Source organism: Equus quagga, chromosome 6 (genome assembly GCF_021613505.1).
Source record: "Equus quagga isolate Etosha38 chromosome 6, UCLA_HA_Equagga_1.0, whole genome shotgun sequence".
In the NCBI taxonomy this organism is placed as follows: domain Eukaryota; kingdom Metazoa; phylum Chordata; class Mammalia; order Perissodactyla; family Equidae; genus Equus; species Equus quagga.
In genome coordinates, this window is record NC_060272.1 from 58,470,563 (window position 1) to 58,542,651 (window position 72,089).

Genomic DNA, 72,089 nt, shown 5'->3' on the forward strand with positions numbered 1-72,089 from the left:
CACATGTGTATATACTGAGTGTCTTCATTAATGACTCTTGCTTTTTCTCCGTATAAATATATAAACATTAAAGAAAGTGCATGGGAACAGGTCTGTACATGTATACAGATATATGTTTGTCTATATACACTTGAATAGATACTTATGGAGAGAAAAAACATACACATTTGTAATATATTTAGTCAAAAGACATCTGTCAGGCAGTATTTATGTTGATTCTGATCAAGATTGAGTATATAGGGGTAGAATCTGTAATCTTTTCTCTAATATACAATGAGATGAGCAGAGTTATAAACTAAGGCAAAATACATTAGAGTGAGACTTTTTAACATTTGTATTTTGACGAGTTAGTATGGTATAATCATTGAAGTAGTTCAGTTCAAATGTAGCCTCGATACTGGAGGCTTAATATAAATTCTAGCTTTGAAAAAAACACCTTTCAGTGTATGTATAAGGACATAATCAGGATAGCCCCAATGCATTTCCAACCACACAATAGCACCTCTCATATTCTTTAGTCTTCAAATCTATAATTTTTTTCAAACAGCTTAGAGCAAAAAACTATTTCTCATTCAATAGAAATGCTTCAGTATTATAGTCACATACCTAACATCTATTCCAATAATAATGCGCAATTATATAATATCAAGGTGAATTCAATGTTGTTGATCTCTTTAGCAAACTTTTCTACAAAATATTATATTACTGCTTTTTTAATTAGGAGAATCCAATTTCAGTGAGTAATAAATGAGTTGATTTTTAGGGAAGCGGAACAAAAATTTTGCTCAAAACTTTGATAGTCATAGGTTGGGTCCAGGCTGAAATGCCTATTTCTAAACTAATTGCCAATTTTGACTTTAGGTGATATTTGCCCCCCTTTTTTGTTTGGCTGTTATTCACTGGCAACCGATCAGGAAAGTTACTGAGAAACTACCCTCAGAGTTGAAACAAATCTGTTTCTGAACCAGATAAGAAGAAAATAAATTGAACTGATTCTCAAAATAAGTCTGTTAATTAACATTTTTTTGACAAGGACCGTTTCAATTAGGACATTTTCTTTAAAGGCAAAGATCTCGTTTTAAGTATTTTTAGATCCTTGGTGGCTAGGAAATTCCTTCACAGATAGTATGCGCTCCATAGATGATTGTGAAACCAAAGCTGAACAGTTTTAGTAAATTATATAAATTGATTGATCTGAAAGCATCAGCTTACCCGATGGGTACCAATAGGAAAGTCACTGCCTTTTACAGAGATGTCCTAGGACCCTACTGCTGTCAGTAGCCAAAAACCTGAGTTTTTTCCTCAATCCTGACACAGTTACATCAATACGGCTTCCTGCTCAAAGGAGCACATGCACGATGCAGTCACTACAGAGCAAGTAACCAAAGACCTCTGTGGTGCTGCTTAGGAGAAGCAATTTCTAGAAATGCATTTGGTAATGTTAAATTATCCTTTTGATAGCTTACCTGGTAGAACAAACACTAAACAAGACCACCTTGGAAATTCAGAATTAAGCATAAATAGAAGAGAAAGCAGCAGTCGTTATTAAATAACATTTAAAATCTTTTTCACTTCTGAGAGGAATTAGCCTGAAATGCAGCAAATGCCAGCAACGTTGTGAACATTTCAAAATGACATCTATGAAAAAGCAGGAATGAAAAAGTTGTCAAGTATTTCATTTAATAATCTTAGCAATACAGACTTCATAACACTGTCCTTAGTGTCTTGTTGTTGTTCAAAATATGTATCATGGTAAGTTTTAAAGCGAAGTTTTCTTTATTTGAGGCCTTTATAGTCAACCAATTTTTCACTGTTTATAGCTACTTTTATTTACAGCAATAGTTGACCAACTCATGCCAACAATTAGCAACATAGCAGCAAGGTTTCCACTTGAAAATAGAAGCTAATTTAGATCTATTTATGGCCTCATTGTAATTATACAATAAAAGCTAATTATTTTAAAGACATATATCATTTACAATGTTAAAAATAAGTATCATAAAGCTCACAGCTTAAATGCTGTCAGAACATTTTTGAAGTGCACATTTTGTGGCATTTAACCCTGCTTTTCATTGATGGAATAAAATGAGGCGCATAAATATTATTGTTGGTTCCACTAGATGAGCCTAATTTTTTCCAGTCTCCCTATTTCCTTTTTTTTCCCAGATAGGTGAAAACTTGCTCAGTGTGCCCTCCACGGTTGCCATGGCAACTAGTCTATCACACACAGCTAACCTTTTCATTCACTGTGTTGATTTTGTCTGTAGGAGCATCTTCTGAACATTGTTTTCCTAGAGCAACCATAGTGCAGTCATTATCTGTCATCTTGGCATCTTTCTTTGAATTTTTATTTTGTCCCATTTGGAGCTGACTAGACTTGTAGGCCAAGGTTGGTATAGTGTTCACTAAAATTAATTGCAACGGTTTTTTATTTTCCTTGTACTGACACTGGATATACCGTGAAAAGGCTGACCTGTAGGTCTTATTGAACAGTGTGTACACTAGCGGGTTGACTGCGGAGGAGAGGTAACCAATCCAAACAAACACATTGAGCAGGGCTCCGATGACTTCCTCGTTGCAGGACTCTTTGCACATGACAGCCATTATGTTCGTGATGAAGAAGGGACACCACATCACCACAAACAGAAAGAAGACGATGCCCAGCACCTTGCAAGCTTTTTGCTCATTGCTGATGGACTGCATAGTCCTCCTGCCGTAGGACCCAGGCTCCCTGTGGATCGACCGCTGGAAGAGCTTTTCTGAAGACAGGGAACTCTGAGGGAGGAAGCTGAAAGAAGCTAATTTGGCCCGTGTGCCAAGATCATTCACACACAAAGTAGCTTCTTTCTGGAGAGACTTGATAGTTAGAAAGTAGGTGATCACCATGATGGTTAAGGGAATGAAAAATGCCACGAAAGAGCCGATCAGGACAAAGTTGTCATCAGCAAGTAAGCAACTCCCTTCCTTAAAGACCTTGGAATCATCCTGTAGCCCAAAGACTGGTACTGGCATGGATATACCTGCAGATGGACAGAAAATGAAACATGATTATTAAGGAATTGAATACATGAAGGCAAGAGCATTGCCATATAATGGCGACTGTTCAAAGGATTTTATATCAACATTGTTTAAAAGTTTAACATATGCTTTCAATGAGAATTTAAAATTCCCTTGGACTTACTACCTGTTTTATAAGTATATATTATACAACATAGTTCCGTATACTTATATGTTATATTGCTCTGTATAACTAATTCTTTATTTACAAAGAAGTACAATAAACCTATCTTTAATTTTCATGCTACATTTTTCTGATTATAACATACTTATTAATTGAAGAAAATGCACACAGAGACAAAGAAACAAAAATAGAAATGACCAATGATGCCATCACCCAGAGGTAATCACCATTAATAATTCGATGCTGTTTGTTTTATTTTATTTTAATTAATTTATTTTTTGAGGATGATTAGCCCTGAGCTAACTGCTGCCAATGCTCCTCTTTTTGCTGAGGAAGACTGGCCCTGAGCTAACATCCGTGCCCATCTTCCTCTACTTCCTATGTGGGACGCCTACCACAGCATGGCTTGCCAAGCGGTGCCGTGTCTGCACCTGGGATATGAACCGGCGAACCCCGGGCCGCCGAGGCAGAACGTGCAAACTTAACTGCTGCGCCACCGGGCCAGCCCTGATGCTATTTATTTTAGATAAACACACACACATACACCCACACTGTACACACACATTTTAAAGAAGAATTGGAGTTCTAGATCATACACTGTTCTGTAACCTTTTTTTACATAACATCATAAGCATGGTTTATGAAAATAACTTTATAAAATTACAAACATATTTTCTTTCCAGAAAATTTGGAAAATACATAAAAGTAACAATGAATAAAGAAAAGAACATGTATTCTCACCAGCTTGGGCGACCACAATTTCCATTTTGTGTAGTTTCTCCTTCCATTCACACGTATATGTAAATATATGTGGACATACAGTATTTTATGTCCAATTTTAGATCTTCCTATTCGATTTAACATTAAATCATGAAAATTGCACATACTTTATTTTGAAAAAATATGATTTTCTAATGTGAATTTAAAGTAACTTTAGCCAATTTTGATTCTTTCTAAAAAAGCTTTCTTTTATGGAAAAATTCTAATATATACAAAAGAAACAAAACAAAGCAAAATCCAGCATGATGAACCCATTACCCAGCTTCAAAAGTGATCAACTGAAGGCCAATATTGTTCCATCCATATCCCAACCTGCTGCAACCCCTCCCATGTTATTTTGAAACAAATCCTAGACATCATACTATTCACTCTGTAAATATTTTATTGTGCATATCTAAAAGGTAGTAACTCTTAAAAGAACATAATATTATCACAACACCATTTTCACTCCTAAATAAGAATTTAATGTTTCCTTAATGTCATTAAATATAGAGTGGGTGTTCAAATTTCCAATTGTCTCATAAAGGTCATTATATAATTTTACTAGTACAGCATTCAGAAGGGTGGGTTACAAAAAAAGTAAGCAGCCACAGACTTTTCTTTTATTGACAAATACAAGAGTTAGGTATAGCGTGAGAGAGTACATGGGAACATGAGCCCATGGTCATTTGCTCTGTCAGTCAAATCTGGGGAACCTATAAAGCTCCCTCAGGCACAGAGCTTAGGCAGAGGAGGGAGCAGAGTGAGTAAAGGCAACACGTGGTCTCTCATCATGCCGATTTCTCCCCCACGGTGATAAGACCTTATTAAATGGAGAGTCAGCTGGCCACCACCACCATTGTGCATTTTTGGGGGAGTGGGAGTATCTTCCCCTACTGGCCTGTGACTGCCATACAGGAAGAATCAGAGTGACGAGAAAGGAGAGGAATCACAATCAAATACTTTGAATCAAACAACTTAGTTTAAAGTTGCTCCTTTTATGAAAGGGTCGACACCACAGAGACTGGGAGAAAGCCAGTAAAAAGTTTCTTTCTAACTCCTGCCCATGTTTGCAGCTCCCTCAGAATTTTATAACAGGGAGTGTCTTGGTCACTGCTTCTGACCATCCCTTAGAGTCTAATATGTGGTCACAATCCAGCCAGGAACACAGGTTCATTCGAGTTGGAGGCTACTGCTTGCTTGCCTTTTGCTATCCATCTGGAAAAACTTCCCTTGAGGATCTATAATCTAACTTCCGCATACTCAGAACAGAGTTCAGCTCCACCCAACCATGGATCTGACTCTCTTAACCTCATGTCACCTCACACTGGCCATCCTTGCAAGTAGGGGACATTAGCTTGAGTTAATGTAATGCTTCACACAAATCTTTCTCAGTGACATTTGCCATTATCTTCATAGACTTAATTGACAATATTTGTCACTTGTCTATGCAAGGCCATCCCAGTATTCTTGGAAGGTGGAGATAAATGACATCAGAGCTGTTCTTAAGGACACTTAGTGTGGTTAATGTTTCTTCATTTCCTGTATTCCTCTCTGTCCCTGGCCTGCTTTTCGGAACATTCTGTGGGCCAAGAAGAGATGGAAGGACTGTGGCTCCAAGAGGAATATCTCCTGAGACTCTGGATACATGCCAATTTTGCTTATCCTTTAGAAAACTATTGACTGCAAAAGTTGAGATATGGTTTCTAAGAAGAGCGTTTTGTTTTCTAAGTGTTTGAACATATGTCTGTGCAAGGTGTTTCCTGTACTCATCTACAAGGTCTCGGTGAGTGTAGTTGCTCATTGATTAGAACAAATGCTTTGCCTTGGCTCTGTGCTCCTGCTCTGGTTACTCCATCCCTCTAGGCCTCAATTCCCATCTACAAGATGAGGCGGGTACCTATGTGCCTCCGTGGATGTGGTGAGGATAAAATGAATCAAGCAGGCAGAGCAGCTAGGACAGTGCGTAGTCAAGAGTAGATGTTTTACCAATGGCGGATAAACACGAGAGTAGCTTTCTCTGCAGAAGAATCCAGATTAAATACATTAACTTGACTTTGCTTTAATTTTGTTCTATTTTGCTTTGGTTGTATATGCTAAGACTTTAAAATATATAATAGATCTTCTTAGACTAAAAGAAGTTCAAAAGAGTTTTGGCTATTGGCTATGTAGTTAATAGTGATGTAATTATTATCTTCTGCCAGGGGCACAGAGGGTCTCAATCAATTTTAATTTAGTACAGCTAGAACTGTTGATTGCTTTTCTAATGTGATGAATTGCAGCCATTGCTATTAGTCATGATACATATAAACAAAATATTGACCGTCCAAAAAGAAAAGAGTGTATTATTTTGTTATTAAACTCTTGGGTGTGCATTTCCCTGATTCATGCAAAGAAACTCACCACCTTGAGAGCCTTTTGCTCTATTTGTTTGCAACCTGGTAATTTATATAAGTGACAATTCTTAATTAACCAGAATATAGGATTACCTAAAACACCAAATTCTTCAATTATCTGGAATTCAGATGTGTCCTTGTTTGGGGAGAGTGTACACACACCCTTCCCCACTCCAGAATGGCTGGATTTCTGTGGTCAGAAAGGGATGATGGAGTCACCTCACTGAAGCATAGATTCTCCCTCTTAATTGTCTGGGATAAAGAGCCACTTCAGCGTGGATAGGGCAAGAGGACATAGGCAGGCTTCTAGAAGGAGGACCTTGATTTGGAGGAGGAGAATCAAGCTGATTAGGTCTTTAAATGGCCCATTCCTCTTTACCTATAACCAAAATAGACTGAATACTCTCATATACTATTCTCAGTGCCTCACTCCTAGTAAGGGGTCAGCAAAGGTTTGCGGAAAGAATAACTAGACAGTTACAGCGATACTCTATAAAAGAGGGGAAGGAATTTTATGACAAAGAACTAGAACACTTAGGCTTTGTGGGTACAATAAGCAGTTCAAAACAGACTCCTACCAAGGGAGATGAAGACGCTGGCTGATATCCAAGATTGTGGCCACAACCATCTCCAGTGCATTAATTTTCCAGCTGCTTTGTTTGATAATAGCTGCTTCTGGAGACCTGGCATCTCCTCTCACTTGAAATTTCTGCATACAAAGCATTTTCCTTTATGAACAAACAGACAGTAGCTTGAACTGTGAGACTCTGCATTTTGTTTAATATATTTTTCTGAGGAGTGGAAAACAGCAATCAAAACTCAATACCAGTATTGGATCCTCCATGCGCATTTTGATTTCTTTTCATTAAAATTCAGACAATGAAATGAACGGGAAGCATGGATGCTAAGGAAAGCTGCTGTCTTTCTTTTAGGGTCACCCTGCTTACTCTTTGCACATTAAATTTGCATCTCTTGTTAACATCTTACCACAGTCTGGGTAAGTGGCCTTAACTCTGAAGAACTGGCTGTGAAAAAAGTGTTTTTTTTTAGGTGAGGAAGATTGGCCCTGAGCTAACATCTGTTGCCAATCTTCCGCTTTTTGCTTGAGGAAGATTGTTGCTGAGCTAACATCCATGCCAATCTTCCTCTATTTTGTATGCAGGATGCTGCCCCAGCATGGCTTCATGAATGGTGAGTAGGTCTGCACCCGGGATCCTAACCTGCGAACCCTGGGCCGCCCAAGCAGAGTGTGCGAACTTAACCATTATGCTACTGGGCTGGCCTTGACAAGTTTTATTCTTAATTCTAGATTTTTACATTTTAATATCATGGGACTGAAAGTACTTCTGAGACAGTGTTTCCTTGGGAAATAAAACAGTTGCTTTGTTAGGTAGCGATCTTTTGGTGGGGAACACAACAGCGGGAGACCCCAGGGCCTTGGGTCAGGTAGGAGATGGGGGAGGAAAGAAACAAATACTTCAGGACTCCTGTGGAAAAACACTAAATTTTGGTTCATAGATTTCATTTCTCATGGAAATATGACTTTTCCTTTGCATTTTCAGACATGCTGAATTTTTTAAAGTAATAAGAATGGATTTACTAACAGTTTGGCAGAAAGCAGCACAAGTGAATACTGCAGGACAGACATCACACTGCATGGACACAGGGCTTGAGTACACAGGGCAGCTGGGGCGAGCACTCACTGTCTTTCTAAGGCAGAGTTTAAAGCCCATGAGTTGGTAAATTCCTTATAATCTGTGGTCTCTGACGAGGCAGATGTACACAAAAATGAGTGCTAGATAAGCATGTCAGTTACCCAAGAAATTGGATGTTTCCTCTTAGATTAATTCTGAATATGTCTAATAATAAGTCATAACTTTTCAAAGTATTTTCACATCCATTCATTTACTCTCAATTGAATTTTTTTTTACAACATTGTAAAAATCTCACCCACACTGTCCTATAGGCATTTACAAATTTTACTTTTTTAGAAAAACTGCGGCCTAGCAAGCTTAAATGATTTATTTAGAATCACATGGCATTTGAGGGGCAAAATCAAGACTTAGCCTCAGGTTTCTCCATTCTTATGGCTGATTCTTCTAACTTGCTTATTTGTTCCTTTTATGGTAGTTGTAAAAATCTACGACTGTATCAGAAGTCCTTAACATTGGTTTTAGGAAGACTAGGATGAATCGTAAAATCTGCAAAGTTTGCCTACATGCACGTTGTTTTGGAGAAAGATAGAGCTTTCACTAGACAATCAGAAAATCTTCTGTTCTCAAGGTGGTTAACAACCACTGAATTATATCAACATCCTCTGAACAGGACACACACACACGCACACACACACACATGCACACAGACACACACACACACACACACACACACTCCCTGATGGTTCTCTATGCCCCGATACTTTCTTTTTTCATTCTTTAATCTCAAAGTCAAAATTTCCTCTCATGAGACATTATTCTTTGAGGCCAGACAGATATTTTAAAATTAAAATCGTTATAATCACCACCTAGTTTCTTTTTTATACAGCAGTTATTCCCAACTTGGGCTGCATATTAGAATTGCCTGGGGAACTTTTAAAAATTACATTGCCTGGGTTCCATTCCCAGAGATTCTGATATTAGTACTTCAAAAAATACTAACGCTCAGACCCCACATGGATGTTATTATTAAAATAAAAGAACACCTGGGGATCCTAATATACAACTGGTGCTGCGAACCCAGGATGTATAGGATTAAAAGTTTGACAAAAATGTGTTTCTGTTGAAATAAAACTAAATCAAGGAAAGTTTTACAGCTCCAATCTTTTCCTTCATTTAATGTATTTATTAATTTTCCTACAGGCTCAGATTAACTTGTCACAGCAAAGTGGAGAATTGATGGAGAGGGAAAGAAACTTGCCCTCCACCCCTCCCTGATCTTGAGCATGAGTTATTTGGGAAAAAAAAATGTGTTGAGTCAGGTTATTGTGTTGAGCCACAAATCGTTGTTTCAATTCCTTGACTGTTATGACTAAAGCTCTAGAAAGGTTTTAGACCTCGTGTTCTGTCCCAGTCAATATACAGTACTTGGAAGTGATGCTCAAAGTGTCCGTGAAGCATAGGCAGTTGTGCACGGCCTGAGCTGGCGGCGTAACGGTCCCTGTCATTGCTTCCCAGAAAGGCAGTCTCCTGCTCTTCTGAACCTCACTCCTTTTCCTTTCTGGCCCAGAAGTTGTGCTTTCATGATGATGATCTTGCATTGAAAGGTAAAGAGACTGAATTCTTACTTGTGGAACGTGGATTGTCAGCTGTCACTGTGACACACAGAAGCCCATCCCTGTCTTTCACCCCAGGGCAGACTGACTTCATCCACCGCCTTCTTTCCCTGTCGATAGGTTATGAAACCCAAACAGAATCTGAACAATGTGATGGAATAGGGATAAATTATCAGAGCCTCATTTTGCTGCTGGAATTGCAAGTAATAGAGCAATTTTTCAAATTCTTCAGTTGAACTTATCATCCCCTGCTCTTTTCTTTTTTAATAAGCAGAATTACACTATCCACCAACAAAAGAAAAGTGTTCTTTTCCAGACTGCTTATTCAGCAACATGCTCCTTAGCAGAGGTTTATTTACAAAAACAATTCATCTCTGTCCCACATTATTGAGCCTCATCTTTAAATTATTACATCCTTTCTTCCATTTGTTTTCAAGGGGGCAGATTTTGGAGTGTTTTTTTCTGAAAGCTTGCAGAATGAGTCTTACATGTGACACCTTATTTCAGAGACTTTGGTTTAGAAAGTGTATGTAGAAACAGTTATGGTGTCTGGAAAGTTAGCTTGTAGAAGGTGCCCAGATAATCCAGGCCTTCAGGTAGTCAGTTTTTCCTTCCAGCCTCTCTTCTACACGGCTTCCTAAAGCACCACATTTATCACATCACGTTATGAAGAGCAACAGTGTCCCTAACGCTCGAGCCATTATTAACCACTGAGCCCACCCTGTAAGGTCTTTGTGATCAGTGTTAATGGAGTTGTTCAACTTTTTCAATTTTTGACATAGTCATGAGGTATTCTCTCTCTTTATGTTCTGTCTTGAACTATTCAGAAGGGAATTACGTATAGCTTGATTTTTCAACTAATCACATAGTGTGTTCTGAGGAGCTACCAAGATCTGCCTGCTCCCACCTGTGTCTTTTCCCAGTGGCTTGCTTGGTACACTGCAACGTCCCGCTGTTAGAGTGAGAGGTGCCATTTTGTGTGTCTATAATACCTCAGAGGGTTAACCATTAACCCAAGCGCAAGTTGCAGTGGCACAGAGATGCATAGCAGGGGAGACTCCTGAGGGCACGGGCCTTAGGAAGAAGGCTGTCATAGGAGAGAAGACACAGAGAACAGCTCAGGGATGCAGGTCAGAGAGGGATGTGGTGTCTACGGCATATTGGGTTGTTCCTAAAAGCCTTGAGCTCCATGGGGGAAGATGCAGTGTAAATAGTAATTGGGAGGTACAGACCTACTTCTCCATTTTTCCCTTGGACCAGTTCTGAGGCCAGCCTCTTCCCTGATGCTCTACCAACCAGGGAGGGCTCCAGAATGTCTCTGCAGCAGAGGCCTAGGGGTGGCAACTGATTGGGCATGGAGGAGCAAGGCAACCTGTCTTGTGGCTACGTTTGCACAGGACGCACACTCTTTTTACTTTGTGTGATTAGTTGGGGGTGGCTTGGGGGCTGCAGATGGAGATAATGTTCCCAAACTATATCCTACACTTCTTTTAAGACATAGCTCATGCTATCTTTCTTTCAACACATCCCCTGTAGGAAGGCTTCCCCAAATTATTTCTGTCTGTAATAAGAACTCCTTTCCTTACTCTATATTCCTTCCTGGCTTCCATAAATAATTTATGCTGTGCTAATTCACACTTCTAATACCTTAGAATTTTTCTCTGGAAATCTCATTTTACCCATGAGACGATAATCTCATTAATGGCAGGGATATCTCTTCTTTTACTTGTTGCAGCCACTGCAGCATCTAATGCAGCTCTGCTCAGACTAGGGACTTAGGACATGCTTGTGGGACTGATGGGTAAATGAATGAGAGGGAGAAAAAAGATAGGGAATTATAACAAATGTGAATCATCTTACACTTTATAGACACCGCTTGAGTTTACTGAATAATTTCATAATGTTTCCCTTCAGTTTTACTGGGAAAACATGGTAAATGAGGCTGCCAATTAGCCACATAGGGCAGAGGGAAAATGGATATTTAGGTGATATTTAATCTGTGTACTCTTCTGAGAGAACTACACATAGAGTTAACCAGCACATGAACTGACCACTTTAACCACTAAAGTCACAAGGGAAACGATCACTGTAGCAGGCAGCGCCTACGTGGGAATCAGGAGACCTAAGTTTATTCCTGTTTGTTCTGACTCATAACCTGGAGCTAGGGCTGTTATTTTTCCCAAAGCTCTTTTTCAGGTAAATTAAACAAGTGTGTATTAGGAATGAGCAGTGCCATATAGTGAGGAAAGCAGAGAACAGGGCGTCATAAGACCCAGGCTTGCGTCCTGACTCTGTCAATCACTAGCTGGATAAGCTTAGGCTGCTTAATTTTAAAGTCTCCCTCTGTAATGTGGAGATAATAAAAGGAAGCCTTCCCTAATTTACATATAGGGCTTGGGTGAGAAAGCAGGGAGGTAATGTGTCTGAATTATTTTGCAAACTTTTAAGATGAAAGTGATTATAAATTATTTAGCACTAGACTCTGTGGGTACTACAAAAGACCTTTGAGAAGCTTCATGAAGCCTAAGATATTGTAGGGAAAACAAAATATACACACATGATCTAATAAGACAGCAGTGCAGGGTAGAACGAGATCCAGGCAAACAGGTGACATGGATAAGCACTCCTACACGATGTCAGAATGTGATGCTCACTGTGGGTTAGTGTCTGCTGGAAAGAGTTGAATAGGAGACAGGGTTGCTAAGCTGGGCCTTGCAGGTGAAGAGAATCTGGAAGAGAGGCAGGACCAAAGGCAAGGACACAGGTATATGGTCCCTGTACATCCTGGGTCATAGCGCACCTGGCCTTGCTGGGGCTGAGTTCTGCTGTGTTTGGCATGCAACTGTGAGCTCAGGAGCAAGCACACATGTTGCTTGTCAGAGGCATCAAGCAGGTCCTCCCTCCGCGACAGCAATCAGTTTTAGTCATTCATCCACTAATCAAATATTAATTGAACCTACAGTGAACTAGATACTTTAGGAATTCGAGAGGAAGAAAGTGCTCGAGTCTATAATCACTACTTTACAATCCAAGACTTTTTGCTGTCATTCGTAAACTCATTAATCCAAAACAAGACTAGGGAGGAAGAGGATGCAGAGATGTAAGCAGTAAAACTAGGTTGAGCACTGACACCAAACTGTTAAAAATCATACAATCAAGGTAAATCTGTAGTTACCTTGGATTTTTTTTTAAGGCAGCTATAATGCAGGACACCAGTTCTCAAAAGTTTTGGTCTCAAGACTCCTTTAGACATTTAAAAGTTATTGAGACTCCAAAGACTTTTTGTTTCTGTGGATTATATCTACAGATCCTCCTCAACTTACACTGCGGTTACATCCCAATCAACCCAGCCTAAGCTGAAAATCTCACAAGTTGAAAGTGCACTAAATGCACCTCAGTACTGAACATCATAGCTTAGCCTAGCCTACATTAAATGTGCTCAGAAGACTTATGTTAGCCTACAGTTGGGCAAAATCATCTAACACAAAGCCTATTTTATAATAGAGTGTTGAATATCTCATGTAATTTATTGAGTACTGTACTGAAAGTGAAAACAAGAATGGTTGTATGGGGACAGATGGTTGTCAGTGTATCGGCTGTTTACCACCCTGATGGGGTAGCTGACTGGGAGCTGCGGCTCGCTGCCACTGCTCAGCATCATGAGAGAGTACTGTACTGCATATCGCTAGCCCGGGAAAAGATCAAAATTCAAGGTTTCTACTGAATGCATATCGCTTTCACACCATTGTAAAGTAGGAAAATTTTAAGTTGAACTACCATAAGTAGTTTGTACTTAATCGTCTGTATAAGTATTTGTCATGTTAGAAATGAAAACTGAGAAAACTTAATAATTTATCAATTCATTTAAAAATAAACTAATAAGGGGCTGGCCCAGTGGCACAGCGGTTAAGTGCACACGTTCCACTTCGGCGGGCCTGGGTTCACCGGTTGGGATCCTGAGTGTGGACACGGCACTGTTTGGCAAGCCATGCTGTGGTAGGCGTCCCGCATATAAAGTAGAGGAAGATGGCATGGATGTTAGCTCAGGGCCAGTCTTCCTCAGCAAAAAGAGGAGGATTGGCAGACAACATCTCAGGGCTAGTCTTCCTCGGGAAAAAAATAAAACTAATAGACCCATTACATATTAACATAAATAACATTTTTGTGAAAAATAATTATATTTTTCAGAACAAAAAGTGAAAAGAATGGCATTGTTTTCCAGTTTTGAAAATCTCTTTGATGTCTGGCTTACTAGAAGACAGCTGGATTCTCATATATGCTTCTGCTTCAGTCTGTTGTGTCACACACCACGTCGCCTCTGGAAAACTCCACTAGACCCCCAATAAAAGGATGAAAGGGAAAATAACGGTATTTTTTCCCAGCTTTATTGAGAAATAGTTGACATATACGTTGTGTAAGTTTAAGGCGTACAATGCAATGATTTGATACACATATACCTTGAGAAATGTTCACCACAAGGTTACTTAACACATCCTTCACCTCACATAATTACCATTTTGTTGTTATTTTGGTGAGAATATATTAAAGCTCTCTCATAGTAACTTTCAAGTATACTATACGGTATTGTTAACTCAAGTTGCCAAGCTGTACTTCAGATCCCCAGAACTTATTCATCTGACAACTAACTGAAAGTATGTACCCTATGACCAACATCTCTCAATTTTCCCCACCCCTTAGTCCCTGGTAACCACCATTTTACTCTGTTTCTGTGAGTTCAATGTTTTCAGATTCCACATGTAAGTGGAATCATGCAGTATTTGTCTTTCTTTGACTGACATTTCATTTAGCATAATGCCTTCAAGGTCCATCCAGGTTGTCACAAATTCCTTCTTTTTTATGGCTGAATAATATTACATTATGTATATATATATATATCACATTTTCTTTATCCATTCATCAGTGGACACTTGGGTTGATTCTGCGTCTTGGCTTTTGTGAATAATGCTGCAATGAACATGGGGGTGCAGCTATCTCTTCGAGACAGTTATTTCCTTTCTTTGGATATTACTATTATTATGAAAATAGTATTGACATCTTGGACTTCCTGCAAGTGTCTCAGGCATCCAGAGAGATCCCAGGAACACACTTTGAAAACCACTGATGTAGGAGAAAAAGCCATCAGGTTGGAATCAGAAAACCCCAGTTTGGATCCCCTATTACCTTGAGCAAGCCACTTAATCCCTCTGAGCTTCTTCTCCTATAAAATGGGGATTATTTAACAGCATCCCCTTGAAAGGATAATCATGAGGAATATAAACAAGAATTGTTATACCATTGGTAGTAAATATCATATCGTCTAGCAGATGGAAATCATAGAGAAGAATGTTCCACAGCCTTCCCTAATGTGCCGAGTTCTTCATTCTGTCTAAAAACCCCTTCTGTAGCTGAAACCTCTGATGCCCCTTACTTGGCTCTAACAGAAATGAAAAACAGCTTGCTTTCATCCTTATAGCTTAGCTTAAAAATCTGAACCTTGGTTGCCTCCTTGGCACAGAGGTCTGTTAATAAGGAACTAGGTCATCACTTAACATAGGGGCCTTGCAGAGCAAGAGCATTTCCCAGAATGGCTGATAGTGGACTCCTCAGCTCTGTCATTTTCCATAATTGACCAAGTAGCAAATGGTGAAAATGTCATGACCTCTTCTGTGGATGGTAACAATTAAGTCAATTGCCAAGAGTACTGAGTAATGCGTGTGCAATGTGATATTGCTTTAGAAAGTATACATTAGGATTCACAGGGCAAGGACAAAAGAAAGATTTCTACTGTGCACTTCTCTTTGGGAACAAGGGTGGCCTTAGGAAATCTGGGGCTTCTTTCATAGGTATTAGGGTTCATGGAAATTAGTGTGAAGGGCTTTCTCCCAAGACAGCCCCAATGAAAGGATCTCAAAGATGGGTCTGCCATTGCTTGTTTTATCACTCAGAGTTCTTTGGTTTTAAGCAGTAGAAGCTAATTTGGGCTGATTTAGCAGAAAATGAGTTTAAATAAAATGATACTGAATAGTTCAAAGAATTCTTGAGAGGGCCAGGTTCCGAGCTAAAATTCCAATGTTAAATTGCATTGCAGACCTGGTCTGATGAGGAGACTTCTGCTGTTTTCCTTGTCCACTGAGCACTATAGGGAACAAGAACAAAAGCTCCTGCCTCACCAAGGACTCCTATACCAGGGACTCCATTACACAACCACTGGAAGCCAGACGCCTCAGCCACCTCCATGCTGGCGACAACGGAGGTGGCTTGCTCATCCTATTTGTTCACTTTGCTCTTTTCCACATCACAGTTTTGCCAGGGTAGTGCTGCTGTTTGGTGGAACCTAGGCTGTGAGCCAATGTCCTAGCAATTAAGAAGGCTGGGAATTTGAGTTCTGCCTTTTGGGAATTTCCCCAGATATAGAAAGGCTAGTTGAAAGAGACGGGCAGCCGTGAATATGTCAGGCACCCATTTCACTTGGCCTATGTATGGCATGATTTCTAGCTGTGGTAATTGGGCTGGGCCAGAAAGATGCCTGTTCCAGAGATGGTGATGCTAGAATTTCTGGCCTTTTCCTATCTTCCTCTTTCTCCTGTGATTATCCTCTTTCTCCGTCATCTCTGCAGTCAGCATATGTTCACGTATTTAATACTTCAAAATAAGTCAGTCTGGAAATTTCCAACAGCTGTGAACTCAAATGCTTATGGGGCTAGTGTAGTAATAGAACTGAGTTATGTGGTGGGTATAAGATGGTAGGGAGACTGGTGCTTGCAAAACTGGATAGTGTCTAAGGACAATCAGGTTCAATTAAAAAAATATGCAATGTGCAAGCCAAACAAAACATATCTGTGGGCTAGACAGATTTTTCCTTATTTAATTAGATTGGCACAGGTTTGCAGCTGTAAATAAAGTTTCTTTGGGGTTTTTCTTTACTCACATCTCTTACAGGCTTCTCATTTTGGCCTTGCTCTTGGGGTCACACTCCCTGTACTGATAAACTGACGCTATTTCTACCACAAGGCTCAAATACATTTTTGTTTTGGTTCCTAAGTCCTATGATCAAGAGAGTCTTTCTCAGCTTGGGTTTCAGATGTACCCACCTTGGACTCAGATCAATGCTGTTGTCACAGCTCTTGTTCTGACAGTGCCCCTGGAGGAAGGGGACACAGACATTCCCTAACTAGCGGCTCCTTTTTCTAATGTGAGCTAAACTTCTGTATCTCCTTCCCGTCTTAGTCATTCTCTCTTTGAGCTGCTAGGATTCTAGAAGCTTCTTAATAGTCCCACCTTTCATCCCTTTCATCACTTGTTAGTCTGGTTGGTCCAGACCTCCAAACTTCCCATTCAGTTTAGAAAAGGCTGAGATGAAGAGCTTTGGGCTTTGTTTTCTCTCAGACTGTATTTGCAGTGAGTGATACTAAAGTTGCTACTCAGTGAGATTTCATTTCCCTGATTTGTTTTCCATCTTCTACAAAATTGTTTGTATCCTGAAATTTTGGTGATTTGAGGACAGAAAATTTTTGCGACATCGGAGGGACATTTCTCTGGCCTAATTTCTGCTTCTGAATGCCCTGTCTTCCCCACTCTAAGTAGGACTTTAGTTTGCAGAAGTATGTGGTGGTATCAGGTAAAAAGAAGCTTTAACCCAGAAGTGTATCTGCTTGTTATCAAGAGGATCATTTATCCTTTTTTCTTAAGAGCTAAAATAGAGCTCAATGATCATCTTGTGAAGCATCTCCCTTTTAAAGTTGATGAACCAAGATAGAGAAATATTAAATGCTTTGCGTAAGTTTATACTGAGAGGTAAAAAGAGTGGAAAAAAGCCCCCCATATTTACGGGTGTCCACCATGTGTTAGACACTCAGTAGGTCTTCATAGATGTCAGTAAATTTCATCCTCAAGAGGTACCTATAAGGGAGGAATTATTATCCCTATTTTATAGGTGAAGAAAACTGAGGTTCTAAGATATTCCATAATTTTCTCTACGTCTTTCAATTCATAAAGGAATGAGCTAAGATTCACACCTAGGACTGATTTGTTTTCTTCTATACTTCATTTGTGTTAGGACCTTGGCCTCACGATCCCTGTCTAGTGGTCCTGTAACCACATCAGAGTGTTTAGATAGCTTTCTCATTGCTAACTAACACTTTTTTGGGTTTTAAGGACTGAGAGTGTTTACTTGCAAAGAGCCTTGAGACACATATTAACACCACGTGAGATCTTATACCTGGGAGGTAGGGATAGCAACAAGAGATAGAAAATGGAAAACAAAATCTCCACCCCAAGGGCTGTGCATTGCCGTTAATATAACTACACTTTACCCATGGAACTCTTCAATAAAAGTGTCCTTCCCATTCAAGGTCACAAACAACTCTTTAATAAGACATAAAGAAATATCTAGCTACCTACCTGGCCTCTCAATGTGGATGTCTCTAAGTGGCATGCCTAACCTTACACGGCCGCGACAGAACTCTGGATTGTATGCCCCAATTTCCCCGCCTTTCCCCATCCTAGTTAATGCCACTACCATCTAGCCAGGTGCACAGCTCAAAAACTTAAGAGTCATTCTTTCTATCATTCTCCCCCTGAAAAAAACTCACCAACATCCTATTAATTCTACCTCCAAAATATATTTTATGTCCAAATCTGTTGACCTCTTTCCATCTCCACTGTCATCTCTGTACTCCAAGCCATTAAGATTCACGCCTGAATTAGTGCAAGAGCTTCCCCATTGCTGTCATGGTTCCCTCCCTCACCTGTGGACCCCCTTGCTTAAACCCTCAGAAATCCCCCATTGCACTTAGAATAATGTCCAAACTCCTCACTTTGGCTACAAGATCCTCTGTGATCCGGCCCCGCCTCTCTCTCCTCCTTGTCTCCTGTCCTCCATCCCTTCTAGACGAATTGTTTGAGCCACACTGGCTTCCTTCTGATCCTTCAGCCCCATAAACTGGTTTCCACATTAGGCCTTAGGACTGGCTGTTCCCACTGCTGGGAACCTGCCCTCCACTGATATTCCCATGGCTGGCTCCTTCTTATTATTTGACATCAGTTTTAATGCCATCTCCTCAGTGAGGCCCTTCCTGACGACTTACCCTCAATCAGCCTGTCGTCACCCCTCCTGAGTCAGTCCATGGCATGTTTCCCTAGTTTGTTTTCTCCACAGCATTTGTCACTGTATGACATGTTTTTGTTGGTCTATTTATTCGCTTGCTTGTTGTCTGTCTTTTTCCATGAATGTGAGCTCCATAAAAGCAGGGATTTTTCTTAAGACAGGGCCTGGCACATAGTATTTAAATATTAAATACTAAATAAAGATTTGTGGAATAAGTGAACAAGCAAATTCTGAGGCCTTTGGGAGCACATGCCACATAAAAAGAAGAGAAGAAAATAATTGTGACTAAATAATAGACTTCATTACCTTGGTTACAGAGGCAAGGGCAAGAATTTGCCCAAATATAGGTCATTTGGGAGACTGAATATTCTGCCAAATTAGGGCTTTGTAGAAGATGAAGATAAAGCTATTACATTTGAGGGCTTTCTAGAGATATTACTCTTCCTCTCTCCTGCAGTTAATAATGATCCTTTATCTTTGCAACCTAACACTTCTTCAGGGACACTATGCAGTGGTGGTAGTGATAATAATAATAATACAAATAAAAATAGCAGCAAATAGTTGTATATTTTCTATGTTCCAAGCACTGTCCCAAGTTGTTTACACAAATTAGCTCGCTTAATCCTCACAGCAATCCTGTGAGGTAGGTACTATTATTTTCCCCATTTGCTGATGAAAAACTTGAGGCACAGAGAGGTTAAGTAACTTGCCTAAGCTCACACAGTGAGGGGCAGAACTAGGATTTTGAGACACAGTCAGTCTGGCTCCACCATCTGTGTGCTTCTTTGCTCTGTGGCCTCAGCACAGTTTAGCTGTCAGGCATGCCAGCTAGAAGGGTCAACTGACCTCACTTCAGAAAATCTGCTGCTTAACAAATCATATCACTCAGGCCTGGTCCCTGGATCTTGCATCTTCATTTCAGGATCCTGAAATTCATACCATGCCTTGCGAAATATGTTTATGAGCACAAACCTCCTTCTCTCTGTGTTTGTGTACAAATTTCACATTTAGAGCCGCTTACATGCCACCTATGTGAAGGCCAGTCAGTGCTTCCCATAGCTGAGATACAACAATGAAGGAGGTATGTATGGGACCTGTCATTCAGGAGCTTAAATTTAAGGAGAAATTATCTACTATAAGTCTTCAATGCACATCTCCCATTTTTTTTAATTTAACATTTTTACATTAACAACAGTTTTAACACTTTTACATTACAATTTCCTCCACTATTTTTATTACAATGCTTATTCTCTTTCCCTGGGTTCCAGCTGATTGGTGTCCCACACCTGTGCTGATGTTAAATGTTTTTCTTCCAACTTAATCTTTAGATGATTTCAGGGTGGGGGTGGGGCAGAAGCCCTCTGAAAATAAATGCAAAAGTTTACATTCTTGTGACTATGTAAGTTTTTCAGGAGAGAGATAGTTCCCCAATACTCTTAATAAAAAAATGACTCCGGACCACTGAACTTGGATGTACATAGGCTATGTCATGCATATGTGTGTGTGTGTTCTGGGAAAATCACAGCTTCACACTTCATAGTTCCACGTCTTCTGGACAGTAGTTTTCTGAGAATATGGAATTTATACTTTCAAAAGACATTAGGAAACGAAAACTACAGTCAAAAATCTGAAGAGCCACATAGTTTTAAAAAAGGCAGGAAAATGATAAAGGATGAGCTCCTTGATGAATTGTGTATTCAGAGTAACAAACACACACACACCACAAAACACATTAACTTTAGTTTCTTGGGGAGATGTTCTAAAACACCGCAGGTGGTTCTCATGTGCTGCTAAGGCTGAGCCCTGGCCCCATCCTGAAGTTACCCCAGCGACTGGAGAAGGACTGATGTTGCTGTTTCTCTGCTTTGCTTGGTCACCAGGTAGGCAGCCCCTGCCCAGGGCAATGTGGAGACTCTCACAGGGAGCCAATTACCCTGTGGGTGGCTCTTAGCACTTTTCCCGTCTGGATTATGTGTCTCCTAGGTGTGGACTTGATCACCTTCTGTTTTCCTAGACGTTTTTCATAGCTTTTATGCTAGTTCTTAGCTTCACCAATTTCCCCCTTTCTTCTGCTAAGTCTGGAAGAGGTGGTCTGCAGTCCCAGTTAACTTGCCTTTGTAACAGTACCCGGAGGCCTCTCTTTACCTTTAAACCTGGAAGACCAAAGGGACAGTAGCCTGAGGGACTCTGCCAGAAGGGTCCTGGTCATCAGCACCACGTGTATTTTGCTTCAGAACGTTATCAAATTGTGGGGGTATCAGAAGACACTGGATGTAGCACCAAGTCTGGTTCGATTCTTAGCTAACAAAGCAAGTTTATCCCTTGACATTATTGTGTGCATTGAACAAGATACACTGGAGAGCGCCCAGCAGCAGTGGGCTTTCAGGAGATGCCCAGAGATGTTAGCTGAATCTGAACTCTTGTGGTGACAATAGGACAAACATTAATCGATGTGTGACAGGAGGATCAGCTATATGAGAAGAACCATCTAGTAGGTATTGTTACACATATCACAGGCTTAGGGGTTCCTCAGTGGCTGTGAGTCATACCTCAGTGCTCCCTTCTGTTAGGATTACTTACTAGACTTCATTAGAAGTGTTTATTAGATGTCTTCTCTGTTATGCTACAAGAGGGGCACATAACAGACCTCATGCAATTTAGCTCATTTCAGGCTTGGACTGGCTGGGGGGTAAGGAGCTGACTTGTGTAACGACTTCCAATAGTGATTTTTTTTCTCTAGCATGCAGTAGAATAAAATATCACTGTTCCAGGTGTGGCCCTATCTGACTTCAACTCTTTCCAGGCTGAAATTTGCTCTGGGATTTTAAGATCTACATGACTAATAACAGAAGTCAGCAGAGATTTCTAGACACAGGGATGTGATAATATAATTCACATTTGATAACATTGGAGGCAGAAGCAGATCAGTGCCTTTGGCCAGGAGATCACAGATATGCTCTCTTGTTACAGATTAGCGTGTTTCTCAGCCCTCAACCCCAAAATGAAGTCCTAATTCCCAGTACCTGTGAATGTGACCTTATTTGGAAACAGGGTCTTTGTAGACAATCAAGTTAAAATAAGTTCATTAGGGTGAGCCCTAATCAGTATGACTGGTGTCCTTACAAAAAGAGGAAATCAGGACACAGACAGACAAGCATCCAGGCATAACACTATGTGAAGATTAAGGTAGAAATTGGGTGATCAATCAACCAAGCCAAGGAATGCAAAAGATTGTCAGCAAACCACCAGAAGCAAGAAGAGAGAGGCACAGAACAGATTCTCCTTCACAGCCCTCAAAAGAAACGAACTCTGCTGATGCCATTGTTTCAGACTTCTAGCCTCCAGATTTGGGAGACAATAAATTACTGGTGGTTGAGTCACCCAGTTTGTGGTATTTTGTTATGGCAGCCCTAGCAAACTAACATATCCCCTTTCTCTCACTCTCCCTCCCAGAAGTGATGCTATGGATTAGTCAACTTCAAGGACACTCATTGGATTATTAGGTTGAAACACGTGAAAAGACTGATATTTAACCATTTTGACCTTTAGAAAGGTCTGTTTCACATGATCCAATCTGACATTTTTCTAGTGGGTGAAGCCACATGTGAGACCTACACAAATCTCCCTAGGGTGGGTGGGGGGCTGTGTCTCAATTTCTGCTTCCTCCCTCATCTGAGTGGGAGGGTGTTCCCAACTGGGAGACATCCAGGCCACTTTTTTCTTTGGCTTTCCCTTATGCTTCAGGGATGCTCTTCTCTATTCCACATAGCTGGGTGAAATGCAACTGGGGGGAGAACCCCAAAGCTTTGCCTCTCTAAAAAGGCCAGAGGTGGGATGGGCAGGTGGGGGCCTTCCGGTATTCTGAAGGACCTATGAAAATTTTAAGGGCCTGGAAAAAAATGATTCAAAATATAAACATGCAACCTCAAAACAAATAGAAACATAAAATGCAACATTATGCCAACTAGCCACGTCAGCTCTGATAGTTATATATTAATATGACACATTAAATATAATTTATATATCTAAGATACAACGAGTGGGGTCTCAAGAATTATCAAAGGTCTTAAACAGCCCTGGGCACTAGCGCAAGTGGTCTTTCCTCTGGCTACCATTGTCTTGTACTTACACCATCTTCCTTACTTGTGTATTTCTTGACATCCAAGATGATAAGATTAGAGACTCAGTGTGGATTTGGACAGAAGGGGTAGAATAAAGCAATGTTTTGTCTGGCTTCATCTCTCGTAACACATTTCTCTTGGAAAACTGACAGCAATTCTAGACACTGGGTCAAGAACAAGATTCAGGCATTTCTGTGTCTCTGCCAATGCTATTTTATCTCCTTTGCAAGAGCACCCTATTAACTTGAATAGTTTTTCCCTATAAAAATTCTTAAAGCAAAACAATCTCTCATGGCTTTATATTCAAACTAACATGCAATTTAGAAAAGACTTGAAATAAATGCAAATACCTGGGTACAAATTTCTATCTTTCCAGTGAAATTTCAATAAACCCGATTACTTCTATTTTTCCCCAACAAAGACAGGAAGTAAAAACGTAAGGAAATGTTCCTTCATTCAGTGCGGTATAAGCTGATGAACCTCAAGAGGAAGAAAAGGCGGCAGCAGGGTGTTGAATAGGAATATGAGTCTTCTAAATGGATGTGAGGCTTGGTTATTGTCCTTCCTTATGGGATATAGGTCTATTGACTGGATAAGAGTCTTGGATATACCTTAGTCTGTAAAAGGGAAGATCAGCTTCTCCTTCCCCACAGCTTCCTCAACACCTAGTAACACAGTACCAGGGCAAATGAGCTCCTAGGATAATATAGTTTGCTGATTCTTATGTAAATACTTTCAAAGTATTTTCATCCTGGGATCAGTTTATTAAAAGACTTGTAACTTAGGTTAAAGGGGTATCATTATCTAATTACTTATTCATCGCAGCAAATATTGTTTTGAATGTCTATTGAGTGATGCTAAGCACTGAGGATACAACCTTGGCCCAAACAGTCACAGCTCCTGGCACGGTGGAGCTCACAGTTCAGTAGGAGGCATTTATAATGCAGAGTGATAAACTCTAGGATGAGTGCAGTTTAGGGTGCTATGTGGAGCATTAAGGAGGGACACTTGACTTGGATTTGGGGACAGATCAAGAAAGCTTGCTGTAGAAAGTGATCCTAAGCTGAGGCCTCAAAAATAAGAAGGGTTTATCCAGACAAATTGGATAAACTCCCTAGAGGCAAGAAAGCACAGCACATAATAAGAACTGAAAGTAATTCGGCGTGAGGTAAGGATCCTCAGGAGGGATGAGCCTGGAGAGGTACGCAAGAGCCACATCTTGAAGGGCCTCATGAGCCATCTGGAGAAGTTTTAACTTTATTCTGAGGGCAATGGGCAGCTATTAAATGATTATAGGCAGAGAACGGAAATGATCAGATGACTGGCCTAGCAATGTGGCAAATGGACTAGAAAATGGACCAGTAAAGAGGCTGCTGAAGTAAACAGCGTGAGAAATGACAGACAGCAGTGGCAGTGGGACAGAGAAGTGGGGATTATTAAGAGAGAGAATTGGAAGAACTTAGCGATTGGGAGTGGGTGCCAGGGGAAAACGAAGACTGAAGGCTTTTAGCTTTGTAGAATGGTACCCTTCACAGAAATTGAGAACCTGGGGAGAGAGGAACAAGTTTTAGGGAGAAGTTAATCAGTCAGCTTGGGACATATTGACTTGGATAGAGAGTATATTCAAGTGGAGCTCCAGGTAAAGATACTTGGATCTGGAGAAGGAAGCTGAAGAAGTGAAGGGGCTGAGTCTTGAAGGATGAATAGTAGTGCACAGGTGACAAGGGGGAAGATGCTCTAGAAAGTGGGCGCATGTCAGTGATAGAGACCAGAATGTAACGCGGAACTGTAGGTAGTATAGAGGGGTTGAGATGGAGCAGGAAGGCAGGGAACAATTCTTGATGGGCCTTGCATGTCATGTTTTATGCATAAGGAACTAGGAATGAGCCAATAAGTTTCTAGGAAGAGGAGAGACATGATCCTATTTGTGCTTTAGAAATTAGACTGGGCACTATCATGAGTGTGAACTGAAAATTGAAATAAGACCAGTTAAGAGAATACAGCACTATTCCTGTCAAAAGAATCCCAAGTCCCAAATTAAGGCTGAGGCAGAGGGGATGGAGAAGAAGGAATTCAGGAGATACTGAGGTGGCAGAAAGGATAGACATAGCCATGGACTCTGGGAGGCAAGGAAGATGGCAGGAATGATGCTCAGGGTTCTGGCTTGGCTGATGGTGGACCACTTGATAAAATGGAAAACACCAGAGGGGTGATGGCAAGGGGTAGCTATGAGAAAGTAGGCTAGATGGGCCATAAACCTTGCTTTTTCATTTTACTGAAAGTCCTAAGTTACTAAAAGATTGGAATTTGTGTTTGCTTCAAGAAACAACAATTTTATTTTCATCTGCAGTAAAGAATTTGCAGTGATGTCACTTCACCCTTTTCTATCAATATTAGGCCTCAGGAATTATTTTACTCTGCAAAACTACCTTTTTCTTTTACTAAAGAGACAGCAAAACCCGACATGTAGAGAAAAAGACAAAATACTATTATAACTTAGTATTTGCAGGGCATGTTTCTTTCCCAAATAATCAGATACACATCTCTGCAACAAAGGTTTTTAAATAATTGTCCAAGGTCTCTAGATGTTGTTATATAGCTGATTTATCTTTGCAAGTTTCAGCTTGAAAATAAAAACGGTTAGAAAGGCCTTCCCTGAACATTTTCTTTAAATGGTTACTATTCTCATAGTATAATGTCCTGTTTGTTCATCGTTCTTCCACCAGCTTTAAACGATTTTTGTTTGTTTACATGTCTCTTTCTCTCTCACTGTACTATATGGTCCTTAGTTGGCGCCTATGTTGTACAGGTTGGTAAATATTTTGACTGTCACCCCTGGATGGACTTCTAATCTGAGGCTAGAATCTACTTTATGTTGCTATGTAATACATGGTAAACCTCCATAATAACCCATTAATCTAAGAAGAGATCCCCAATGGTAACATGACCAAATTGCAGCAAAACCATAGTGTCAGATATGGTAAATGGGTGGGTGAGTCTTGGTGTATGGGTTTGTGTTAGGGTCTGAGACGGGGAGGTCTGCAGCAAGGGAAGATTGCAGAGCAATCACTTTTATTTCCTTTCTGATGAAAGACAAATTGCTTCCAAAGAGATAAGAGCTTTACTGAAAGAAGTCAAACTTAAGCTATGTTGATTCTGTGACTATATTAGTAAGTGGAGAGATCCTGAACGAGTCTTTCTCCAGAAGCTGGTTTAACTGGATTCCAACTGGGCAGAATGAATTCTTAATCAGAACATATTTCATTTGCATAAAATGAATATTGCTAGTTACCTCCCATTTATCAACACAGTGGTCACGAACCACTATCAGTGGTTGACCTTGACCGATGGCAATCGGTGGCTGACTTCGATAGACGCCAGTACTGAAATAATGAAGTCTGATGGGTTACTATTAACATTTGCTAGTGGTTTTTCATTGGCAGATTGTGAGACTGGAGTGAAATAGAGCTGCTTACTCAGGCAGGTTGACCACAGGGAGAAGACGAGGAAGGGAGTAATGAAAAGCACAGGGAGCGTGATGAAAAATGAATGGCTCCCAGCAAGAATTTCTACAAACGAGTGCAAATTTATCTTATAATCACCGCACTAAAAAAGTTGATTATTTAAAATCAGACTCATCAGATGTTTTTGTCATAAGCAGGAATGGGAAGCCAAGAGGCAAAACACAAATTTATCCTTTTAAAAGGTCCTAGTTGTTTCATAACGGCTGGTAGGAAACTGAACTGAAATGATAAAATGAAGAAAGCAACCAGGTTCAGAGGGAAATGGAGGAGAAAAGCTTAGCGAGAAAAGGAGAATAAATAAGATGAAATCCTATTGAATGTTTAGCATTTCTGAAGTTTGGAAGCTTGGGCTGACGTACAAAGGATGTGATTTTATTTTTTTCTCCTAAGCAGCTTCCTTCTCACTGACACACTTTTAGATTGTAAAAATTTTCCTTCCCTTATCCCCAAAACCATTATTAAATTTCCAGTATCTCCAGACACATGATCTGGCAACAAGAAATACCAATGGCCCCCCTTCCTCAACCCCCACAAGAGTCTCCCCACCACAGAATCAGCTGTGGGCAAAGGAATGAACTTGCTTCTGTGATATAGTTTGGGAGAGACACTGAGGAGGTCTGTTCTCAAATTCTCTCTCCCACCTTCCCGAAATTTTCCCATCAAAGATTCATTTCTTTGTATCTATCAAGCATCTTGATCTTTCTGACACACTCTGCTTAAAATGCACACATTTCTGGAAGCAGTATTGCTTAAGAACCCATTAGCTCTTATCAACTAAAACTTTATCCCAAATAGAAGTCCTGTGGGGACTGAAGCAAGTGGAATGGGTTATTTTGGAGAAGCTAGCATTGGAAAGGGGAAAAAGGACACTCAGAAGAGATGGAAGAACCCATATTTTTTGCCTGTTCTACAATTCTAAAGAGGAGGTTCCCTCTCTGGCTGAATTGATCTTGACTGCCAAAACTTCCTGGATCACTAATTTCCCAGCTGAAGTCAACATCCTTTTGAAATGTAATCACTAAGGTAGATAGGGCCACCATCTCCCAAGTTCTGTGGGAAGGTAGGAACCTAACTTTGGTGGGTGCCTTTCTCCAAGTGGCAAAACTACCTCCTGTCACAAAGATAAGAGAAGGTTGTTTTTCCCGTTAGCTAACACAGATGGTCACCCCAATTACCAGGTGAGTCTAGGATGAACTTTGTGTGACCAATTGTGCTTTCAAGTTCTCTGACTTGCGGGCTGGTTACTGTTTATCTTCAGACCATGTAGGTAACAGATTGTATCCACTTGGCTTTATAAAAGGGTGAGATACCTTTCTGTCTTGCAATCTCTTAACAGATTGCCTGAGATGCATATCACATTCTGATTTAGTGCTTATTAAGAAAACTTTTTTCTCTCTACAACCTTTGTCGAGAGGTTTTCTGGGTTGGGAGAGCTTGTTCTTAATTAACTTTCCCCAAGATCTAAAACTGATTATATAGCTATATTTCACAGTTTTAAAATATTCCCCTAAATATCCAGCAGATGTGAATACTTCTACAAATACAACAATGGGGACTTTTAGAGAAGATAAGTGACTGGCCTACGGGTAAACCGTCAGTGTCAAACCCTAGTTCTCCCGTGTCCAAATCTGGCTGATTTCTACTAGAACAAACGTTGCCACTCCTCTTTTGGCATTATAGCTAGTAATGTTCTGTAACTTTAATTTGGATATAGAAGGTGAACTTTATGATATCTCAAAGAGTGAGATAACAGCCAAGGTAGAAGCTTCAAGGGCCAGGAACTGTCAGATGAGAAAAAGGACTGCAAGTGGGGAGATAGGGAGGGGAGAGGCTCAGCTGTTGGGGCCTCAAGGTCAGTGAGGGTACGACATGACAAAATAAAACACTGTGTGGCCGCAAAAGACAGGACAAGATGAAGCAACGGCTCAAAGTTCACCAACAGAAGAGAAGTGGGAAGAGATATTAGGCTTAAGTTCTAGCACCAGGTTGCGAACAGACTGCCATATAAAACAATTCTGGCTCTGCCAGGTTGAGATGCAGCCTGAAACCAGTCCTGTATCACATGGACTACACCTAGAGTGATGCTGTCCAACGGAACTTTCTGCAATGATGGAAGTGTCCTGTATCTACACTGTTCTATGCAGTAGCCACCAGCCAGATATATCTATTGAACACTGAAAATATGGCAGTGTGACTGAGGAACTGAATTTAATTTGATTTTTTAATCAATACACATCTAGTGGCTACTTTATGGATAGCTCAGAACTATTTGATTCAAGGGAAAATCTTTTGGGTCATTTACTTACAGCATGTATATGGATGTGTGTGCGTGTGTACATACATATATATACCCCTGTGCTATTGGGGGTGAAATCTGATGTGTGAGATGTTGATCAGCATTTATCACTGACTGGAGGATATGAAGACCCTGGAGTTGGAGTCCTCCTAAAAGTTGTTAGCAGTGATAGGAACATTTGGATGCTCAGAATGAGGTAAGCTTTTCTGGGCTCTCTCCAGCATCTCATGAGGCCTTTTGCTGTCTTTTTCTCACACACTTCATTATTTTCAAGTTCTGCTATCTTTTTCTTGCCCACATCCTGGGAATCCTAAGAGGATTCATTTGTGAGAGTTTTATACATTGCTTTGTAGATTAAAGTTCTATATAAAGTGTTTATTACTACGGGCAGCCCTGCCTTGGAAAGATTAGACTTCTGGGTTCAGAGAAATGGATCTGTATTATTAACCCAGGAGGCCAGCTCACACAGATACAGTTGGATCAGGTGATCTGCTTCCTGATCTACGTACCTGTAAAGCTGACCTGTCCTTAAACCTTAGCCTGGCCTCACAGTTCCTCCCTTCTCTGCCTCTCTCCTTTTCCTGGGGACTCTCACCTCCTAGGCAGAGCCAGCCTAGACTTGCCTAGACTCTGTAAGGTAGGGGGAGGCTGAGGAAAGTAGTGGTGAACAGTGGAAATAGTAATGGACTTGAAGTCAGAAGAATTGCACTTATGTCCCAATCCTGCCTTGTTAGTTATGAAATCCTGACTAGGTACCTCATTTCTTTGAGCCTTAGTTCTCCCAGAGTACTGACTATGGGCTAGGCATTGTGTTTGGGTTTGGGGATTCATCAGTGAACTAGACTACAAACCCCTACCCTCATGGAACTTACATTCCAGTGGGGGAAGCTGAAGAGAAAACATGAGTAAATAATAGAAGGTAATAAATAAAATAAGCCAGGGAGAAAAAGTTGGGTAAAGTGGATGGAGAATAGATGGGAGAGAACGTAATAACTTCTTTGGAGGAAGTAGGGTGGGCCTCACTAAGAAATAAGTATTTGAGCAAAGTCTTGAAGGAAATGAGGCAATGGGACATGACCCTGTCCGGGGAAGAGCTTTCCAAGCAGTGCAGGTTTGAGCCCAGAAACAGAAAAACAGGAAAATCTAGTTGTTGATCTTTGCCTGGAACTGATAAGAATGGCAACAACTACTCTTAAAATGCTGACTATGTGCTAGGCATGTCGTACATATAAAGCCTCTGGCACATTTTATATCTAAAATCCTGTATAGCTACAAGCTGGTGCCAACTGACCTCCCTCATCCTAGAAAGTAAAAGCTAACCCCAGTATCTTGACAAATTATCAGTCTCAGGAAAGGGGCCATTTTCAGTTTGAATCTGTTTTACTACACGATTTACCATTTATGAATTGATATCAACATTGTGACAGCCTAATGTGTGTGTGCTACATGGTATAAAACTGTGGAGATGATTCTCCAGGAACTCTGAGTTGCTGTTCCTTCCGAGTATCTTTTCAGGGATGCTTGAAGAGTAAACAGCCTTGGATGATAGAGACCCTGTCTCCATTGGGAGCAAAGGGCAGGTTGCTTACTGCTCATCATAAAGGATTAGAGTTTGATTAAGCTCAGATTCCTTTCCTGGAGTGAAATCCACTGTGTGTGTAGTTGTTACACGGCCCTCTTGGTGTCACCCTGTGGGAACCAGGGCAAGAGAATGATGATACTCTGGCTATTGTTCTTGTAGGAAATCTCTGATCCAAGAGTCTCATGTCATCTGCCAGCACCCACGAAACTGTGGCAGGCTAACTTGTTAGCTTTGCAAGTAAAGTAAAATCTGAGACCTACCCTTCAGTCTTCACATTTACTATTTGAATGAATTAGACATTTTGCTAGAACAGGAGAATAATAAACGAAACTTAAGAAATGATGAACTTTATAAACAAGTTATCGAAGACTTTCCTGAAATCTAAATTTAAACTTTCTTTGTCCTGATTGAAGTACAAAATGCTCAGATTATAAAGTAGAAAATAAAAACGGTTCATCAATTGTCCCAACACTGTTGCAAAGAGATAGTCAATTCTTAAGTAGCTGGTTTTCTTAGGCAGTTGAAAACCTAAATAGTCTTTTAAATTCACACATTTCTTTATATTATCAATGGAAAGTCTACTTCCATTTTCAAACATTTTTTCTTTCCATCTCTTTAAAGTTATGGGGACGTCTTTTTCCCTAGAGAGTTGAGACCTCAGGAAACACAACATTTGAATAGTCTGAAACTCAGCATCCCGGGATGTGCAAAGCTGCCAGAGCTGGGTCAGCGAGTCAAGCTGGATGGGATTACTGGAGGCTGTGGTGTGGCTGGAAATGCAAGCTGAAGATGAAATGGAAGGCAAAGCTCTGACAGCTTGGCATTGAGATTGAACATTTCTATAAGGTATTTGAGGGTGAAAGCACTGCTAAGAACAAATAAAACTATTCAGAGGACCGTGTATTTGGAGGAATCAACCACATGACCAAAAGAGAACTCAACTCAAGGAATTACAGAAGACCCACTGAACATTTCCCTAAAATATCATCGCTGGAATTTTTTCCCCTTAAATGAGAGAGTTGGGGAATTACACCTAGTTCTTTGAGAGAACCTATTCTCAGGGAATGTATCTTAAATTCCCTATTACTAACTGAGTTCCTATTCCATCCTTATACAGCATTTTCATATATCTTTAGGTACTTCCCTAAGGAAGTCTAGGGTGGTTACTCATCCTTGAAGCATCTAAAAATGCTTTATAAACTACATCTACGTTCACTAGCTACTGAAATATTGCCATTTCTAAAGACAGAAAAAGTTATTCCCTGCTATTAACATTGCCATGCAGAAAAATTTCCATACTTATTAAAATATATAAATATATCATAGGAAATCAACTTTTTGCAAATTTAACATTTTTTATTCCCAGATAACTCATTGTTTGATTCCTATTTAACAATAATATAACTTGTGATAATGTAATGGAGTGAAGGAAGTAAAGAGGGAAACTGGATTAAAGGAACAAAAAGTGACTGAAGTAGATATGACATCAAAAGCACAAGCAACAGAAGAAAAAATAGATGAATTGGACTTCATCAAAACTAAACTTCTGTGCATGAAAGGACATTATCAAGAAAGTAAAATGACAAAACATAGAATGAGAGAAAATATTTGAAGTCATATCTGATAGAAGTTTAATATCCAGAATATATAAAGAACAACTAAACTTGACAAAAGATAAACATTCCAGTTAAATGGGCAAAGGACTTGAATAGACATTTCTTAAAATAAGATGTACAAAGATCAGTAAGGACATGAAACAACCATTAGTCATTAGAGAAATGGAAATCAAAGCCACAATGAGATACGACTTCACACCTACTAGGAAGCCTATAACAAAAACAAACAAAAAGAGAAAATAACAAGCTTTTCTGATGATGTGGAGAGACTGGAACTCTTGTACATTGGCTGATGGGAATGTAAAAGGGTGCAGTTACTGTGGAAAGGAGTTTGGCAGGTCCTCAAAAGGCTAAACATAGAATTGCCATATGACCCAGCAATTCCACTCCTCAATAAATACCCCATAGAACTGAAAACAGGACTCAAATATATCCTTGTATGCCAATGTTCACTGCAGCGTTTTTCACAAAAGCCAAAAGGTGGAAACAGCCCAAGTGGCCAACAGATAAATCAACAAGCCAAATGTACATGCAGTAGACTATTCAGCTATAAAAATAAATTTTATAGCTGTATCAAAACATGCTATAATATAGATGAACCTTAAACACATTGACTGAAGCAAGCCAGACGCAAAAAGACAAATACAATTCTACTTATATGAAATATCTAGAATGGACAATTTCACAGAGACAAAGTAGATTAGAGGTTACCAGGGCTGGGGTAGGAGGGAATGGGGAGTAATTGCTTCGTGGTCAGAGTTTCTGTCTGGTGTGTGATAAGTTTGTAAACAGATAGTGGTGGTGGCTGCAGAAGATTATGAATACAATACCACTGAATTGTGGCAAATTTATTCTATCACAACAAAAACTCTTTAAAAATGGATATGCCTTTGTGACTTTTTAAAAATGTAACTTCTAAATTGGTCAAAAAGGCTTTTTTTAAACAAAAAGAAGCAATTACTGAGACCAAAGTAAATATACCTGAGATAATTACAGGCTCGTGAAACTAAAAGGACAAATATAGACTACAGTAGGGATAGATTAAAATAAATCAGATCAAATGCCAAACTTCTCTTTTGAATGTACTACTTCATTAGTCAAAACCAGAAAGAGAATTGGGAGAAAGGCTAATAGATTAAAGTGCACCAACATGAGGGAATATCTTGTAGCCATCAAAATCATAAGTATGAAGCCTATATGGAAAAATGAGAGCCTGTTAATAAAATACAATATGAAAGTATTGGAATATAGAACAGCATGTATATTATCTGTTAAAATACATCATATGTGGGAGACAAAAGAAAAACCGTTCTAGGATTAAAATGTCTAATGCAGTTGCTTTATTTAATTTTCTTTTTAAAAAGAAAAATGAATAATATTGCTTGGCTCAATACTGCATTTCTATTAGTAATTACCTATTGCACAAAGGAACGTTGGTGTTTTAAGCTAGATTCCTTTTATCCTGGAGCTGTATCAATCATATTCAATTTTAATCTGAAGATTGAAGTCTAAATTGGGCTAAAATTAATGACAGTAGAAATAAGCCAGTGGTTTAAAGGTGTTATAATTTAAATTCCAATTAAGTTTTGCTGGGATCTCACTAAATATTCTCTTTTAATACCAAGACTTCAGAGTTTAATTTGTCAACTCCACAGTCCTATAGTTGTATAACTAGTTTAGGAATTCGGTAGTCTGAGCTCCACATTTTACGAATGAGGAAACTGACACACACAGCCTGCATGCTGACAAAAGCTGACAGCAGCCCAGGTTTCTGGGTCTCATTCTGGGCTAGTCCTGCCAGTGCAGCTTCTTATCTGGTGCCGTAGTCTGCATGAACAATGCCTTATGGACAGAAGAGCTTGGTGCTGGCAGACGCAACTTCAAAATGTTGGCTTATTGCTGTTAATTTATACTAAATTAACCAAACCTATCATCCCTTCTGTCCTGTCTCTCTCAACTTTTAGGATCTTTTAGATTGTGAGAATTACTTCTACTTACCAGCAACCAGACTTTAGCACATACTAGAAGTGTAACATGGAAAAAGCTTCTTAAAGAACTATGAATGCAACCTGGTTCAGATTTCTTATTCTATCCTTGTGAAAAATCTGTTAAAAGCCCACAAACTAAACAGATCAATTTAGACCTGAAAAACAAAGGAAAATCAATCACAAAAGCCTGCTGCCTCTTATGATTGCTGTTTACTCAATTCTACTTGAAGTGGGGCTGGATTATAAGAGAACCCCTTCTGGTCCACAAGTCCTCTCCTGGTCTAATTCTATTGTCCTATTTCAGGCTGCTGAGCCACTGATTGGGTTGCTAAATAATCAATTGTCCGCTCTGCATTCAACCATAATGGAAAAAGAGAAACAAGCAAATCATCCTGAAAATAGACTATTTAGCATTACTCTCTAGATAGGGTCTAAGATTTAGTTTATTCACCCAAGAACCAATCCTATTTCAAGATAATTATAAAGTGTTAGGAAACTCTCCGGGTAGGCAAATAGACAGGAGTTGCAGATAATGCTGCGTGTTTTGGTCAGGCCAGTAAGAGGTTTCAGTGCCTTCTCTGTATTTTGACACTCATCTTGTTATGAACATGATTCTGAAGGTCGAATGGAGACACAGAAATAGAATCCCTCACTACCAGAACGAAAGGATCTTTGTTCAAAGGCTTGCTGACAATTTTAGGTCCTAACAGTAGAAAATGGAAACAGAGCTGGAAAGGATTATCAAAATGTAATTTAATTCTAGACAAATCCCACATAAGACTTAAGATTTTCTAAACTATTTCAAAAGAGCTCCAGGGAAATTACTTTCGTTGTCTCTTTTATTTTTCCTCTTAAATTCTGGTAATGTTATTGATGAGCAATGATAGCTTTAAAATACCACGGTGCTTTTTGAGATGTGAGCAGGTACCTTATTATCTTGACTAATTTGGAATGAAAACTACTCTTAAATTTAGTCTTTTAAATCAGTGATAACATGAGAAGAGATGATAAAGAATCAAGGCCACTGTACCCACTTGAGGAAATCAGGATTTGCTCATTAATGGTCAGTTTTCCAAGCATTTATTGAGTGCCTACTGTGGTAATGGTAGGGAACTCAAAGACAAGAATGGCCCCTCCCTGCCCTTGAGAGGTTAAAAACCTCTTTTGCTCTTTTGCATGATTTGACAGCACTACTAGTGGAAATGCTTACACGGTTCCTTACAAATAAGTATATGCAGTGTACAAATCTGAAATCTTAAAGTATATTATGTGATGCAATTCATAAGAATATACATTAAGAAATCTATCCAAATTATAAACCGATAATTCAGGCAGTGCTTCTCGGAGCATTCCAATTCGTGGGCTTCCCCTCAGTTCCCACTGAATCGGATTATCTGGGAATGGGCCCTAAGAGTGTGCATTTCCCAGTAATTCTAATGCACTTCCATTGTTGGAAGGATGTCAGAAAAGTCATCCTTCACAGAAGCAAAGCAGGTTCTCATCCAAGGGTGAAATGGGCTTTAGTTATGGATCATTGTTTTTGTGTCTCTCTCACAATGTTTCAGAAACTCAAGTGAGAATGGTTACATGGACACTTGAGAGTTCACTTTCACAGTTCAGTCCTATTCTTTGAGTCTTTCATTCGGTTTTCTTTAACACTCATAAATGGTTTAGCCAAACGTGAGGAAAATACCTCAAAACAGACAGGTGAGCAAGTGCTGGCTAAGACAGTTCCCTGAGGAAAGGGCTGAGGGTGGGGAGTTCTGAAGGCCGTAACCAGGATGGAAGAGTCCTCCACTTCCCTGAGGAACATACTCTATCAACACTGTTCCTGTGATTGCTTTCACTTTTATGAGAAACGTAAACAGTCAAAAAATGAAACCTCATTAATATAATAAAAATATTTCTTGAATTAATAAGACTCTCTCCTGCTGAGTTTAAAGCACCTATTGAAAAAGACAAAAGTGTGACTTTTAGCTTTTGCCTACTTAGAATGTGAAATTCTTATGGTACATGTCTCTCATTCTTAGCTTCTATGACCAGCCTTGCCAAGCCTGTTTCTATGGAAACAGACATTAAATCTGTGGGAACACTGGAAAAGCTACTATAGAGATGTTCATCCAGAGTTTCATTTGCTGTACTTTGCCAGGTGAGGTCCCATCTGCAAAAAAGTGGGCACAGGAGGACATATTACTTTCAAGATGACTTGCTATCAGGGATAAACTACAAGGGTCTGTCAGGAAACCGTTTCTCTCCCTCCTTTTATTTCCCTATCCCCTCCTCCCTTCTTTCTTGTTCATCATTTTATTCATTCAGTCAATCACTGGCATAATTGAGCTCCTAAATATGGTTAAATACATATTTTTTTTCTTCTATATGGGCCAGACTCTTTGATAGATGGCTTTAAGAGACAAACAAATCCACAGAGATACTGTCTTCAAGTCTATCTAGGGAGCATGTTTGTTAAAACAGAATGATAGAAGGGCAGGGTTGGTGTCTTTGCATCATGAGCATCCAACACATAATGGCTCAATATACATCTAAGGATGATGATACCTGAATAGAATACTTGGAGCCACAGTAGAATGCTGGTAGACTTTGTATAGGAAGGTGTTGGGTAGTTAGCATAGCTGAGAAACATAAAAGGAACCTCTCCTTTCCTTTAAATAGAGAAACCACAGGTACATGGTTTGTGGTACATCATGGGCATTTACCAGGGGTTCAGAAGCCAGTGCCTGAAATGGAAATGGACATAATTACCAGTACACCAAATGGACAATAAATGAGGACTATTCTTCCAGACAGGCTTGAGGTATCTTTCATCAGATGAAATAGTTTGAGTAAGCAACAGCCCTTACCAAACAGATGGGTTCACTACTGTATTAGAGAAGTAGAGAGCACCCCTGGGTAGACAGACCTCTGGTTTCTATGTCAACTGGGCGGTTTCCAAAGTTCCTACATCAAATGGATGAGCTGGGTGGTTTCCTTGAATAAAATGCACAGTGGGAATTAACTTGGTCATGTTTTAACCATTTGAATGTAGCCTGTAAACATAGCCACTCATATAAACCTTTAAAATGGTCCGTTTGGGAGTTAAAAAGGAATAGGAATATGAAAAGGAATCACGATGAAGCCATACTGTAGAAAATAGGGAAATGCAGAAGACTAATTCATATTTTTGAAGACATTTTAAAAAACTAAGATAATGGCAAGCATTAGCTTATCATAAAGGTTCTTATGGGCACATTCTAATAGGAATTGAGCAAGAAGGTTCTATCCACCTCCACACCTCATCACAGCCAACAGTCCTAACTCCTGAAATCAAGCCTTAATTAAAAAAATGAACTAGAAATTAAATTTAGGAAGACTTTCTTAAGAGCTGGCATATTTCATGACTCCTTGTGGCTAAAACAAAGGCTGTTTCTGTCAACTAAGCAAAGGCCCAGAATGCAGGGGAAAGTCAGAATTTGCACCTTCTGGAATTAAAATGAAGAAAGATTATAATAAAATGGAAGAATTTGTTCATCTGCATAAATCTTCATAAAGGTGACAATCTAGAAGACATGTTTGAAAACGTTCCTGACAAAAACATAACTCCGTGTTCATGTAAGATTCCAAAGTACCTCTCTAAAAGTCAGCTAGCACTATAACATGACTGATGTAAGCAAGTGCTAATCTTGGAACTGCAATATTAATATATAATGGACTATTTTGATGACTGAGATGAAATACTGAAAAAGTCTGATAGTTAAGAAATTTTCAGCATTCTTTTAGTACTATCCAGGGGAAAGATGTTCTGATTCTAGCTAACTGTTGTTGCTTATTTAGAGATGGACATCCCTAGAGTGGAAAAAGCAAATTCATCAGTGTTAGAGTTATAAAAATATCCTTTAAAGGATATCTAAGTTCATATATCTCAGTTCTTTGTTTATCAAGCTATATCATAATGTCTTTCTCCTGTATTCTCTCTTCTTAGAAAGTTCTGTCTCATTCCCCACCTTCGCAACTTACGTCCATCCTTCAAAGCTCAATACAAACGTCTCCATCTTCATGCAACCTTCCCTGATCCCTAACTCTGCTGAGTTCTTTGCATTTTTATTATATTGGCAAATTCTGTCTTCTGTTATAGCTAGCTCTTTCTCCATTTGACTGTAAGCTCTTTGCTCTGTACTTATATTTTGATTCATGTTAAAGTTTGAAAACATAAGCATCAAACCCTTTGCCAGATGCTAGCATATTCATTCAGTCCTCACTGTGTCTCTCATATGCTTGAACTGCCCTGGCCCACTGGGGACCCTCACTAATTTCATGTTGCTTTTTTATATGGCCTTCTGAGAGGATTGCCCTGTGAAGGAGTGTCACATGCAGATGAACAGATTCAGGAAAGTGGGTATATATTACCTATGTATTAAATAAGTCAGTTTATTGGAATTTGACTAATCTAGTCAACTTCCCAGAGTACGATTATCCCTGGATAAAGGGGGAAAAAATAGAAATCTAAACTTTCAAAGGTGATGCCTTGACTGTAGAATGTGGAAAGCCTACTAATGCCTAGCTGCAAAGGTGAGATCCTGCCTGGGAGCCTCAGGAGGCCTCTAGAAGACACACTACACCCCTTCTCATAACCACAAAACAACAACAAAACCATAGCTAATTTAATAGAAAACTACCCCGAGATGCTACATAGATTCTGACATGAGAGAACCTGGTTTAGAGCAGGATGATTCTCGCACGCTTTTCAAATACACCTTACATCTCAAACCAAAGATCACCAACTGGTAGAGGGGAAAAACACACCAAAATCTTTCTTACAGACTCTAGTTAGTCGTTTATAATAACTAAAACATGGTTGGTATTAAGTAGAAAAATAAAAGTATAGTTTTATATAAATATTAGGTTCTCAAACTATGAGGAAAGCAATCTAAAAATAGCTTTTTGAAACCAAGCGCACAAGGAAATAAAAATTTCTTAAAGGTACTTTCAGTGCCAGACTCTAGAAACTAGGCACGTATGCATACAAAAATTAGGTGTTATCTATTACATAATTTGGGATTAAGATGAAGCATATTTGTTTTGTTTCTCATTTCTTGCTCTCTGGGTCCTCATGATCTAGTGGGGGAATAAACAGGTTATTATAATGTGTGAAAAGATAAAATATGGAAAGTTTACGGAAGAGTCAAAGCAGGGCAGTCTCTTGGAGAGAAGAGAGAGTGAGTGAAGAAGGCTTCCTGGAGGAAGTGATGCCAAAAGAAAAATAAAGCAGAAATTAGTCAGACAAGGAGATTAGAAGGCAGTTGAAGCAGAAAATACGAAAATGAAGGTGAAATGACATGGAAATTATAGACAATTTATTTTAGCTGGAGAATAAAATGTGAGACAAGATACGGTAGGAGATAGAGGTGTGGGCAGAAAACCATTCTTATGGAAGCCTCGTGTCTCTCATTTAAGGATCTATAATCTATTGGCAGCAAAGTCATTCAGGGTTTCCAACAGGAGAGTGATTTAATTAAACCTGTATTTCACGTGGTTGACTTCAATGACAGGTAGAGAATGACAGCAAAAAACCTGTGGACAAGAGAATGTTTGCAGTAGCACATGAGAGATAAGGGCTGAATGGAAGGAGAAGACTGATTTACAAAATCACTGGCAAGTAAAAACCAAAGAAATAGTCAATGGCTTGGATGCGGACGTGAAGAAGGGAAGGAATCCTGGGTGTCTAGTGATTGAGTAGATATTAAGGCCATATTCTAAGATGGAGACTTCAGGAGGAGGCATGGCAGAGAAGGAGTACAGCTTTTGATCTGAGAAGACTGAGAGGTTCCTGAGGGACTTCTGGCTGGAAGTGTCTGTCAGACAGCTGGATGCAGGAGTCTGGTGTACTGGGGCTGGAATATAGATGGGTCAGTTCATCAGTGTTCCGCTGATAGTGGAATCCATGGAAATTAAAGACTCAGCAAAAGCAAGGAGAATAAAAAGTGAGAATGTGGAGAATGGGTCCCTAGAGAACACTACCATTTAAGGAATAAGAGAAAAAGAAGTCTACAAAAGCAACAGAAAGATCAGAGAGGGACGTGAAGGAGCAGAGGAAGGAGACAGTTTTGAAGAAGAGAAATCAACCCGCAGAATTAAATGCATAAAAGGATAGTAGATAAGCAGTGAGGGGTGTGTGTGTATATTTGGTAGATCAATATAGTATCCAAGTACGTGTCTACACTACCTCACTCTTAAAATTCCGTTTAATGATTAAAAAATAAAACTCATTGGTAGAATAAATTGTAACAACCCATGAGAGGAAAGAGTGTCATCTTGTTAGTATTTCACAAATGATGGAGGAGTCTTTGGAAGACAGACAGGAGATGAGGATCTGGTTTAGAGAGAAACAGAACTGGAAAGGGCCAAACAAGTACAAAACTGCAGCAAAGGTCAGCAGGGTTTGGAGGGAATAGCTTGAAATGCAAACAAAGTCAAAGGAGATATACAAGCAGAAGGGGACTGAGGGGCATTCTCAAAGGGCTGGAGTCTTGAGGGAGCTTTGCTTGGGAATGTTCACTCCCTCCTCTCCTGCTTATGCTCTGCATTGAACACTGACAGTGAGGTTCAAGGTGAGCATGGTGACCGGGTGCAGGTTGAGAGAGGCAGGGAGGGGTGAAGGGCAGCTTCACTTTGTATTCTCTGAGCTGTTTAACTTTCTCACTTCGAGAACGTATTCATGATTGAGTACAGTATTAAAATAGAAATAAAGTCTTTTGGATTTGATTAGAAATCAGGAAGGCTTTGGTGACTTTGAGGAACAGTAAAAAGGAGGAAGGTCAAAGGAAAAGGAGGGAGGCGTGAAAGAGATGACAAAATGGATCAAACCAGGGTATAATCTTCACAGGGAGCTAACATAAGTTGGAGAGGGATGAGGAGGAGTCGAGGAAGCTTCTAGGAACGATGGGAGGTAGAGACAAAGTACAGAAGAACATGGGTATTCTTGAAATTCTCATTTGGAACATTGGAAATTGAAAGTGGAATTGAGAAGTGGAAGTAAAAAAAGAAAGGGAATTATGCTTGATGACCTTTTCTTAGAGAAGAGATGGGATACAGATCTGCTCAGAGAATGGCAATCCGAGGTTGAGAAGAAGACTTAAGTAGGAAAAAGACTTGAAAAAGTCCACTAAGGACAAACCAAAAGATTGATGGTAATGATAAAAGTTCAGGTGAGGTTGGAAACCATGGATATGTGCTGCTGCCTAATTCAGTGTGCACCTTTCTCCAGCAGCTCTTGGTTACACAAGTGCAGCAACAGTAAAGACTGGTTGTCAGAGTGATCCAGGGTTGGGGTTTTGTTAGGCCAGTGAAGGAGAAACTACTAGGACACGAAGAGTGCTGGCGAAAATACATCGATCAGATGATCTGCCATTAACTCCTGGCTTGGTACAGGTTCTTACCTTCTGGCCTGGAAGGGATGGATAGATTTAGAGAAAGTGGAAGCCTCTGTAGGCTGCAGGTTCCTGATATAGCCCAAGGGCAGGACATAGGTACTAATCCTCTGCTTTAAGTGGCCAGAGGCAATGGAAGTCCCAGTACTGTCTCTCTTCTTTCTTCTCATCCTTGAAAGAATGATGAGCCAAAGAGCAAAGACACTCACAGTCCACAAGGCAGCACAAATCAACACACTGACAAGGGATAAAGCATTTCTTCTTTATCACTGGATCATTTCTTAATTTTTCTCACCAGGTTCCAGTGGCCATGGAGAGTGTATGCTATTCAGTGCTGTTTTATTGAGCATGTTGTCCCCCAGCTATGGCTAGAGTCTGCCAAGCAGAGAGAAGTCAGCTGTCACTCTGGCAGACTCTGAGCTGCCCGGACCATTAAATGGCCTCTTACCCATCGGCAGGCATCCTGAAGGGCAACCAAAGACATGTCCTCCAACGGCACTGCCTTTCTGTGATGCTATGCTCCTAAGTGTTAGAAGAACCGGTTAGGTGGGGGAGATGTCCCTAAATTCTCCTGCACCTGTGGGCAGAATGGGACAGGATTGCTGCATCCAAGGGACAAGAGAAGGAGGTGAGCCAAATGGTGGGCCTGCAGAGCCCTTGTTTCAGGGCAGTGACAGCATGGCTGGCCACTTGGCAGCTCTCTGGTAGTGCAATACTTGAGAGAAGGGCAGCAGCCCCTCTCTATGTGGCTGCGAGCATCCCTGCTCCTGGACACTGGCCTACTCACCTTCAGGCTGGGGCAGTGCCCAGAGCTCCCTCCTGGACTTCCGAATGCCACCACATAGTGTAGCAGGGCAGAAAGAGGAAAAAGGAGAGCCAATTTCACTTCACCAGGAGAGAAATTGAGAAGATAGAGAAACTGAGGGAAAGGCAAACTAGACTAATTCTTCACAAGCTTCCTTTTGTACCACGGTAAGTGCTAACCCACGCTGTGATCTCCAGGCAGTGGGAGAGAGAACAGGTAACCCAGTTCCCTTCCTGTCCTGGTTGCTTGGTGATGAGTTTCTGAAACCCACTTCCTAGGCTGACTCCTGGCAATAAGGAGGTTGGGCATAAACCTGGTGGGTCCCAGAGGAGAGAACCCCAAGTGGCCTCCTCAGAGAGTTCGTTTCAGGCAGTGGGGCTGTGCCCCAGCAAAAAGGCCAACAGAACACCATCTGGCTTTGAGCCTATTTTATTAGCTGATTTATTTTGTATTTTTCCAAGCAGTTTTTTCAGAAGATACTGTATAATGGGAAAATTAAACATACATATTTCACTATCATTTCCTCTTGGACCTAAATGTGCATGCAATTATTTTAAACCCAAGTGCTAAAATTTCAGGTAGTTATATTTATTTATATACATTCACTTCATTCCACGTAGAATTTCAGGATACTCACAAACATGCCAAAAAAAAAAAGAAAAACAGGACCAAAAAAGTACACAGGTATGCCAGCCAAAAGATCTAGAAAGTTGATTTATAAAGTTACATACAATTCCAATAAAACAATTTTTTTCTGGAACTAGATAGAAGCTGATTTCAAACTCATATAAGGAAGAAAATGGTCAGGAAAATGGTCTAAAAAGCACTGAGGGAATACTAGATCTGAGAGATAATCAAAGCCATATTATATACCCTCAAATAAAAGTATGTTATAGGTGAATGAACAGACTGATCAAGAGAAAAGAAGTCCAGAAATAAACCCAAATATATGTGGGAAGTCAGTATGTGATAAAGGTGGCATGTCAGATCCATGGGGAACCAAATGGCGTAATAAGTAGCTGTGCAGAAAAAATAAAATGAAATCACAGATGAAATTCTAAATGGTTCAAAGACTTAAAGTATCAAACAAAACCATAAAAGTAATGGAAGAAAATGTGGGAGAATTCTGTTACAACTTTGTAGTGGCAAAGGCAATTTTAGCAAAGATTCAAAATTCAGAAGCTATTAAGGAGAAAAAAATTTATAAATAATAAATAAAAATACATGTGAAAAAACCACCACAAACAATGTCAAGTAACATTGGGAATACACAGGTAAATTGTAAAAAACAGACAAAAAGCTAGTTCCCCTAATTTATGTTAGGAAAAAAACCAAGAACCTTCAAGAACAGAGTTCAAATAATGTTGTGAACTTAACACTTAGGAGACAAACATATTTACTTGTTTAATCATTAAAACAACCTCATAATATGGGTACTGTTACTATCACCATTCATCGGGACTCTAAGGTGCAGAGAGCTTAAGTAACTTGCCCAAGGTTACTCAGCTTTATCAGGGACAGCCAGATAATCTGGCTGGAGACTTTTTTGTTTAACCGCAAAGTTCTACGGCAAAAACTAGGAACAGCCAAACATAAAAAACAAAATATAAATTTGCTTATACACTTGAAAAGACGCTCAAAATCCTACATAATAAAATAGAAATTAAAACTACAGTGAGATATATCATTTTCACCGTCCCTCAAAGCTGCTTTATTGGTCTGCATTGTCTAGGCAGATGAGGTTTTTGGTTTGTCTGAAGCGGGGAGGTTGGACCCGGGTGACCTAAGCATTCAGATTAGGATTCTCTACATGGTGTCAGTTTGGGAAAGCAAAGGTCTTTTCTCCTATTACAAAAGTAATAATGCAGAAAACATGTGGTCATGTTTAGCCTTTAGGAAAAAATGATATCTACCTTTATATACGTTTTTTCCTGATATATACCTTTATAAAGGCAGTTGGGGAATAAAACGGCATCTATTTTCTTTTCTCAGATGGCATTAGCAAGGCAATCATCATGAGGAAAGGGTTTGCTTATTTTATATATTGTGGTGAAGTCACGGTTACCTCTGATCAAGGGACTTGGGTTTATAAACGGAAAATGAAATCCACAGAGAATCCCAGGATCATTCTTAATCTAACACTTCAATCTTTGCTGTCATCACTTCTTTACTCACAGAAGCTCACAAATGGAAAGTGCAATTGATTTGTAATTATGTTCATTTCCCTCTGAATTCGATGGCAGCCTTGGCAAAAGTAAAATGACTGAGCTGGTAGCAGTAAGCAGGGAGAAAGAAACAGCCAATCTCAGAAATATCTAGAGTGAGAAAACTTGAGTAATCTATGATGTGGTTACCAAGGTTGCCATTTGTTAGATTCTAGAGAATTTCGAAGGCCAGCCACCACCTCCATGAAGCCTTTGCTCCCACGACACAGGTGCAACTGTTTCATTCCTGATCATCCAAAACACTGTATCATCATAATATTTGTGACAAGACTATACAGAAGTATATAAGGGAAAATATAACAATCCTACCATTCTAATTTCACCTTCTTGACAAGTGTGAAGTCTTTCAACAGTTGCTCAGTGCTACTATACATATTTTCATATATTATTACTACGGTAATTATTTTAGCAGAATTTGGCTGAGCCCAAAACTTGCTCTTTCCACTTGACATTATGGACATTCCTCCAGTTGAATATCAACCCCAACTCAATATTTTTAAGAGCTGCAAAATATTCTGTAAGTTAGATAAAAATAATACATTCAACTCTAACTCAACCTGCTATTCTCTGAAATTGCTGCATTAAAGATTCTTACATGTGCTTTTGTTTTTCTGTAGAACAGATTCTCTCAAGTGGGATTAGCGGGCCAAACTTTAACAACTTATGCTAGATTGTCCAAGAACAAACAATTCACATTCACACAAACAGGACATAAGAGTTTGTGGGACACCATATCCAAAACAGCACTGGGTGTTTTCACTTATTTTAAATTTGCCAATCAGATGGGTAAAAATGGTATTGTTTTAAATTACATTCCCATGACTGTTAAAGAGGCTGTGCATTTTTTTAAGAGCTTTATTGTCCACTCCAAGTTATGTTTCTGTAAATTGCCTGTTCATATAGTTATTTCTTTCCCTATGGGATTGACAGTCTTTTTGTTTTTTACCAAAATGTAGGTGCTCTTTGTGTGTTAAGGCACCAACCCTTGGTCTGTTGTTCATATACATTGAAATATTTTTTGACCTTGCTTATATTTTAGCCATATAAAACTTACTATTTCTCGTGTAGGCAGCTATGTCTATATCTTTATGATTTATGCATTTTTTGACTTGCTTAAAAAGATCTACTGCACCACTGGATTATTTTAAAATTATAGAAAAAGCTATGAATTTGGACTCAGGGTGAATGAGGAAATAAAACATTTAGTGGAATTATTATTTGTTTTAGATATATTCATAGAAATATCAGTGTAATGATGACTAATTGGGAGGGGACTGTAATCATGAGAAGAAAGGAAAAGCCAAGGAGAAATTCAAACTAACTGGGATGGGGTGAAGGAAATGAAGAAGACATTGTACAAGTCGGCAAACATATGAAATGGGTAAAAAAAGATGAATTATTACAAAGAAAAATATATGACAGATATAAGGTGGGAGGAAGAAAGTCAATTATGTCAACTGTCACAGTAAATGCAGACAGCCTGAATTTCATTATCAAAAGGCAGAGACTGTCAGATTTGGTTTCAAATCCATCTGTAAGTTACTTGTGAAAATATTCATAAAGGAACAAAGATATTAAACATGAAGAGATGAGAAAAGATACACTGGAGAGATTCAAACAAGGAAGAGGAGGTACGGTAATATCATCAGAGCAGAATTCAAGGACCAAACCTTGTCTTAGGGGCTCAGAGACATCAAAAATTGGAGTTAGGGCTACCAAAGCAGGACTTAACTTTCTGGAGTGAAAGGAAGAGCAAAAATGTAAGGTAACAGTGCAAGCCTCCTTCTCCTTCAAGGCATTTACCAATTTGTTGGAGGGACAGACTGAGAGGCTGAGGAATGAAAGAGTTAGCAGCAGACTTACCATGCTGCTGAGGAGACAAAAATTGGAGATCAGAACTCTTCAAAATGAAGACACTTCGGGCTTCCATCTGAGGTCATGATGGAGTACACCCTAGGGGTAAGGGTAAACTAAGAGCAGCCCAGAGCATCCAAAAACCTAGCCTAAAGCAAACTCAATCCCTGACTGGAGTAAGGGGGCTATTCTAACCGTCTGCTAAAGCTAGAGAGCGCCTCTCTGAAGAAAACATCAACGCATGCACAAATTCTTTTACAGTGTCCAGTATTCAATAAAAAATTACCAGGCAGATCAACTGACAAAACCAAGAGGAAAAAGACCCCAGAAAATAGAAATCCCCGGGTAATTCAGATAGGCAGATGCCTGTGAGTCATATTTAAGAAAGTAGATGCAAACATGAAGAATTATTACAGAGAACTGGAATCTATAAAAAGAATCAAGTGGGAATTCTGAAACTAAAATACAGTAACATTAAGAATATAATACATGGGTGTAGCAGCAAATTAGAAGTAGCTGCTGAGAAGCTTAATAATCCCAAAGAAGAAAAGTCAGTAAAACTAGCCAGACTAAGAGGAGGAGGGGCCAGCCCAGTGGCACAGTGGTTAAGTTCAGTGCGCTCCACTTCAGTGGCCCAGGTTTGCAGGTTTGGATCCCAGGTGTGGACCTACACCACTCATCAAGCCAAGCTGTGGCAGCAACCCACATATAAAGTGGAGGGAGGTTGGCATAGATGTGAGCTCAGGGCCAATCTTCCTCACCAAAAAAAAAAAAGGAAAGTGAAAAATGTAGGAAAGTGTTTGAGTCATAAACATGGGTAAAAATTCTACCATACATGAAATTGGAGTCTCAGAAGTGGGGAGGTGGGGAGGAGAGAATGGGGTAGGAGGCATACTGGAAAAGATAACAGCCAAGAGTTTTCTTAAACTGACAAAAAAGGCATTGAACCACAAATTTAAGAATCCATACAAACACTATGCAGGATAAAACCAAAATTAACCCACATCTGGGCACATCACAGTCAAATTCCTAAAACACGAAGACAAAAAAATCCTATAGCAGCAAAGGAAGGTAACAGGCGATGGCTTCTAAGGAATGACAATAAGTCTGACAGCTGAGTTCTCCAAAGAAACAAATAAAAAAAATAGAGGCTAGAAACTTTGGAATGTCACCTATAAATTGCTTAAAAAATTACTGCCAGGGGCTGGCCCCGTGGCCGAGTGGTTAAGTTCGCCCGCTCCGCTGCAGGTGGCCCAGTGTTTCGTTGGTTCGAATCCTGGGCGCGGACATGGCACTGCTCATCAAACCACGCTGAGGCAGCGTCCCACATACCACAACTAGAAGAACCCACAACGAAGAATATACAACTATGTACCGGGGGCTTTGGGGAGAAAAAGGAAAAAATAAAATCTTTAAAAAAAAAAAAATTACTGCCAACCTTGAGTTATATACTGAGCACAAATATGTTTAAAAATGAAGGCAAAATAAAGATGTATAGAATAACAGAAGCTGAAAGAAAACTTATGATACTCTAAAAGAAATCCTTTAGGAGTTCAGACTATATAAACCCAGTCAGAATCATGGAAATGACAAAAGCAGTAAACAGTGAAAGAAAGGGTCAGTATATGGGAAATAAATACTGAGTAAATAAAACATTTATGACAAAAACATACATAGAACTAGAAAATAGGAAAAATAATACAAAAGACAACAGAGGGGCAAATGGAGTTAAAATATTCTAAAGTTTTTGCAATATCCAAGAAGTGACACCAGTAATGATTTGTATTAGACTGTATTAGGCCAAAAATGAATGTGGAGGTTTTTCTTTCTTTCTTTCCTTTTTTATTTTTTTGGTGAGGAAGATTGGCCCTGAGTTAACATCTGTGCCAGTCTTCTTCTATTTTGCACATGGGATGCTGCCACAGTGTGGCTTGATCTTGATGAGCAGTGTGTAGGTCTCCACCTGGGATCTGAAGCGGTGAACCCCAGGCCACCAAAGCAGAATGTGCACACTTAACCACTACACCACCCGGCTGGCACCAAAATTAATGTTTTAATCACTAAGGATTTAAAAGAATGAATATAACAAGCTTATAAAGGAGAATAATGAATTAACAATTGTTGATTAGTCCAAAAGAAGGTAAGAATGGAGAGAAACTGGAATATAAAATAAATGGACAATAGGAAGAAATTCATAAGAAGGTAAACCCAAATATGAGCTACATTAAATGTAAATAGACTAAGTATTCCAATTAAAAGACAGAGTGACTACTGGCCAAGTAGTTAAGTTCATGTGCTCCACTTTGGTGGCCCAGGGTCTTGTCGGTTTGGATCCTGGGTGCGGACACGGCACTGCTCATCAGGCCATGCTGAGGCAGTGCCCCATGTAGCACAACCAGAAGGACCTACAACTAGATGATACAACTATATAGTGGGGGGCTTTGGGGAGAAGAAGAAGGAAAAAAAAGAAGATTGGTAACAGATGTTAGCTCAGGTGCAAATCTTTAAAAAAAAATAGAGAGTGACTGTATGAAAACAAAACTTTAAATGCTGTGTACAAGTAATACATACTTTTTTTTTTTTGAGGAAGATTAGCCCTGAGCTAACATCCGCTGCCAATCCTCCTCTTTTTGCTGAGGAAGACTGGTCCTGAGCTAACATCCGTGTCCATCTTCACCTACATTATATGTGGGATGCTGCCACAGCATGGCTTGATAAGCAGTGCATAGGCTCAGGCCTGGGATCCAAATGCGTGAACCCAGGGCCACTGAAGTGGAACACACTAACTTAACCAGTATGCTGCTGGGCTGGCCCCCTACAAGCAATATATTCTAAGTATAAAGTCAGAAGTTTGACAGTAATAGGACGGGATAAGATACATTGAGAATATGATAACCAAAGGAAAAGTGACATAGCTATCCTAATATCAAATAAAGTAGACTTTAAGGCAAGAAGCATTACATTTAGTAATGATAAAATAATCCATATAAAAGAGAACAGCTTAAACTTTGTATCCAGCTAATAACCCAAGATAGAAAATTATTAAATAATAACTATTGAAAAGCTTAGCGATGTAATTAAAGATACCATTTGAAAAGGCACCAGGACGAGAGCAATTTAGAACTGTTTTACACAAGCTTTAAAGAACATTCCTACTTAAGTATTTCAAGACCATAGGGAAAAAACAGAAATGTCCCAAATTGATTTGGTGAAACTATAAAAAGAAACCTTGTAAGAATGATAAACCCAAGTCAGCCTAACAAAGAAATCCAAGTCCAATTTTATTTATAAATTTATTCTAGGAATGCAAGGGTAGTTCAATATTTGGAAATCTATCAAAGCTAAATATATTAATAAATTGAAGGGGAAAACTATGATCGTGTCAATGGATGCTGCAAAAGCTTTAATCATTGGGAGAAGAAAACATGTTAGACCATCAACAAAAATAAATTCCAACTGGACTAAGGATCTAAACGTAAAAACAATGAACAAAAGCAACAATAGGAATGGAGACACTAGAAGAAAATTCAGGAGAATTTATGCTAAACCCCTTCAGGCCCTTCAGTAGAATTGACTTTTTTTTTTTTTTCTTTTGCGAAATGCCCCCGTCCTTGGCCATACATCTCACAGACTTGTGGAATAGAGCCTATATAACATTTGCTTTTCTTATGTTTACTTCTCTGCCTTCCTCTCCACATTGTAAGAGATCTCTAAGTGCATATTTAATTTATTGCAGTATATTCAGTGGCAAGCACATAGTATTCATGCAATAAAAGTTTGTTGACCCGTGGATGGATGATGAACCCTAAGCACCCCTACAACCGTTCCAGCCTGCCTGCCTCCTGGGGTGATATTTGGAAGGATCAAGAGGCAGATTCCTACTGGGCAGTAGAAGGGGCATGGGGTTTGGAGGCAAAACTGACCCAAGTTGACTCCTGATTATGAGCTATGTCATCTCATCCAACTTCTCTGCAGCTTATTTTTTGTAAGGTGCTTTGTACACTACTGGGTCTGCGGCTGTTGCTCAGAAATTGGCCCTTACTACTAGTGGTGGTATTAAGCTTGGTGAAGATGGGGTAGTTGGTATGCCTGAAGATGGGCAAAAGATGGGTGACCCTCCCAGCCTTGGTCTCACCACTGGAACTGTGTACAGAGCAAAACTAGAGTAAATCTGACAATAGTTTTGCTCGTTTCCTTTGCGTTATTCTTGCCCCTCCCTTGATAATTGCAACTCCCTCTTAGACAGTCTGTCTCAGTCCTCCACCCTGGCTGCACCTTAGAATCACGTGGCCTTACCATGGACCAGTGAAAGAAATCAGCATGCTCCCAGGAGTTTCTATATGCAGTGGTGGTTGAGATCACTAGTCCTTCGTTCTCTTGCTCCCAGTAGAATGAAGCCAAGATTACACAGGCTTAGAAACCACAAGCACTTTTTCGGAGCAAAAACCCTTTCCTAGGGAGGGAGGTACATTCAGCAGTAAGAGGAAGGCTTGGTGCTGGAGGTTTGCAGTCCTAGCCCGCCGCTAGCTGGAGAGGCGACCCAGCAAGCCATAAAACCCCTCTCCGCCCCGCTTCCCTAATCCGTCAAACACACACAGTAAGATCTTCTGTTTTGTCTACCTCGGACTGAAATGTGAAGTTTAACACGGAAAAGAAGACTTTTCAAAATTTTGAAAGTCAGACAAATGTCACTTATGTTCCCATCATCATCAGACTAAATCTTTGCTGTGCTGAGGTTGACTTTGCACAGGCTATTTCACTTTTTGAACCCCAGTTTTCTCACCTATAACATGGAGCTACCTGCTCTGCAGATTACACATTAGCCAGCAAGGCAAACAATAAGAACGAAAGACACAAGATATTATATTGTTTGCTCTGGTTAATTTGCATGTTTATTATTACAAAGCTGTGGGTAGACTCACACATGTCCTTGATTTTAAGCCTGCCATCACATCCCAGAGTCTCTCATGTTAGTGGATGCTGGCACCCACGTGGCTATAGGCAGGTGCAGCATTTCTGTCTGAAAAGCTTTGCAACTTTAAAACAAATCTTGGGGAATCTTTGGTTACAAACTAAGCCTGCTGAGGTGACAGGTGCAACTCACTTGGCTGCCTGGGAGCTGCCCCTTTAGATTCCATTACCTGGGCTCTCCTGACTGTTAGGTGTGTGACAGACGACCAACACTGGTGACAGATGAATGCATGCAATTGACCTAAGCAAATCAGGTTGAAATCCTCTGGTATGTGGTGTCACAACAGGAGGAAGTGTTACAGAGGCGCTGGGAAGGCTGAAACGCTTTGCCCCTGAGCAAGTCCTGCCACCTTCCCCTGTCCTCACCTTTTCCCTCTGAGTTACAGCACCTGGTACCTTCTCCAGCCCCCAGAAGCTTGTATTCTCTAGTATTGGGCTCTATGTTCTATACCAACCACAAGTCCAGTGATTATAAATGTTGAGGTCTCTGGAAAACTCAACAGTGAGAGTAGTGAATTTGAAAGCGTAAGATGGGGGAAATATTTTGGGAGGTGGCCACAGCACAGTTATTCCTAATTTTGGCTCTACTGCTGTATACATTCTTACCTGTGCAAAGCAATGTGAACTTACGTTGTCAGCCAATGACATTAACAGATTTTTCTTTCCTAAAGCAAATCTGCTAATTACTATGTCGTAAAATATCTTGAAACAAACAATACATTCAGCATGTCAAGTTTCAATGCAACAAAACAGAACAAGGCCCCCTGGAAGGCATGAACTGTCATTTCAAATGAGACCCACTTACCTACTGATATGGTCCAAACAGCAATTATTTTCAGAAATGCCCTGGTTCTGGAGTTGAAGCGGCTGTGATGGATGGGGTTCTGGATGGCGACGTAGCGGTCCAGCGAGATGGCGCAGAGGTGCATGATGGAGGCCGTGGAGAAGAGCACATCCAGGTAAATCCAGATGGCGCAGAGCTTGCTGGGCAGAGGCCACCGGTAACCTACGATGGAGAAGATGCAGAAGGTTAACATCAGTCATTGGCCTTGTGCTCTCTCTGGTGTGTGGCATTGACCCTGCTACAACAGTTTCCATCCTGGGGAAAGGCACAGGGGGCAGCAAAGGGCAAGACGAGATATTTTCAATATTTCAAAAACAGCCTAATAGCAACTGTACTTAACCATCGTAAGATCGCACTGGCTGATGAACACAAGGTTTGATGTTTCTTGTGGCTGGAATTATGCCCATGTGCTGTGGTAACTCAAGTTGTCTGTCTTTAGGATTTCTTTCACTCTATCTCTTTTGCCTAACAATCTACCTTTTTTTTTTAATGACAAGTCATAAGTTATGATGTATTTTGGGCTCTTCTATTGAAGCACCTCTTACAGTGTACTGTTGTTATTTATCCACATATCTTTCATGTATCGTAGCTTCCCTGAGGTTATAGGTCCACCTCAGTCTATTATTTAAGTGCTCAGTCTCGCACTGCAATAACATTTAATACTTTCTCAATAAATCCTATTGGTGTGAATGAATAAATAATTAAAAATCCAGATTGACATTCCCAGTTTGTAAAAATGAAAACAACTACCTAATAATGCTTTGGGGGTTGAACTCAAATGTGAGGTGTGTGGGGAAAAAATAAAGACAGTGGTGAAGAAAAGCATGGTATTGTCCTGAGAACTGTTTCAGGGCAGTGGTTCTCAAACTTTGGGGAGTGGGAGAATCTCCCAGGTGACTTCTTATAATGGGACTGCCGGCCCCCATCTCCAGAGGTTGATTCCGTATGTCTGCAGAGGAGCAGGAGAATTTGCATTTCTGACAAGTTCCCAGGAGGTGCCTGTGCTGTTGGTGCTGCTGGTTCAGGGCCCACACTTTGGCAACTGCTGTTTGGGGCAGTGGTTCTTACCCCCGGCTGCGCGTTAGAATCAGCTGGAGGGCTTTAGAGAAAGTCCTGATGCCCAGGAGGGTGGGTGGAGGTGGGCACCAAACGTTAAAGGATTTCAAAGCTCTCCAGATGATTCCACTGTGAGAGGCAGTGGAGGAGGTCACCTGCTGTATTAGGAAGTTAGGGTATGCCTTATGGACATAAGCAAAGTGTCTCGTTTTTGTTTGTTTTGGAGGGGGATCAAATACTTAAAGCTTAACTAGTTTTTATGATAGTATAAGCAGTGGCATTAGATCTGTGTGCAAACGAGAAGAAAAACTATACAGACCTCCTTATCTTCACAATATTGCAGACCCACAAAGCTGAACAAAGTTTCCATTCGGAAACATAGGCATATTCTCTCTACCAAAATGCCGCCTCATATATTTAGGAAAGCAAAGTGTGCGGGATACAAGCCTAACTTAGTGCTTTTCACTCTGATTATTTGCAAAGAGCTTGAGCTAAAACGAGAGGAGAGCCTCTTCCTTAGCAGCGCCCTGGGGGGAAGCCACGCTCTGCCTGGTTGGAACTGATGTTGGCCCTTAGGAGAGTTTTTTCTGCAAGGAGGCAGCCACCGGCCTTAGCCTGGGTTTCCGGCGGGGAGAAGGAGGGGGCGCTTCCTCGCCGGGCTGAGTCTGGGAGGACCAGTCCTCCAAGAGGCGCAACTCTGGGCGGGAACCGGCTGCGCGAGGGGCGGCCGCCGCCAGGGGGCGCCGTTGCACCCGGAGCGGGAGGCGCCGGCCAGGTCCCAGCTTCCGAAGCCGGCCGGCGCGTGCCTGCCTCACACCAGCAGCTTGGGGTCGCCCCCACCCTCCCGCCGTGGTTTTGGTTTCCAGACGCGTTGTGGGACAGTCATCCCCCACTGCTGGAGTTTACTTTGGAGGGGGGCGGGGTTGTAGGAAGTGACAGCGTCTCCCGATTGACTGGGAAATGACAGGCGAATTTAATGAAATCATCTGGGTGTGACCTTCAGTCAAGCGGGGGCGGGCCTTGCAATGAGCCTTACTGCCTAGGTGCAAACCCACGCCTGCTCTCCGTTGCTCACCTCCTTCCTCCTTCACGCTCCTCAGGGCTGGATTGATATTTTTTTAGCCCCTAAGACCTGGCCAGAAAATCCCCTCTAAAAGACAGCGCTCATAACCAGTTTCTAGCCCTGGGTGAGTGCTGATGTGCCTGTGTCAGCGGTGTCAATATTCTCTCTTTTTAAAAGGAGAAATCTGGATGTATTACTCATAACTTGGAAAGAATATCACATTCTGTTTCCCGCTGAAGCCGTCCCAGTGTTTGCTGACTTGCTGAGAGGTTTGACTCTTTCAAACTCTGCTGAGAAGAAAGCAAGATTAGTCTCTTTCTGTTTTCCACCCTCCTCCAAACCAGACCGGAGGAGTTTATGCATATGCATTTTTAAAGTCTTGAGGGTATAATTCAAAGGCACACTTCCAAATTAGCTTCTCTGGGCAGGGAACAATTAAAATTGGTGTAATTCATTTATTCTAATGGAGACTCTGCATATTTTAACACTAAACCCACTGCATCACTGAGGTTCTCTCTGCAAATGTTTCAAAAGGTAATTGGGAAGGTTTTACCACTCCATTCGAAGTGCTGAAAACTGTGTAACAAAGATAAAACTGTTCTGACCTGAAGACTGGAACATTTGGGAATATAAAGGAGTGAAAATTGAGTGGATTCAGAATGACAGATAAATTATTGCTTTATGACTGGGTTGGGGCATTTATAATCATTTCTGCATAAGATGTACACGTTTTAAAGCGCAACACTTCATAATTCTCTCTCTTCATAAAATGTGCGTGTTTCAAAGTACAAAACTCTCCAATGATCAAAGATACTAGGTTGTCTGATTTTTTAATATGTGAAACCCCATCTTAAGAGCAAAATTTAAGTAACTGGTGTAACATGGTAGATCCCATCTATAAACAAAGCCTTGTGTTTAGTTTGTCACCTGAGCCCCTGCTCATCAGCTACTGACATGCACATGCCCTTTATTACTAGTGTGGGTACAGCTTGGGAATGAATGCCACTCACCATATAGGATGGTTAACATGGACACGGGCATGACAAGGAAACCCAGCAGCATATCAGCTATGGCAAGTGACATCAGGAAATAGTTGGTGGCGTTCTGCAGCTTTTTCTCTAGGGACACTGCCATGATGACGAGTATGTTTCCAGCAATGGTTAGAATGATCACTACAGTTGTCAACAAAGCAGACCAGTTTTTTTCCTGGAGATGAAGTAAGGAGAGGCATGGTGGGGACAGACAGCCCTCACAGGAAAGGTTGGTTCGATTTTCCGAGTCAACTGTCCAGTTAAATGCATCTGAAGTGTTTGTGTCTCCGGAGTGAAAGTTGCTGTTGTAGAGCCTTGTGTCATCATTTAATTGCATTAAGGAGTTCGTGGTTGAGCTCAAAGAAGTGTTTTCTTCACAAAGAATATCCATTTCGGAGCCAGCACTTGTAGCAGATGAAGTCTAGAGAAACTAACAAGTTATAGGCTCTCCTCACCATCCATCTTTGTGTCCCCACACTCTGTCACACTGAAGCTGGTGTACATGATGGGCTCCTTTAGTTGGTTTTTTTCCTCCCATTATTATAGTAGTACATAAAGAAGTGTAATGGCTCTTTCTGTTTCCTTCCTTCACAATTTTAGTAGTCCTCTGTTCGGTTTTAGTTTTTTCTCTAAAGCAAGGTCAGAAAAGCAGAATGAACTTGTAACATAGAGGTTGTAGAATTTTGAGCATTCAGGGAGAAAGATGTGATCCTGGCCAAAAAAAGAAAAGTTTTGTGACTACTAGGAATCTCCTGGAGCTCTATCTCATTCTGTTGGTTATGTTTGTCCTGCTAGTTCAGCCACAGCAGTATTAAAATAGCATGCAATCCAAAACAGGGGGGCTGCATGCATCCTACATTCAGAAAGTCAGTTAAAAATACATCCACTGTTAGTGCCGTACTAATCGGATGTACTTTGGGTTATAGTTCTCAGTCAGTCTTAGGCTGAATTGCCGCAGCTGCTGTCAGGAATTTCAGCTTGTATTACATTGCTTAGTTAATAAAAGAAAAACAAAGTCTTAGAGATTAGCAGACAACTTTACACACTAGAAATTCTTGTAAAAATGATTACATTTTGGCCAAGCGTGATTCCAAGCCCGAGAGAAAATTACACAGCAATAAAATACAGCAGCATGAGAAAACAAGAACTTACATTTGTCTTCAGGGTCCACATGTTAAACACACTTTGCCGTTCTGTGACCCGCTGCATCTCTCAGGGTAATGAAGCTGGTGTAGAGTTCCTTCTCCTGGAGCTTCCACCAGCATAATATGATAGTAATTTGATTTCTGTTTTGCTGATTTCAAAAACTGCATGTTAAGAGTCGAGCCAGTTCCAGCACTGCGAGGTCCGTGTTGGCTTCCTCTGCCCCCACTCAGCCGGGTGACTCCCTCCCCGTGCGGCTCGCCTCAGCCAGGCACACGTTTAGAAATCATTCATGAGTCCCTCTCAAAGTCACACAAAAGAGATCGCGCAGGAAAGTAGGAAGAGCCGCCTGCACCAAGGGACGCGTGGTTTCCACGGGGATGGACTCGCTCTCTGGCTGCCTCGTTCACTCTCTCTCTCTGTATGTCATAAGCTGCAAGGTGGCAGCAGCGGGGAGGGGGGACCAAACAGGCATTTTTCCTCTTTTTGCTACATGTGAACGTTGGGAAGTTTTCTTTTGTTTTAAAAGGAGAGAAACTGGTGAAATTGCCTTTTTTACAGATTCCTAAGGCAGGTAAGCCACACTGTGATATTTTGTAGGGTGAAGGGTGAAAAGAGATCGTAAATACAGCTAGAAAATGGTATATTCTGGGAGCACTGTAAGCATGCAGCGCTCCCATCCAGAGCCTCAGGCGCTTCTGTCTAAAGTGGAATTACTGACGTCCGCGATGTGGGCTCAGAGTGGCCAAACGGATTTTTGGTGATAACTCTAAACAACTAGTACGTTTATTTATTATTAAATAATACACTATTCAATTAGCTTATTTTCTTCAGGAGAAATATACCACCTAGAAGTAATTCATAAACCTCATATGTGAAAGAGAATGAGTTGGTTTTTCCAGAGATAACACTAAGGACAGCCTACTTTCCTTGTAAGAAAGCCCCTTCCCAGGTTGCTGAAGAAGGCGGGTATATGGCGGGTCTATGTACATGTGTGCGGACATACAGATCTCCTTATTTTTACAGGTGAGAAAATGAATTCTTTCCCGAATAGTTGGCATTTTCTAAGTTTTGGTCCATCTTCTCATTCTTTATGTTCTCCCTAAATGAATTAAAACACTCTCGTGCCTTCAACATGTTTTTGGACAAATCTGTACCTGCCTAGCAGATTGTTTTTCTCAGCCCCTGCCCTGAATATCCACCTGCCCACTGGGCCTTTCCTTCTGTGGCCCAGGAGACCCTGACCTCAGCAACTTCTTTCTCTCATTCCTCTGCCAGCCTCCCAGTGCTTATCTAAACTCATTCGCTTGGTTATTGGAATTGCCATCTCTTCAGACAGCTGGCTGGTGTCCATGTCTCTTCCTGCGTTCTCACTGCCAGATCTTTCTTGGGCTCCATTGCCACCTCTGTATGCGTATTTCTCAAAGCTCTGCTCCAGCCCTCAGCTCCCACTTCTTTGGTGAAGGGCTGCATCATGTGTCTCCTGGGTTGGAGCACGAGTTTAGTCCTCGCTGCCCTTCTGCCATCCTCCGTCACTCTGCATCCGGCATGGAGGATGAGGTGGTGATGGCTGTGCACCCTGGAGCAGGCAGCTGAGAGCACAGGCTTCGGGGTCACAGCTCCTTGGTTTTGAACCCCAGCTCTGTGACGCATAGGCAGTAGCACCCCAGACAGTCTAGTTGCCCCCTTTAAGGCTCCGTATTCTCACTTGTTAAATGGGATAACAGTAGTACCTCCCTCATAAGATTGTAGGGAAGCTAAGATGTGTAACGTGTAGGTATGTAGCCCATGTCTGGCTTATAGGATGCTCTCAATGAATGTTAGTCGTTTTAGTTCTTATTAATATTCTTATTGATATTATTTTTAAAAAAGTCACTCCCATCAGTTTGTGCCTACTTTCCTACAGTCTCTCCCTTATGGGGCACACGACTCCTGTCCTTCCCTGCCCTCCACTGCTCCCACTTCTCAGGCCTGGACTCTCGTTACTCTGCCGCAAGCAGCCAGCGGGCAGATGAACCTGCCGGTTTCAGACGATTTCTAAACGTTGGTACTTGTGGCTCCTTGAGTCTGGAATGCTCTCACCAGCCCCGTTTCTGAGTCCATCAGGCAAATTCCTACTCAGTTTTCAAGGTTTACTTCCAAAGTTATATCCTCTGTGGATCCCAGGTCCACCACTTACCACCTGTGTGACCTTGGTTAAGGTACTTAATCTCTCGGTGCTTTAATTTTCTCAAAGCTGAATAGGGAATAATCTCTACCTTGGGGCTGGCCCATGGCCGAGTGGTTAAGTTTGCGTGCTCGTTTTGGTGGCCCGGGGTTTCGCTGGTTTGGATCCTGGGCGTGGACATGGCACCGCTCATCAAGTCACGCTGAGGTGGTGTCCCACAAAGGGGGCAGCTAGTCAGTGAGTTTCTTGGTATGTGGTTTATATTGTGAAATAATTTTTTTTAGTCACCATCTAAGATTATCTGCAGTTTTTATTGTAGTTTTATGAATACATGTTATGGACAAAGCAATATGGGCATAATTTGAGCCCTTGGCTCCTAATACTTAAAGCTTATCTATTAATAGCATGAGAGTTATATTTGGTAGGATTGGTTTCTTGTAGGTCAGACATCCCTTGTGGGTTTGGTGAAAGGGGTGCATGTTGGCTGCTGTACTGGATACTGGTGTATGTGGCTCAACTCCCCCGTCAGGACTGAGGCCCTCAGTCTCCCTGCTTCTGGAAGTGTTGGTAGCTGATGGCTCTCAGCTGATCCTCCCCGTGAAAATTCCTCTTGGCCAGAGGCCACCTTGCCTGGTGCCATGCCCCTTCCTTAGGGCAGCCAGCATACTGTGATTGGTCTGTTGTGAGCATGTAAAAATCTGGCTCCCTTGTCTCAAGGCTGGACAACCCTGAAGGGCCACCCAGGCTTTGGAGCTCCCAACGGCACCTGCTGAGGCCTTTGTTGTGACCACATCACAATGAAAACTCCTCCTGCTTCCTAGTCCTTCTTCCCTCACTCCTCTGTGAAGTGCGATCGAGGTGTTCTGGAGCTTCCCCAATAAATCTCCGACGCACGGGTCTGTCTCAGAGTCAAGTTCCGGGGGATCCCAACATAAGACTTCTATTTTTTAACTTGTGTTTTAATGCCTTGATGCCTCCTCTGGATGGGCTGATTGTCTATATTAATGAAAGCTTCCTCGTCGTTAACTTGAGGTTCTTCAATAAGCAACTGGTGTTACTATGTGACGATGGCCAGAAGGAATTGAGGTCAACAACTCCAAAATAAAATTCATTATTTTGGGCAGAATTGTTCCAGTGCTTGGACTTTCTATAGGAGTATATTTTGTAACTAGTTTATTCTGGGGGATTCACCAAAAAATGATTGCCTAAAATTAGAAGTTGATTCTTTTTTTTTTTTTTTGGTGGCCACAGTGGTATTTATAGCCCTTGTTTGCATTTTTTCCAGGGTAAAGTTATTGAGTTCCTGAAACATTAGTTGCTTATAGATGTTAATGTATGTGAGGAAAAAAATAACCTTCACTGAGCAATTAAGTGTGGAAGATATGGTGTATATACAGCCTCCTCTTAGAGAGCTGCGGCGCGCATGAACATGTTATAGGCTCTGAGAGATCCTATAGTGAAGAAACATCCTTCACTCTCCCTTCCGGCCCCCAAAACACTCACTGAGGGACACTTATATTTGTTTAAGTGGAGTTATATTTTACACTCATTAAAATATTAAGCTTTTAAGCATATAGGTCAATGAGTTTTGACAAATATATATACCCGTATAACCATCACTCTAATCAAGATATCTGCCATTTCTATGACTTCTGAAAGTTCCCTCATGCCCCTCATTGACCTTGACTTAAATGGAAACTAGTAGTAACCACTCATTTTGCATCTGGCTTCTTTTGCTCAACAGTATGTCGGTGAGATTCACCCACTTTGCTGTGAGTAAATTACTATGGATTTTAGTCTGAGAAGCTGTTAAGTGGCCTGGATGTTTGGGGAATAAATCATTTTTTTCTTGTTCAAAGGAACATAGACTAGATCCTTCTTCTGTCTATCTTTTTTAAGTCTTCTTAACTTTTCAAGACAGTGCCAACCCTATCCTACACTCAACTGATTGTATCTAGTTTTGTTCTGAATTGGCAGCATAGAATTCTTTTACTCTATGTTCTTCTTTAAGAATATGTCCCTGAGATTTCTGCTGGCCACATCTTACTAATGGTCTGAGAATGAGAACAAATTTCCACATAACATTTCCTGAGTGATATAATTCATCATTTCCTTTATATGCTTCAGTTCTCAGTTTCTGGAACAAGCCAAACCTCCTGACCACTGCAGCTTGGAAGATAACATCTTGAGGTGACTTCTAGTATGCCATTGGCTTACATGAAAAGAAATGACTACTTGAAATTAGCTGATGGCTAGCGTCTCTCTTTTCGTTCTTCTCATGTTGGCGTTTAGTTTAACAATATTCATAATTTTAACAGATAATTGAGTGCTGTGTCAAGCACTGTTTTAGGTGCTGACTATGAAGATGGACAATGTTCCTGCTTTAATTCATTCACTTAAATAGTTGGTGGTAGCAAGCATGAGTGTGGGGTTTAGGGAAGATGTATAAACTTGGTTGTCAGTGCTGTAGTGACAGTATTTAAAGTCTGAAACTGGGTGAGATCATCTAGAGAGTGAATGGAGACATGGAAGGGAGGAGGCGTGAGGACTGAGCTCTGGGTTACTCTGGCGAGGGAGGTGGAGAGGACCCAGTCAAGCAGAATGAGAAGGAGCAACCAGTGAGTGAGAAGGGACACAGAGTGGTGTCCTGGAAGTCAGGTGAAGAAAGACTGTCAAGAGGAAAGTGCTCAACTGGGTCAGAGCTCCTAAGAGACTGAGTATAGTGAGGACTAAGAAATGACCACCAAATTTGTCAAAATGGAAGTCTTTGGTGGCCTTGATCAGAGCTGTTCCAGTGGAGTGGTTGCAATAAATGTCCAACTAAGTGGGTTTAAGAAAAAATGGGAAGAAAGCCAGCCCCAGTGGCCTAGTGGTTAAGTTCAGCATGCTCTCCTTCGGCAGACTGGGTTCGGTTCTGGGTGGGGACTTACACAACTCGTCAGTGGCTATGCTGTGGTGGCAGCTCACATACAAAAAGAAGATGACTGGCAATGGATGTTGGCTCAGGTGAATCTTCCTCAGCAGAAAAAAAAAGAGGAAGTGATAATGAATATAAACTACTTTGAAGGTTTTTTTTGGGGAGAAAACAGAGTAATGGGGAAGTAATAGAAGGTAATAAGAGGCAAAGAGTTTGTCTTTTTCTAGATAGGATAAATTGTAACATGGTTTTATGCTGAATAATCCAACAGAAAGGGAGAAATTGATAATGCAGTAGACGCAGGAGGTAAGTGCTGGAATGATCTCAATTTGGCGAGAAGGGATGGAGGGATGAAGGATACAAGTAGAGGGGTTCCTCCATCAAAATGAGAGAGAAGACAGAGCACATGGGTTCAGATGCAGGCAGCTGGTAGACGTGTTCATGTCAGGTGATGTTCAGAGTCCTTCATAAGGTTTGAATTTTAGTTTAGGGAGACAGTGAATAAAGTTATTTACACATCATTTAAGTTCTGTGAAGGGAAGTGGTGTCATGATAGGACTGAGGTTGGGGGACAGTTTTTTATAGGGTTGTCAGGGAGGGTCTCTTGTGGAGGTAGCATCAGAGCTGGGAGATGAGAAGATTCCCAGAAGGAGTAGCATGTGGGGAGGTCCTGGGGCTGAACCAAGCTTAGGGGAGGAGTTGCTGGGAACTAGTTGGGGTGGGGGGGTATTGGGAGGGGATGAAGCCTGAGTCAGGCCTCATGTAAGGCTTTCAGGGGCATGATAAAAAGTCTAGATTTTATTCCAAGTACAATGAGAAGCCACTTAGAGTTTTAGGCAGTTAAATACCATTATTTCTTTAAGTTATAAAAAGACTGTGCCTGCTATGAAGAGAATGGATGGAGGGTGCTAGGAATGAAAGCAGGGAAAGCAGTTAATAGGTATTGCTGTTACTCAAGTGAGAGATGGTGGTAGCTTAGACTAGGGCTGTGATGGTAGAGGTGGAGAGCAGTTGACAGATACATTTCTGAAATGTAAGCACTAGGACTTGTCGATTTATTGGGAGTGGGGCAGTGGGAGAGGGAGGTTGTTGAGTAAGAGTAAGAATAGGACTAAGATCAAAGATCACTCCTACATTTTTGGGTTGAACAACGGGGTAGATAATAGTGTCATTTATGGAAATCAGGAAGACAGTTTTAGGGGCAAAATCAAGAATTCTGTCATGAACATCCCAATTTTATTATCCTAGTTAGGATTAAATTTAGCTACATGTGACAAAAATCCCAGGATGTTAAATGACAGTGAAGGTTTTTCCTTTCTTACACAAATGCAGTGTGCAGGTGGTCAGTCCAGAGCTGACATGAGGACTTCATGTTTATCATGGACCCAGGATCCTTCTGTCTGTCTAGCTACTCTGCCATCCTTTTCGTGAAGCTTTGTGGTACAAGATGGATGCTCGAGCTCCAGACATCTTGTCCACACTGTCAGCCAGAGATGAAATTTCCCCCTTACTCCAGTGTCGCACATGACACTTCTGCTTATTCCCATTGGCCAGAACTTGAAAACATGGTCACTCCAACTGCAAGGGGAGGGGAAGTCTCTGGAAAATGTATTCTTTATTCCAGCTGCCTGTGTGTCCAGCTATAGATCAGGGATTCTATTACTAGATAAGAAAAGAAGAATGGAAGTTGGGAGACAATTAGTAGGCTCTGGCAAAGACATCTAAGAGGAGTTGTATGAAGGCAGTGGGATACGTGAATCAGGAGATACAGAAGCAGTTAGGACAGAAGGTAGACATTTTGGAGTCATCACCCTGCATAGGTAGTATTTAAGTTGTATGCATTAGTTTTCTATTCCTATCATAACAAGTTACCATAAACTTAGTGATTAAAAATAACACAAATTTATTTTCCTACAGTTTGTTAGAAGGCTGATATGGGTCTCCCTGGGCTAAAATCAAACTGTTGGCAGGGCTGCATTCTTTTTGGAGGGCCTTTCGGAACTTAGACCTAATTTTGTTTTCCATCTTCTAGAGGCGATCTGCATTCCGTGGCTTTTGGCCCCTTCCTCCATCTTCAAAGCCAGAAACTAGAAGTTGAGTCCTTCTCATGCTGTCATCTCTGTGGTTCTCTGCAGCTGAGAAAGATTCTCCACTTTTAAGAATTCATGTGATTAGATTGGGCCCACTTGGAAAATCTAAGCTAATGTCTCCATCTGAAGGCCCTTATCCTTAATCACATCTGCAACCTTGTGCTTGCTATTTAAGGTAACATGTTTACAGGTTTGGAGCATTAACACATGGACATCTTTGGGGGCCATTACTACCACATCATAGTACTTTAAAAAAAAAAGTGGTATAATAGAGAAGAACAGAAGGCCTGGGCCAAGCATACCAAAAGTTATGCTCTAATTCTAAAAGTTTGAAAGAGGTAGAAGATTTAGCAAAAAATCTCTTTGAGAAGTGGTAAGACAACCATGAGAGTCTGATGTCATAGAATCCAACAGAGAAAAGTGTTTCAATAAAGAGGCCAACTGAGATGTCTACTAGTGAGACGTCTATTAAGATGAAGGCACGGAAGAGTCCGTTGGATTTGGCAACATGATTTTGTTCATGACCTCAATAACAGCAGTTTCACTGAAAATGTTAAAATGTACAAGAGCAACATGTGGTGAAGGAGGATGATATAAATTAGTTATACGATATATACAAGTGATAAGTATCATGAGAAAAATGAGGCATGGGAAGGGGGTTAGGGATTGGAGAAGATTTGTAATATGAAGTGGTCCATGAGGGCTTCATGGGAAGGTAGTAGTTGATCAGTGACTTGAAGTAGGAGAGGGGAGGATCCATGCAGATGTATAGAGGGTGAGGCGGGCTGTTCTAGATAGAGAAGACAGCACGTTTCTCTCTATGTGCAAAGACCTTGAGGTGGGGGCCTGACTGAGGTGTTTGTGGAACAGCAAGGAGGTGAGTAGGGGGGAGTCCAGACTGTGGATAGCCTTTTGTAGGCCACAGAAAGGATTTGGCATTTACTCCTAGTGACATGGGAAGCCATTTGATTTGGGCATAAGTGTGCCATGCTCTGACATACATTTAAATTCATCTCTCTGGCTGCTTTATTGAGAACAGAATGGGAGGAAGGGTGGTTAGCGGGTAGGGTGGAAGCAGGACATCAGTTTCAGGTGAGAAATAATAGTGGCTTGGACTAGGATAGTGCTAATGGGTTTGTGAGAAATGGTCAGATTCTGCGTACATTTTTTTTTTAAAGATTTTATTTTTTTCCTTTTTCTCCCCAAAGCCCCCAGGTACATAGTTGTATATTTTTCGTTGTGGGTCCTTCTAGTTGTGGCATGTGGGACGCTGCCTCAGCGTGGTTTGATGAGCAGTGCCATGTCCGCGCCCAGGATTCGAACCAACAAAACACTGGGCCGCCTGCAGCGGAGCATGCAAACTTAACCACTCAGCCATGGGGCCAGCCCCTCTGTGTACATTTTGAAGGTAGATCCAACAGAACTTGCTGATGGATAGGGACAGAATATGGCATGTGAGAAAAAGAGGTGACAGAATAACTCTAAGGTTTTAGATTTGAGCAACCAGAAGGATGGAGTTGCCCTTAACTGAAGTGGGAAAGGCTTCAGGGTGATCAAGTTTGGGTGACTATCAGATCAGTTTTGGACATGTTAAACTTGAGATGTCTTATAACAAACAAATAACTATGTCTACAAGACAGCTGAATATAAGGGTCGAATAGAGTGGAGAGGTCCAGGATGCAGATGTAAATTAGGAAATTGTCAGTAAATAGACAGTATTGAATGCCGTAAGATAGGATGAGACTTCCCAAGTATCTAAGGAGAGAAAGAAGCAGTTAAAGGATTGAATCTGGAGAAACTTCAACATTTAGAGGTGGGGGAAACAAGGAAGAACCTGCAAAGAAGCCTGGGTTGAGGGTGGTGAGCAAGGAGTAAAAGCAGAGAATATGGTGTCCTGGAGGCAAAGAGAAAACAATATTTCAAGGAGAGAGACCAAATGAAATACCATGAAGCTTTTAAGAATCATATACTTGAAGAGTGTTTCATTATGTGGGCAATTGAAAGTTAATGTTAAATAACTAAATGTTAAAATAAATATTTTGAAAACATTTAAAATAATTAAAGTTCATAGGAAGAGAGCCAGGGATGATCTTATGTTATAACCATGAATGGGATACACTGGCTTCAAGATGAGATTTTAAAAAATAGTTTTTCAGGCACAATGGTTTTATTATTCAGAATTGTTATTGGCAAATGTAAGAAACCCAAATCACAAAAAGATCAGAGGAGAGTCTCATGTAGTTGACAAGTCCAGGAATGGAAACGTTACTTCAGGCATGGCTGGATCTAGTGTCTAAAAAGATTCTGGCTATATCTCTGGATATTTTTATCTCTGGAATCTGCTTTCCTCTTGGTTGATCTGATTCTCTTCTACTGCAGATGGCTTCCTTCATATAGCTAGGCAAGATGGCTGTTGGCAGTTTTGATTTTACATAATAGCAGCTTGGGAGACAGGATTTAACTTTGATATTCCTTTATCACATGTAGGGAAGACCCTGGTTGGACCTACATGGGTCACATGCCCATCTCTGAACCAATCATGGTGGCTAGGGGAAAGGAGTACTCAAATTGGCCAGTCTGGGTCTTGCCACTTGCCCATCTCTATGGGGAGAAGTCAGGGCAACATGGTTGACTGCTTCCTTGGGACTATACGGGAAGGAACTATATTTCTGCCCAGACTAGTAAAATAATGACTATCCACTGTATGAGTGGAAGTAGTACTTGGCTATCTATTTTTTGCTATAAGTCAGATTGGCTCTGGTGCCTGAGTCTTACTTAGGTGCTTCAAGAGGCAGCACATTTATTTCAGGTCATGAGTAAGCCATTTGGTACATTCTTACTTTGGAGGTAAATAGCACCCCAGTCAGTGACCTAAAAGTGTAAATATCTTTCCTGGAATATTTAATTTACTACTAGGCATGACCTAGGTTTAGGAGAAGTGAATATATCATCACTTAGATTCTCATTATAGAGCAAGACGATAACTTCTTTCTTATAAGAAAAGCACACAACTATTTGAGGCAAAATATCTTTTGCTAGTCCCAAAGAATTAGCTTTAAAAAAATTTGCAGATGCCTGTTGGTTGAACCCCAAAGGCATCTAGTCAGAATCCCAAATTTTGTTCTGGCACCAACTGTGGGCATGGCCACCCTGTTAGGTGTCTGGTATGTGCTGAAGGAATATTCTAGACAAGCTTACTTATTCCTACCTAGGACGTGTAGTGAACCAGACTGCACTATGTGGGTTGTGAGGGTTCTGTTTGTCTGATCAGAGCCATGCATACCTAAAAGCCTGTAGGATCTCTTCTTTGTTTGGCTGCAGTGGGGGATGGCGAGACTCATGTTCTGGTACTTTCCAAGGGAGAGAAACACTTTGGGCAATCTTACCAAACTAGCACTATGAAAAAAGTAGTCTATGAGAGGAAATACACACATCTAAAAAGCAAATAATGAATGACAGCTTACTGCCCAGAGGATAGATTTTTAACCTTTATGTTCCTTTCAATGAAGGCTGTAGCTTTTAGTGCTATGCCCTCTTTGTGATCTCTGTCTTGACCCATATTGGAGCTCTCGCTCCTTTGAGGTGAGTGGGTGTGTGGGAGAAAGAAAAAGTCTCAGATTTTTACAGGATAAAATGGGTAGACCAGAGAATTGGTTCCTCTGTATTCCATTGAGTTCAATAGCCAAGGATCAATCATATGAATATGGAGTGTTGCCTTCCTCAGGAATATACCAGTATATCAGAAAAGTCTGGTTTTCACCTTTGTGAGGCCATTTTTAAAATTCAAATTATTGTTCCTCTGTCCAACTGACATTGATGATTCAGGCAGTTAACCGCCTAAGGGCCTTTTATAAATACCTCTGCTGGGGCCCCAGAAACTACTGAGATGGATAAGAATATTATTTCAATTTAGTTTCTCCTAAGGCCATATTATACATTGAGATAAAATTACACTTCCTGTTCTATTTTCCATCTCAAATCATGCTCAATCCTGTTGCCCAAGATAAGGTGGTACATTGTATACTGATATAACTATTAATACCTCCAGAATTTTGGAGGAAAAAAAGATGGTCACATATTTTATTTGTAAAAATAATCATTTGAGCTCCTATTTGCCCTTAAACTGGAAAGTCTAATATCTCCTTTTTGAAGCCCCTCACTATTCCCACATCCTTACAAATTTACAAAAGACTTTGGTGTCTTAGGCCAAAGAAGTCAGTCCTGCTTCAAACCTCATGTGGAGAGAGGATGAGGTTGATCAGTCCAGGACTGCCCTTGCTGCTACATGGTGTTTGTGTTGAAGCCTCTTCCTGCTCTTTCCAGGGGAGGAAGTACCCTTGCTCCTTGGTGTTCCATGGTAGTTGATACAGTTCTTCATTCATTGCCCATGAAGTCATTCCTCTCACTGTGTCAGAGTAACTTAGTTCTAGGGATCTTCCTACCAGAACCACAAAGACTTAGGCCCCAGAGTTTGTTAATTCTCAGACTAGAGGGGTTGAAGGAAAGACTGAACAACTGCATTTCAAGAATTTTTAGAGAGGAGGCTCATTCATAGAATGAGTTAGCTTTGATGTCTTTGTAGGTCCCTTCCAATTCTGATATTGCTTGATTCTGAGTCTAAAAATACAAAAAAAAAAAAAAAAAGTCGATACTATGTCTTAAGATTGGCTTTAAAATTTTTAACTGTAAAATAAATGCATATTGTAAAAAAAGAAAATCAAACCATGTAGAAAAGGATCTCCCTTCTAGGCATACTCACCATATTTATGTCCTCCCGGATATATTCTTTGCACATACAAGTGTTTGCATATACGTATGCATACATGTGATATATAGATATGTATTTTATATAATATACATTTTTAAATTATAGGGACCGGCCTGGTGGCATAGTGGTTAAATTTGTATGCTCCGCTTTGGCGGCCCGAGGTTCGCAGGTTCAGATCCCAGGTGCAGACCTACACACCACTCATCAAGCCATGCTGTGGCAGCATCCCATGTATAAAGTAGAGGAAGATTGTCATGGATGTTGGCTCAGGGATAATCTTCCTCAAGCAAAAAAGAGGAGGATTGGCAACATGTTACAGATGTTAGCTCAGGGCCAATCTTCCTCACACACTCACAAAATTATGATTATATATAAATTCAAAAACATAGCAAGAGAATTCTACCGATATTCATCAGTAGATGCCATAACTAATTTAACCAGTCTCTTCTTGATAAACAGGTTAAATAACGTATTAGGATTGAAAGTGCTAAATTTCAGATATCACCAAATATCTATCTAAAATAACATGCTAATTTATATTCCCACCAACGACTTATTATTTTCCCCACACCTAACACAGGGTTCTTTAAATTTGCATCTCTCACATCTTTACATGTTATGAACCACCAGCTGGTTGCTCTAATAAAACTTGTATCTTACTGTAAAATGAAATTCTTATTTTTTCTAATGAAGATATTTACAAAAATACTTACGAAATATTGATATATTTATAAAATTTTCTCTTCTGTATAAACTTTCAAGGTCTAAAAATGTGGCAATATTTGGAGAAGTCACAAGCTTAGTAACTAGTAAAAACCCTGATTTCCATTTGGAATCTTCATCCTATGGTTTGAGATTCTCCGCTTCTACCTTTTCCATCAATGTTTGTTTTAACTGTGTTTTAGCAAGTTGGTTCCAGATAATTTCTCTACAAAGATCAACTTCCTGTCTCTGGATTATTTGGCATGAAGAAAAATCAAAGGCTATACTGTGTTTGGAGAAAATACTTCACCTACTAATGCACTGTGCAAATTTAACACACAGGACTTGTGCAGAGCTGTGCTTGTGATCAAGGTTTTTACAGCCCTTCCGACTTTTAAGTATATACCATTACTACTTGACTTATCAGTTTTAATAACATCTATAAAGGAGAGGAAAATCAGCATGCTCACATTACTTCTTACCTTCTTTCCTACTTTTTCCTTTCAATTTTGTTAATTATATCATTTCTAAACATCCAGGAGCTTATAACGTTAAATCCTATTTTGTGATCATAATCCCCACATCTGTTCTAGGCTTAGTCCCACAGCTCTGGGATGAATGCTTGCCAACATTTATTTTGCCGTAGTTGTCTAGTTATCTCCTGGTTAATTGAAGATTATTCTCTAGAGGTTCCTTCAAAAATGACTCATGGAACTATATTTCCCAAGTGCTTAAAAGTTCAAAAGCATTTCTCTATCTTCATACTCGAGCATGATTTAGTGTAAAATTCTTGTCACATTTTCTTTGAGAACACTGTACATATATTTTTTTAACCACCTTATTATGGTATGCTCGACATATCAAAAGGTGTACATACTTAATGTATACGGCTTGATGAGTTTGGAGGTAAGTACACATCTGTATAATCGCTCGCCACAATCTGTCGTAAACATATCTATCACCTTCAAAAGTTTCCTCCTACCTTCCTTATCACTTTTTTGTGATAAGAATACTTAACATAAGATTTACCCCTTAAGGGATTTAAGTTTACAATATTGTTAACTATAGGCACTATGCTGTACAGTAGATTTCTAGGACTTATTTTGCATAACTGAAGCTTTGTACTCTTTGACTATTACTCCCTGCTTTACCGTTCCCTCAGTCTCCTGGCAAATATCATTCTATTCTCTGCTTCTACGTTTGACTACTTTAGATTCCTCAAATAAATGGTATCATCTCATATTTGTTCTTCTGTATCTGGCTTATTTCATTTAGCCTATGTCCTCCAGGTCCATTCATGTTGTCACAACGGCAGGATTTCCTTCTTTTTTTAAGGCTGAATAATATTCCATTGTGTGAATATGTCACATCTTCTTTATCTGTTTGTCCATCAGTGGATATCTGGGTTGCTTAAGTGTCTCAGCTACCGTGAATAAGAGCACACTGTGCATATTATCTTACATTTTCCGGGGTTGAATATGGCTGTGAAGAATGAGTTCAGTGAGATTTTTCCCTTTGTAAGTGTCTTACGCTTTTTCTTGGTGCTTAAAGGGATCCCTTTTAGAATTCATTTCTTTTAAGCTTTTGATGTCTAGTAAGTTTAGGAAATGTGTTACTGTTGGTTGTTCTGTGTCAGTTTTTCCTGGAACATAGTGCACTCTTTTAACATGTAGATTAAATTCTTCTTGAACATCTCTAAAATTTTCTTGAATTGTATCTTTAATTTTGGTTTTTTTGTGTGTGTGTACATGGCTTAAAACAACAGAAATTTATTCTCTCATAGTTCTGGAGGCCCAAAGTCCAAAACCTAGGTGTTGGCAGGGCCACATTCCCTCCAAAGGCTCTTGGGAAGAATCCTTTTAAATTTTTCTTTGTATTATTTTGTCTTCCACAGGGACACTGATTATGAATATGTCGTATTACCTTAATTTCTCTCCATGGCTCCCATTTTCTTTCTAATGCTTGTTAGTTTGTATTTCATTATATTCACTTTTCTCAATCCTGTCTTGTCTCTTACTGTGTTTTAGCAGTGTCTGTTCTTTTTGCTGTTACCAATGTGGTCTACATTTCTGTGACTACTTTTTGCTTTGTTTTCATGAGCCACCTCTTGCTGTCTTTCCTTCTGGTATCCCTCCTAATTTTACTTGAGATCACTTGAGATTGAGAATCACTGCCTCAAGCTCTTGTTTGTGTAGGAGGTTACTTTATTAAGACCTTTTCATTCATATCGTGTATTTGGTCAAAATTTTAATCTTCTCTATGGAAATTTGAGAGGGGTAAATAGTCTTGGTCTGCTAATTTGTTTTTCTTTTCCATTCTTCCCTTTTTCATAGAGAGTTTCTCTGTAAGTCTAGTGGGATTTACACCTGCTTTGGTCAAGTTCCTGAGCATACGTTTTGTATGTGTACGGGTGAGTGACTTTTGTCTGGACTTCTCCCTAGCCGGCCAAAATTGATGCTGCAGGACAGTGATTGGTGCAAATTTCCTCCCATAGTCACCCTGCCTCACTGACAGGCCACTGCCTGGTTTCTTATTCAGCCTTGGCTTCTCTATGCCAAATGGGATTAGGAAAGCTCCTGCTATCAATGTGCCTACTCTATTCTGTTTGTTACAAAAAAGAGATGTTGGTTTCCCACTCAGTTTGCTATGTTTTGGAAAAATGGATGGTGCCAGCTTTGTCTGAGATCTTCAGACACAGGCATCTTCTCTTGGCATTTTTCCACACCACTCTTTGACCTCCTCTGAATTTGGCAGCCCTTTCTCACATAGGTAGTTCAAGGTTGCAGTGGGCTACTAAATCTATTGAAAATAGAACCTGCATTTGTTTCTGACTCTTACACTTTTTAAGGTGCCATTGAAAGGAGAAGCGGCAAAATTATCTTAACTGCATATTTGAGAACTTAAGTCTTTTTGTTCCCTTGGGATGAATCATGTTTGAGTCAGTCTCACAGACTGGATTTTCTTCCCCTACCAATTCTATTTTGTTTCAAGGCTTTATCTTTCTTTTTTTTTAATTTAAGGTTTTGATAGTATGCTTTCTAAGCTTATGAAAACTAGTGAAATGTGTGTTTAAACATCAGGAAGAGAAGGTCTTCTGGCTTTTCTAAGTGTAAGGAGACTTGAAGAACTCAGTCTCTTCTGAGGTATGCGTGCTTAAGCTTTTGGCACAGCGTTGAGAGCTGATGTCTTCTCATG

General features: G+C 40.4%; 1 protein-coding gene across 1 annotated transcript; it reads right to left on the reverse strand.

The window, feature by feature from the left end:
- Window positions 1-2,220: 2,220 nt before the first annotated feature.
- HTR2A (5-hydroxytryptamine receptor 2A) lies at window positions 2,221-55,498 on the reverse strand. The gene is made up of 3 exons (XM_046663741.1): window positions 55,087-55,498; window positions 51,919-52,119; window positions 2,221-3,020 (listed from the first exon to the last, which is right to left on the reverse strand). The coding sequence occupies exons 1-3, from the start codon at window positions 55,496-55,498 to the stop codon at window positions 2,221-2,223; spliced, it is 1,413 nt and encodes a 470-aa protein (XP_046519697.1).
- Window positions 55,499-72,089: the final 16,591 nt, after the last annotated feature.

What these genes read in the sequence shown, in the direction of transcription:
- HTR2A (XM_046663741.1), bottom strand. Translation starts at nt 55,498, where the DNA reads ATGGATATTCTTTGTGAAGAAAACACTTCTTTGAGCTCAACCACGAAC. An exon ending in CATGTTAACCATCCTATATG is followed by an intron (nt 52,120 to 55,086) that starts GTGAGTGGCATT and finishes TCTCCATCGTAG; the next exon opens with GTTACCGGTGGCCTCTGCCC. An exon ending in TGTTTGGACCATATCAGTAG is followed by an intron (nt 3,021 to 51,918) that starts GTAAGTGGGTCT and finishes GTCCATCTGCAG; the next exon opens with GTATATCCATGCCAGTACCA.